This window comes from Diceros bicornis, chromosome 11 (assembly GCF_020826845.1).
Source record: "Diceros bicornis minor isolate mBicDic1 chromosome 11, mDicBic1.mat.cur, whole genome shotgun sequence".
Lineage (NCBI taxonomy): Eukaryota > Metazoa > Chordata > Mammalia > Perissodactyla > Rhinocerotidae > Diceros > Diceros bicornis.
In genome coordinates this window covers 4325384-4387938 of record NC_080750.1, presented here as the reverse complement: position 1 = coordinate 4387938, position 62555 = coordinate 4325384, and the positions used below count along the sequence as shown (strand labels likewise).

The 62555-nt window shown below is 42.3% G+C and overlaps 1 protein-coding gene across 3 annotated transcripts; it reads left to right on the top strand.

The window, feature by feature from the left end:
* The first annotated feature begins 22475 nt into the window (after positions 1–22475).
* Positions 22476–41741, top strand: ETNPPL (ethanolamine-phosphate phospho-lyase). Of its 3 annotated transcripts, none has more exons than XM_058549757.1 (13): positions 22476–22686; positions 27565–27683; positions 27927–28086; positions 29894–29968; positions 30848–30938; positions 32100–32216; positions 34120–34202; positions 34809–35034; positions 36256–36410; positions 37383–37472; positions 37648–37778; positions 39229–39296; positions 40436–41741. In XM_058549757.1, exons 1-13 carry the CDS (start codon positions 22631–22633, stop codon positions 40562–40564), a joined length of 1500 nt encoding a protein of 499 aa, XP_058405740.1. In that variant the 5' UTR covers positions 22476–22630; the 3' UTR covers positions 40565–41741. The 3 variants fall into 3 exon arrangements, with proteins under 3 accessions (XP_058405740.1, XP_058405738.1, XP_058405739.1); XM_058549755.1 differs by lacking the exon at positions 22476–22686 and adding an exon at positions 23087–23306; XM_058549756.1 differs by lacking the exon at positions 22476–22686 and adding an exon at positions 23306–23340.
* Positions 41742–62555: the final 20814 nt, after the last annotated feature.

The following is a 62555-nucleotide window of genomic DNA, read 5'->3' as shown; positions in this document are numbered from 1 at the left end:
GTCCACCTTCTCTGCATCTTTTGTGCCACAGGAGGAAATTACAAAGTGTACAGATTGGTCTCACCATAAATTCAGAGTCTTCAATTCGCCTGTGCATTCAACAACTACCAACAACCGACAGTCTTTGAGTCTCTCTGTGTTTCCCTAGTTAAGGTGGGTAATTCAAACTTTTTCCACTCTCCTTTAATCTCCACCCACTCCTCACTCTCAGAGGCTGATCTTGCATTCACAGAAGTAAAGAAATCCACACAAGAGACTTCCTCAGCTCCCTCCACCAAGACTGAAAATGTGCCCACCCACAGCTACACCCTTGATTTCTTCCTCCCCTTCTGTTACAATAGAAAATGATGCAGCTCTTGCTGCTTAAGGCTAACCTCTGCCCCAAATGCTCTGCCTCCACCCCAGCCTCCTCAGGGATCTTGTTCTGTTACATCAGCTTCTTCTCTTCAGATTCTGTTCTAAACATATTTAAATCTATTCAGCTATCTTCCATTTTTATAGAAGCTCTTCCTCAATGCCATATGCCACCTTAGCTACTGCCCTCTCTCTTTCCTGCCTCCTCTCCAAAGACAAGCTTCTAGGAAGTTGCTTATATACTCACCAGACCCACTTCTTCACCTCCCGTTCACTCCTCAATCCACCACTCCACCAAACTCCTCTCTCCCACAGTGACCTCCTAAAGTCCTGTGAATTAATTCATATGCCCCAATCTCTCTCCCAACTCTAGTTTTGATTGTAACTGCATACTTTTGGATATGCAGCAGGCACCTCAAACTCAGCCTGTGCAGAACTGAACTTGCCCTCTGCCCCCACCAGGTTCTCCCTCCTGTGCCCCGTACCTCAGGAAATGGCATGATTGTCACACAGTTGGCAAAACCAAAACCTACCAGGACAGCTAACTCAACCCTCTCCCTCATCCTCCCCAGTCACTCTCCATCACCAGCTGATTCTCCTGGCTCAATATATACTAGACCTATCATTGTCATAGCATTTCCATGGCGACAACCTAAGGCCTGATAACTTGTACCTCTTGCCGGGATGACTGTAGTAGCAGGTCTCACAACAGTTGGTCCTGCTCTACACTGTAGCCAGAATGGTCTTTCCCTGCTTAAAACTCCTTAAATTGAAGCCCTTGTTTCTCTCAGGATAAATTTCAAATCCCTTATTTTGGTTTACAAGATCCTTCTATACTCAGTCCATATCTCCTTCTCCAGCCCCACCTCTCATCATTCTCTCCCTTACACTTCATCTAGACAACCTCCAACCAGGCTCTCCTCTGTCACTTCTGGATCTTCTCTCTGTCACTGTTTCATCCCTTCTTCACCTAAAACCCACTTTACCTCCCTAACTCCTACCTACCCTTCAGGTCTCAGTAGACATTGCTACCTCTGAGGCAACCTCTCTAGATCCTCCAATCTTGGTTAGCCACCTCTCCTCTATGCTCCCTTTCCATCTTGTATTTCATTTACACCATTTACATGGTTTTGCCCCATAGAGAGAGGTGTGTATGTGTTGTTTGCTCTTCTGTCCTTAATGTCCAGCACAATACCAGGCACGTAGTTGTCACTCAATAGATATTGGTTGAGTAAATAAATTAATGAAAGCAATTATCCAAAGGGATATGGAACAAGCCATCCAAGGAGAATATAAGCGACTGGGTGTGAGAGTATGCAATGCAGCAATAAGCATATAAGTCATGTTAAAATGTGCTTGACTGTTCCATTGACTCAGAAATGATAACGGGGAATCTCTCAATACAAAGGGCAGAATTCTATAGACATTTTCCTTTTTATTCTCTTACAAATTATAGGATCAACACCAAAAAATAATAGCAAAAAAGACTTAGGGGGCCATTCCTCACTTCTTTTGGACCGAGTTGTGTTCTGCAGAAAACAAATGTCCTGTGAAATAGTAACAGGTATTCCATAATAAGATTATTAAATATAAGAATGCGAACTGGAATGTCTATGCAAGGGATAAAGGATAGTTTCCCTAGAACACCATTTGGAAAATGATGCTCTACAGTCTTATTTGCTCTAATCATTCATATCACAGCTCAGGTACGCAGTGTGCCTCGTGGCTTAGCTGGCGTTCCCACCACAGGAGTTGTTCCAAGGAGTGACTCTATTCAGAGCTATCTTCACTGGTAACACCACACTCTGTGGCACTCCTTTCCACTTCCCCTTTTCATCTCCGTTGCTACCCTCAATCCTCTCTCATATCTCCACCCTAAAATGCACTAGGATTCCCTTCTTAGCTTGAATTGGAACCTGATTTCAGTGTCAACCCAAATTCATTCAAGGGCAATGACAAGACCCAAGATTGATAAAGTCCCAATTGGGAAATGTGTTTCAGCAGAACACGTAATAGGCAGTCAACCAGAAACAAACTTTTCTTGCTAAATTATGAGTTATACTTGCAAATTATAGGGGAGGTTGAGCTATGAGAACAAGGAAAGAAGATGAGCCACTTTTATATTGAGCCAATATATCGAGTCACTGACCGAGAAGATAGGAGCACTGAAATCATCAGACTGTCAAACAAACAGTTGTTGACTCCACCTGTGGCTGAAATGTTTGGTAGATGGACAAGGTACCAAATATAGACAGTCCCTCATTTACGATGGTTAGACTTAACGAATTTTCAACCTTACAGTGGTGTGAAAGCAATACACATTCAGTAGAAACACACTTCAGAGTTTGAATTGTGATCTTCTCCCGGGCTAGCGATAAGCGGCGGGATCCTCTCCGGTGATGCCAGGCAGAGACAGCGAGTCACAGCTCCGGTCACGAGGGTGGACAACGATACACTCACAACTCTTCTGCACCCATCCAACCACTCTGTTTTCACTTTCAGTACAGTATTCAATACATAACATGAGATATTCAACACTTTATTGTAAAACAGGCTTTGTGTTAGATTAGTTTGCCCAACTGTAGGCTCATGTGAGTGTTCTGAGCATGTTGAAGGGAGGCGAGGCTAAGGTAGGATGTTCATTAGGTTAGGTGGAGTAAATGCATTTTCGACTTACCATATTTTCAATTTACGTGGGTTTATCCGGACGTAACCCCATCATTAAGTCTAGGAAGATCTGTATCTTAGCCATTTTGGGGTTGAATAACTGTGAGTTTCCTAGACTATTCTGTCTAGGAAAATAAAAATAAACATAAACAAAAGCAAGTGGTAATAGGAAAATTGGGTAAAGCTATTTGACAAGAGAATTTACCCTAGGATGGTTTTAGCCACATATTTTTCACTATTTGCTGTTTTAAACTTACTGCCCATAATTTGCTGTCCATAACCTACTGTCTTGATTAGCTCCCCTTCTCTTCTTTAATTCATCTAACAGTTTTGGGGGTCCTCTGAGAATGCCACAGCAGGAAAGGTATCTTTTCTACTTTTAGGGCTAAATGATTCATTAATTTTGAAAGAGTACTTTCCTCCCTGACTCATCACCTTTCCCAAAAATACAAGAAAGGAAAAAAAGCCTAATTATGTTATGTTCTTGATACAGAAAAAAGGGAGGAAATACATAACATAAGAAAGAGGAAATTAAGTCATAGACTTTGATAAAATTCAATAGGTATTCCTGATAAAAACTGAAATGGAATGAAATTTCCTTAATCTGATATAGGTATGACTATTTGAAAAACCTACAGCAAATATCTTTTTTTAACCACTTTACTAAGGTATCATTGACATACAAAAATCTGTATATATTTAATGTATACAACTTGATGAGTTTGAAAATAAGTATACACCCGTGACACCACCACCACAATCTACAGCCATCTTTCTTAATAGCAAAATGTCAGAAACATTCCTTTTAAAATTAAGAACAAGAAAAAGATATTTAATATCACTACTCCTATAAAATATTGTATTGAAAGTCTCAGCCAATGCAATTTAAAAAGAAAAAACAAGTAAAGGGGTTGAAAAGAAAGAAACAAAACTGCCTGTATTAGTTTTCTGTGACTGCTGTAACAGATTACCAAAATTTAGTGGCTTGAAACACCACAAGTATATTATCTTAGAGTTCCATAGTTCAGAAGTCCTAAAAGGATCCCATTGTGCTAAACTCAAGGTGTTGGCAGGACAGCATTCCTCTCCGGAGGCTCTCAGGGAAACTCAGTTTCCTTGCCATTTCCAGCTTCTAGTGGCTGCCTGCATGCCGTGGCTCCTTCCTCCATCTTCAAAACCAGCAGCAGCAGGCCAAGTCCTTTGATGCTGCCATCTCTCTGGTTCTTTCTCTTCTGTCTCCTTTTTTCTCTTTTAAGGACCTCTGTGATTACACTGGGCCCACTTGGATAATCTAGGATAATCTCCCTATTTTAAGGTCCACTTATTAGCAAATTTAACTTACCTGCAGCGTTCATTCTCCTTGGGCATCCAGCATAATACAGTCACAGGTTCCGGGGATCAGGACATGGACATGGTTGGGGGTGTCATTCTGCCAACCACACTGCTATTATTCACAGATGATTTGATTGTGTATATAGATAAACCTAAAGAAACTACAAATTATCAGATTTTGTAGTATTGGTATATCCTAAAAATTATAATTGGCTAACATAGCATTGATATTATTTGATAAAATAAATATGCTATTTACATCTCATACCTTCACATGCTATACTAGTAAGAATACTTGAAACTCTTCTCATTATGGTAATACTTGAATATTTATTGACTTCTATTTATCTTCAAAATATTACAGTGTGTGGTTTTCGTTGTTTTCATTGATTTCAACTGGAAAGCTGTTTTTTGCTTTGTTGTATTTTGTCTTAAGCTCTTTGAGGATTTCCCGAGAGAGCATGTGACAGGATGCTGTTATGACGTACTGTCACACTGGATCCTCCTAACACTGAAAAGTAAATATTACTCTCCATCTTTCATAAATAAAAAAGCTGAAACTCAGAGAAGTTGGATCACTGGCTGTCCAGTAAATAAGTGACCGAGCGAGGATTTTAATGCAGGACACACGTTCCAGCTCTGGAAAGCTCCACTTTACAGCTCTGCTACCCTGCCCTCTGGGTGGCACTTGGTGCCTCTACCGTTTCCTCCAGTTCTGAGATGACGTGACTCCATCTGTGACTAGTGACAATGAGCAACAATAAAACCACTTTATATTTCCATAGCACTTTGTATTTTTTAAATGATTTTCATATCAATTATATCTGATTCTCCCACTGACTATATAAGATGACTATATATATATTAGTACTTTCAGTTGAGCAAGGGATTTAAAGAGGAGGAGTGACTTAGCCGAGATGACACAGCTGCTAATAGCAGAGCGTAGAACCAGAATGTCCTAACTCTTAGAACATTGCCCCATCACCCAGAAATAGAGCATGAAAACCCCAAAAAGTACACAGAGTAAGCAAAAGCCTTTTTAACAGGTATTTTCCATGGGATGTTTTGGGCAGGGAAAAATCTATTCTAAAGTCTCATCATTTTCTTCTGAGTTAAGCTCTTTCCTTTCTTTTCGGTAATACTAGGAATAAATTATTTCTAGAATGTTCTCAATTGATGTTTGCAAAGTCTTTCTTGGCATTCAAAAGACAAGTCATTTAGTGTTTATGAACTCAGTTGTCGGAGCCAACTCTTGAATCTCTGTTTGACCACTTACTAAGGCAAGTTATCTAACCTCAGTGGGCCTCAGTTTCCTAATTTGTAAATTGGGAATGACAACAGTACTGCCTCAAGGTAATGAGTTACTACATATGTTTAGTGAGTGGATACACATACATACGTAGGTCAGAGACTGGCCTAGAGTCAGTACTCAATAAACCACTAGCTATTCTCTTCAGAACAAAAGCCAGGCCTATCTATTATCTTAGTGGAAAGTTGGCAGTGATCAGAAGGTTCCAGTCTATATTAACAAAGTGAGACATTTGTTCTTTTTTTTTTTTAATATAATTTTATTTATTTTTTTTTTTCCCCAAAGCCCCAGTAGATAGTTGTATGTCGTAGCTACACATCCTTCTAGTTGCTGTACGTGGGAGGCAGCCTCAGCATGGCCGGAGAAGCGGTGCGTTGGTGCGCGCCCTGGATTGAACCCGGGCCGCCAGTAGCGGAGTGTGCGCACTTAACTGCTAAGCCACGGGGCCGGGCCCAGACATTTGTTCTTAAAAGCTAAATGCTTTTTCTTACATTTCGGTGACAATTTTGCTGTCACAAAAGCACCTCTATATACCATGTATACAGGTCTAAGCACCAATTCTGACAGGAAAACTAATGAGAAAGGTAGATTTCTTCTGTTTTTCTTCTGAGCTTTACTGAGGTAAAATTGGTAAAAATTGTATATATTTAAAGTAAACAATGTGATGTTTTGATACATGTATACAGTGTGAAATGATTACCACAATCAAGCTAAGGATCATATCCATCACCTCACATAGTTACCATTTGTGTGTGTGTGGAGAGAACACTTGAGATCTACTCTCTTCATAAATTTTGAGTACACAATACAGTGTTATTAGCTAGAGTCACCATGCTGTACATTAGACCTCTAGCACTTATTCACCTTACATAACTGAAACTTTGTGCCCTGCAACCAACGGCTTCCCATTTCCCCCACTCCTTAGCCTCTGGAAACCACTATCCTACTCTCTGCTTTTATGAGTTTAAATTTTTTAGAGTCTACATACATGTGAGAGCATGCAGTATTTGTCTATCCGTGTCTGGCTTATTTCACTTAGCATAACGTTCTCTGGGTTCATCCATGTTGTCACAAATGATCAGGATTTCCTTCTTTCTCATGGCTGAATAATATTCCATTGTGTATATATACATACATATATGAGATATAAATAGATAGATATATAGATATATCACATTTTCTTTATCCATCGATGGACACTTAGGGGAAGGCCATCAAAAGACAGCTGTATTAAGAACCATGGAAATAGGGGCCAGCCCCGTGGCTCAGTGGTGAAGTGCGCGCGCTCCGCTTCGGCAGCCCAGGGTTCACCGGTTCAGATCCTGGGTGTGCACTGACACACCGCTTGTCAAGCCAAGCTGTGGAGGCGTCCCATATAAAGTAGAGGAAGATGGGCATGGATGTTAGCCCAGGGCCTGTCTTCCTCAGCAAAAAAGAGGAGGATTGGCATCGGATGTTAGCTCAGGGCTGATCTTCCTCAAAAAAAAAAAAAGAACCATTAAAATAGAGGCATTTTGCTACATTTTCGCCCGTGTTGTTTGCACCGTCAAGTCAAACCACTGAACAAGCTAGAACTCCAAGAGTTTTTCTCAAGCAGTTGCACCTGCCAGAACACTTATATAACCCTGAACACTTGTGTTCCAAGCCTGACACTACACGGTGTGCTGTCATATTAACAAAGACAAAGAGATTATTAACACCTAGATTAGGGCAATGGGCTTTTCATGAGCTAGTCTCTTCCTGTTTGAGTTCAACAGTCCAGAATCTTATTGACACTCAGTAAAGGTTAGCTCATAAAAATATTGTCACAAATAACTCCTGCACTCTTTCTTCTGTCACATAACTCCCTAGCAACTTGGTGTATGGTTGTGTTCTGTTAAAGATATTTGCATTTTGACTAAGGTCTAGCTCGCACTGAAGCACAGCAAGAAGTCAATAAGTAACTCTGGTGATGCTGCCCCTGCAGAGGTGACGCCTCCCATTCACATGCACTTGAGCTGTTTTCTAACACCAGGGATAGGTTTGCAGTGAACCAGGAAAATCCTCTTGTTCAAGGTCCTTTGAGGCCAGTGGCATGAATTTAAGCAATCCACCAACACGTCCAAACCTAACCAGATCCTTGGCTCTACGTAACATGGGCACTGTGTGACCAAACTCTAATCAATCAGTTCAGCAGTCATAGAGCGCTGCTGCCAAACTCTGTGAAAACAGGACACAAAGGAATTCATGATCTACTAATCTATACAGGTAAATAGATAATAGTAATAGAGGTCATTTAATGCCTGCCTACCACATACCACTATGCTAAGCCATCACATATATTATCTCATTTAGCCCTTACAACCACCCTGTGAGTTAGATACTTTACTGTTCTCATTTTACACATTAGAAAATGGAAGCTCAGAAAGGTTAAGTAATTCCCCCAAGCTCACACAACCAGAAAGTAGCAGAGTCAGAATTTGAGTTAGAGAAATGGTCAGGGTACAGTTGGTCACAAACAAGAAACAATGGGCCAAACCAACTCCATTTCTCACTCTGTGACTCAAGAATGCTGAAAAAGGAGGCAGCTGGATTCAGGAGAGGCGGCTCCAAACCCACCCAGGGCTCCCAAACGTCTGTTCCCAACCTCTGGAACCAGTTCGTATGGGAACTGGAGGGTGAACTTCTCCATCCTCTCTGAGACCAGAACCAAAATTAGGAATCAAACTTGCCAAAAATGTTTTTGTCTCCTCCATCACGCACATCCAATCCCCTAGTGAATTGGTTCCCTATCTCTTGAGGAGTTTCCCGTTTCCGAAAGCCAGCCGTAGTCCAATACACCTCTCCTTCCACATAAGACAATCCATTCCTTTGTCAGAATAAATCTGAGAGCAGAGAGAAGCCAATTATAGTGGTTAAACCGACATGAACTTGAAATGTAATTCTGGACCCAGACATCAAATGCACAAATATATGTAAATATACATGTAAATATTGTATTCAAATACGCATATTTACATACAAATTATTATATCTTAATAATTATTCATTACATTAACTATATAGACGTGCTTCTGGGTCTCAGGACCACAGGAAACACAGCAAGAACCAAGCCTGTGGTGCAGAAGCAGCTGATCCATATTCCAAAATATGCAAGGATAAAATTAAGATAGAGAAATGAAGAGCAAGTCTTGCTACAGATTCAAGTGCTGTTTTTGATGTATTTACTATACTCTGAGACTCTTCAACCATGTATACTAAAGTCACTAATGAGAGATGTGAATCAGATAATGAAAAGGGATGTCTAATAAAAAACTGATAATCAGAATAAATGTAGTTAATTCATAAAACATTCTGAGTTAGAACATTTCACAGTGGAATGACCCTAATATTCTCCCAATTAATAAGCCTTTTCACAGGGAAAGAGGAGCTAGGACTCAAAGTACACACGTAACTGCCATGGGTCATGTGAGGTCGGTAATTATGAGACAAGCTTTCATTTAACAGTACTCCGTGGTCAGAGCACTTTCCTGTATAGTATCTCCTAAGAATAACTATATTTTGAATTCATATTATATTTTCTTTTGAAGTGCTGAGGGCTCCTTCACATATAAAATTTAAGCAAGCAGAACCCCCCTGGGGAAAAGCAACATAGTGTCAATGAAGTATAAGTAGGAATTATTTCCACTGTGTTCCAGGAAATACTGATGACGGCAACATTCAGACATTCAGAAAACCAAAATCCGATTCATAGAGAAGTGGGGGATTGGGAGGTAAAAGACAGGAATGGATGTTGGGGTACATGCAGGGAACCATAAAGTAAACATGCGAACAGAAAGCAGGCATCTGGATGGCTTCAAAGGGTTCCTGGGTTCTGGTAACCAGCCTCAAGTGTTCCTTGGCTGGTGGAGGCAGTTGCCCTTGCATCTTCACGTGGTCTTCCCTCTCTATGTGTCTGTCTCTGTGACCAAATTTCCCCTTTTTATAAGGATTCAGTCATATTAGATTAGGGTCCACCCTAATGACCCCATCTTAACTTGATCACCTGCATAGACCCTATTACCAAATAGGTCACACTCACAAGTGCCGGGGGTTAGGACTGCAACCTCTTTGGGGAGACATAATTCAATCCATAACAGGAGGATAGAACAGAAAAAATGCGTTGATTACAGGTATCACTCGGGGAGCTCTGCTTTTTACCCCAGAAATCAACAGTCCCCAGCAAACTGCTGCCAAACATGAGTAATTTTCTGGGAGTGATGCTGATCCTCTAGAAATAAGGGGTTTGGCATATAACACATTGTTTCTGCTGGATGCTTTTTAAAAAGAGAGGGCCTTGTAAGAAAGAAACTTTGGATTTGGTGTTATTTAAGGTTGCTTATTAATAACAGATTTTTCTGAAGCTAACACAGGAATTATACTTCAGACTGTGCTGAAGTCCACAAGTGAAACAACGGGGACTAAGAGGCAGATAACTCTCAACTTTGAATAATAATCACCGAAGGAAGGTTTTAAATTATGAAAATATCAATGTATAAACCCAGTTAAGTTCCAGACCCACTAATATAGCATTTACTCCATAGGAGTAATGTATGAAAATGTGTTTTCCTTCTCCAAGACTTCTCACGTATGTTAATTTTTTTAAATGTAAAAGAAAAGATTACATAAGAGATAGAAGGCTAAATAGTACATAATCATCATATTTTTGCACTATTATTTTTGTTTAATGATCCCATTAATCTTTAATTTTTTAATGAAGTTATATTATAACTTCAACTATTCCCAGAAATTATAACTTCATTGTAAATTAGAAACCCTTAAATTGGTGGTATTTTGCAATGAACTAAAAAATTTTGCATCTCAAAATATTTAGAGTCTCATTAATAACTAACAGGGGCACTGGGTTTACTATTACAGAGTAACTGGTATACAGAAAGGATCCAGACACATTCATGTAAAATTAAATAGAGTATTAGGTATGTGGAGGAAATGGAGTGGTCTCACTCCTGCTTCAATAAAGGTGTCCAACCCCTCATTTGCTTCAAGATTTCAAAGTAAACATTCTTCTAAAGGTGAACCTGAAAATTGCCCATAATTTGTCCATTTTTGTCTAGCATTCTCCCAATCCTTAACTACAAGTCCTAGACTAAGAAAAAATTATAATCTGATTTTGAGTTTTTAAAGGGTTTTCTACCTTATTCTTACCTGACTTCCCATAAACACTATGCCTAAACAATAAAATTTATTTCAGCCTAGTGCAGAATTCTGAGGGATAAAGGCATTTTTTATAGCAAGTCTCACCAACAGAGGGCAGACCCTGAATGCCCAGAAAAGTTAGGTATCCTTAAATGCCCTTGGGCCCAGCTTCCTTACAAGCTCACACACGATAAAGAATTATAGCTGCAAGTCCTTCTGGTTATGTCAGCGACCTCAAATCTAATTCACTTAATTGAAATGTGTTTCCTTTATATACACATCTTATCTCTCAAATGATGTCCTCTTATTTTTAATAAAACAATATCAAAATGCAAACTCGAAATTTATAGAATGTTACAAACCAATGTTATCTCAATAAAAAAAATCAAACAAATAAGCAAACTAAATATTTCTCCAAGTCCCAAATCCAAATAACACAAGGATTAGAACAAAACCTTAGATATACAACTAGCAGATTTTCCAAGTATACCCAAGGAAAGATGTGTATTTGATAAAATCCAAAAATCTGAGTGCTAATTAACACAAAGATTTATATTTTGATTAAAACAAACTGTAAACAAAATATTTACCCCATAAGGGGCCACCTATTTAAAAACTGGCAACGTTTCTAATGAATTCCTGATTTTTAATGAATTCTTGATTTTTAAAAATTAAATGAATTATGTAAGTGCTTTTTTAAAAAGTAATACTACATTTTACAAAGTCACCTTTATGAATTGATAGCAAGTTCTAAAAATTCAATTCATATAAAATTACTTGGCTATGTTCAAAAGTGAAATTCGTTTACTATTTTTGTCTTTCTGTCTTTCTCAGTTTGTCTATCTTCCCCACCCACACACTTTATTCAAGTCAGAAAGACTTTAGCACACAACACATACAAAGTCCCAGAATAAGATGAACAAATCAAGCTCCTGCTCTCCGGGTATTTGCAATCTAGATAAACAAAACCTGTTGGAATGCCCAGGCAGCATTACATAAATTCTGTAAGGGTGGCGCAAAGACAGTGTTGTGGGGGAAATCAAGAAGAAATACTAAATTGTTCTTGAACTCAGGGATCCTAAACAGAAGAAAAGTACTTTCATATTATCATCTTGGTTTTTAAACCCTGAATCAGGCTTTTCTCAGCAAGTGAGGACATTCTGACTGGAGGTTAGCAGGTTCTGGTAGACTTGCAAATGAGCTTGTTTCTGCATATGGGCTTTGATATAAAAATCTTTTATATAGGAAAGGGATAGAAGGTACAAACTGCCAGTTATAAAATAATTAACTCATGGGATGTAATGTGCAGCATGGTGACTATGGTTAATAATACCATGTTACATATTTGAAAGTTGCTAAGAGAGTACATCTTAAAAGTCCTCATCACAAGAAAAAGAAATTTTTGTAACTATGCATGGTGACGGATGTTAACTAGACTTATTGTGGTGATCATTTCTCAGTATATACAGATACGGAATCACTACATTGTACACCTGAAACTAATACAATTTTATATATCAATTATACCTCAATTAAAAAAATTCAGCTCTTTGTAAAACCTGTTAATTTCACTAATTGATAAAGAATTATCTAACAAATCTGTATTTGTCAAGTCAAAAAAAAAAGAAAACACATCCCTGTCACAGTCCCCCCACTGAGTCATTGTGTGACCTTGGGCAGGTCACTCCCCCGATTTGTCACATGTAACGTCAAAGAGTAGAAATGATCCTGGGACAATTGCTACTCATGTGGAAGAAAGTAAAGTAATATTTCTGCCTCATAGCATATGGAAAAGTAATTTCCATGTGGATTAACGACCTAAATGTAAAATAGCAAAACTCTAAAACTTAAAAAAAAAAAACCTGTAGAAGTATATTTGCATGGCATCAGTTTAGAAGAATTTCCTTAACAAAATATGAAGAACAAAAGCTATAAAGAAAATACCTGACAAGTGAGACTACCTTTTTTTCCAAATAAAATATACTTATGTATTAACAGCATTTTACACCCCTTTAGCCAGACATCCTTATAAAGGGTAAAATGAGGAGAAAGATTGTTAAAACTTCTCGGAACCTTCATAACTGATGTATGTGATCAATTGATTCTCTTTTAGTTCATTTCTCTGGGAAAAAGAGGCATCAATAACACGGGGGTTCCCAGATCTTATATTTCTATAAAGCTAAAGAGAAGAAGTCATTAATTAATGTCCTACCAAGACCAGACATTTCACATACGTAATAATAACAACAATAATGGCTAACACTTATTAAGCACTTTCTGTAATGCCAAGCACTGTTCTCAGTGCTTTACTGGATTATCTCATTTGTCCCAACAACCTACTATTTGCCCTATTTTCCACAGGAAGAGGTAGAATAACTTACCCAAGAATCACAGAGCCAGCAAACAGTGGAGCCAGGAGTTGAATCAAGCATTCTGATTCCAGGACCTGAACGCTGACTCATGTATGATATGTCATTTAATTTAAACCTCCGTACAATCCTGTCCTGTGAAATCCCTTTTATGGCAAACAGAATTGTGGCTCACATGGGTTAAGCAATTGAAACACAGCTTAGTTCCAAATTCGGGTCAATCTGTCTCCAAAACTTTGTTCCTTCTACCAGTTTCGCCAAAAGGAAAAGAGGTGCCAAGGACGAAGACAAGAGATGGGTCTGGGAAACAAACTCTCTCCAGACACATCCGGGATGTCAGCTGGGGTTCCCCTGCCCCTTGAAATCTAGGAACCAGAGTCTACAAACCCCTTTGCACATGGTGGGAGAAGTCCCAGGAGTGGTCAAGGGTGCTGATTCCTCCCAGCCACCTCTGCCTCCCGTTTCCTGCCTCTGCTGAACCCTCGTTCCCACTCTGCACTGTGGACCAGTGATGGAATTCAGCCCCCATCCCAGGATTTCCACAGTGGCCCCGGGGGGTACAGGACACTCAAGCCCCATGCTCACGCTCATCTCTCTCTTCCCTCCTCTCCTCTCTCTGAGCCTCCATCTCTGAAGGAGAATTCCTTCCCCTCCCCAGGCAGAGCATTCCGTCTCACGGCCCCTTCTATTTCAGACTCTGTCCTGAGACCTACAGTTCATGTCCAGAAGCCTTCTCAAGGCATTTTGCTTTCCACAGATTGGGGAGCTCTCCTTCCAGAGGAGGCACGGCTGGCTCTTACGGTAGCCATCGTCCCCGCAACTAAACCCACCTCGGATCTTTACATCAGGACAACTATGGGCCGAGAGTCATTTCAAGGCTACCAAAACGGAATGTCATGAAAACCTCAGTATACTTAATTTTTTAAAAGGTTATAATACCAGATGTATAATATCAAATGAGACACCCCTTTACTTCCATTTGTAAAACTGAACGTACGTATTACATAACTTGGGCCGCTCCTGGCCTGCCTCGTATCCCTGTCTCAGCCGCGAGCCAGCAAGGAAGGAGGCTCGCCAGCCAAGCCCTCGGCAGGCAGCGCGCGGTCTGCAGGCCGCCCGTTCCCAGGGAGCTCTGCCTGGCAGCTGCCCGGGGGCCTTGGCACTGCTCTGTCCCACGGCTGTTCTTGCAGTGTCGCCCGAATTGTGACTGAAGAGGCTTGCTGCTGTTTCGGGACTCTTTCACACAAAAGGAGCTGACACATCAGCAGAAGGCTGCTGCACTGGCGGCTTGAGAAAGGGTTTTTTGGTTTGACTGCGACCCTCCAACACAGGCTTTCTCCAGGAAAAGCAGCCGATGCTTCAGTCCCAGCCAAACCCACAAGGAGCCCTCTTACCCCTGGGTCAGCAGAGGCTGGACTGGCAGGGTGAGGAGAGAGTAAACGCAGAATTCCTAGGAAATGAGTTCCCAGAGAGGGCAGGTAACTATGGCACAGCAGCCCCCTGCAGTCGGGCAGCACAGAGGGGCACAGATGTTAGATCTGGTCCTGACTCTTCCCCAAAGCAGCTCCACAGCCTGGAGCAAATTGTGGGACCTCTGAGACTCAATCTCCTTCTCTGAAAATGGAGATAATAACGGCTACCCTGCTGGGTGAAGACTGGAGAGATGTAAGTCAAAGCACCCAGCATGTGCTGACCACATGCCGGAGTGGGGCAATAATTTGTAGCTGTGATTGCTGTTACACTGGTCACCAAATCTGATATTTACTTTTCAAATATTTATTGAGTCCCTACCATGTGCAGGCCCTGGACTAGACACTAGGGATACAGAGGGAAAAGGTCAGACCCCATCTCTGGCTCATAGAACTTGAATTCTAAGGAGGAAAAATAGGCCTTAAACATATAATGACCCAGCTAATTTATTAATTAATTACAGTTGTGACAAGTGCTACAAAGAGAAAGTATGGGGTGCTATGCAAGTACCACACAAGACAGGCTGGCTAGAGTTGACTTCCCAAGGGGGGATGGGGGGACCATGGGGTTGTGAGGCCACCGTGAGCAAGCGTCCTTGAAGCTGAGACTGAGTGAAACGGGGAGACGCGGGAGTGGGGGGTCACGAGGAGAGCTTCACCGCTGGGGAGCCGATGAGGCAGCTCTGAGGAGGGCCTGTGTGCGGGGAACCTGCGCAAGCAAGAGGGAGAGAGCAAGATGGGCGGGGAGGACACAGGGCTGTGGGCCGTTCAGGATGGTGGACTTGATCCCTAAGGAGAGTGGGAAATCCTTAAGAAGCACTTGCAGGGGAGTGGCATGGTCCCGCTTTCGTATTAAATGTGTCACTCTGGCTGCTCTGGGGACGAGGCATAGGAGGGGGACCCAAGCGGAAGCCTGGAGCCGTAATTAAGACGTTGTTGGTATAACTCAGGCAAGAGATGGTGAAATCTTAGAGTGGGAATAACAGAGACCTGTTGAAATGGCCCTGTGGCTCTAGCCTATCTCCTCTTACACTGTTTCTCAAACAGCCTGATGACAGGAATCTATGCAGTTTGCTAAAAATGCAGGTTCCCAGGCTCCCACACCAGAGATTCCATTTCGGTGGGTCTGGGGTGGGGCCTGGAAATTGTACTTGAGACAAGCTTCCCTGGTGATGGTTTTCATTTGGCAAGTCTGCCCAGTACTCCCCTCAGAGTACACTGAGAGACACACCTCCCTTTCCCTTGTAAACTAAATCAGGCTTCCAGAGACTGTGCTTTTCATGGCCCAACCAGCGGAGCATCCAAGTGTAAACTCTTAGTTCACATAATGCTTTTCCTACTTAGAACTAAAAGCCCTTCGGCTGCAATATTCCCAACATCCAGATTATCTACATCCATGGTTTTTAAAGTGCGTTCCTTGCTGTATGAGTTTTTTTGAGTATTAATAGATGTACAGCTGTCAAGAGAGGCAAGAAGCAGGTAGACCACGGGGGTAGAAACTGCCAGGAGTGTCTGGAATGGAGAGATGGAATGCAGTGTCACACTGGTTCCACAGTCTATAAAAGTCCCTCAGGGCTCAGTGCTCCTCCTCAGTTCATCAGTGTTGAACTTGGGACTTTGAGACTTGCCCCGACCTCCAGCAGCTCCTCCAGAGGGAAATATCAAGACTTTACATGGATTATGTCCTTGGAAAATTCTTTACGTATCATCCAGTTGGAGTAAGAAGGAACATTTTTGCAGTCTATCCAGTTATTTCTACTCATCCCCAGAGAGGCAGCACAGGATAGTGGTTAAGAGAACATGTGTAAGAATCAAACTCCCAGTGTTCAAATCCTGGCTCTTCCATTTATTAACTGGAGAAGTTACTTAATCTCTTCATTCTTCAGTTTTGTCATCTGAAAAAGAAAATCATAATGGTGTATTAGTTTGCTAGGGCTGTCATAACAAAGCACCACACCTTGAATGGCTTAGACAACGGAAATTTATTTTCTCACAATCTGGAGGCTAGAAGTCTGAGATCAAGGTGTCGGCAGGTCTGGTTTCTTCAGACAGCTGTCTTCTGACTGGGTCCTCACCTGGTCTTTCCTCTGTGCATGTCTGTGCTCTAATCTCCTCCGCTTATAAGGACACCAGTCATATTGGATTAGAGCCCACTCTAATGACCTTATTTTACCTCTTTAAAGACCCTATACCCAATTACAGTCAGATTCTAAGGCGTTGGGGATTAGCACATCAACGTGTGAATTTGAGGAGGACACAATTCAACCCATAACAAATGATATCCATCGAACAGGGTTATTGTCAGGATTAAAAGACCTATACATGTGCCTGGCAGATATTGAGTGCTCAGCATGTTGTCTATAAATGTTGTCTATTATCATCTATTCATTCCTACTGAGCAACTGCCACGTGGAAGGAAGATGGTTAAAGTGCTGGGCACGCAGTGAAGAAGGAGGTTGTGAGGGCTCTGTGCTCGGGACGCTCACATTCCAGTGCGGCAGACAGAACAGGTAAACCAAAATGGCGACTGTGTGGAGTGGTGTGATGAGACAGAAATATGGAAACGGGAAAGGGCAGAGGAGGATGTACTCTTCCTACAAAGGGCCAGCTGGCAAATATTTTCAGCTTTGTGAGCCACAGCTACTCAACTCTGCTGTTACAGAGCAAAAACAGTCATAGGCAATACAGAAACAAAGAAGCAAGGCTGTGTTCCAATAAAACTTTACTTACGACACTGAAATTTGAATTTTATGTAATCTTCATGCGTTATGAAATATTATTCTTCTTTCAATTTTTTTAACCATTTAAAAAGGTAAAAACCATTCTTAGCTCATGAGCCATACAAAAACCAGCAATGGGCTGATTTGGCCCATGGGCCTTAGTTCGTCGACCTTTGCTCTAGAAAGTTGACACTGTCTGAGAGGAAAAACTTTTCCTCTACTCACTTAGGTTCAGTTCTTGGGAGCCTGAAAATTAAACCGATAAAAGACAGATTCACAGGAGAAAAGACAAATTTTTACTCACTTATGGTGAAACACACAGAAAAATGTAATGGGCAGTTAGAATCTGGAGTTTATATACCATCTTAATAGGGGAAGGGGAGGGGAAGAAAGGACACTTATGAGAAAAAGACTTGTAGGAAAGATAAATGGGCCTTAGGAGAATAGATGGCAGATATGATAGATTTGTGACAGTGGCTGTTCAGGTGGTCTCATATCCAGGTAACAAGAGTCAATCTTCCCTGGTTGTGAAACTCCAAGGAGAGGATTTATGACAGTTAAGTTCTTTTGGGAAGTTCTGCTTTTAGGCAGATATGGGGAGTTCAGGAAAAAAGCCTCTTCCTGTGTCTGTTGATTCTCAAATGCCTACAGCTCAAAATAATTTTTATGCCACCGGGGCATATACTGGACCCCTTCAACAATAGAAAAACACTCACTAGAAATAAACTGAAGCCACATTCTAGATTCCTGTCTACATGTGCATCACCAAGTGTAGGTGTTGGTAGTTGCCTCCCTGAGTCTGCATGTGGCTTTCAGGCTGGACACAGGTTCCAGGAAGACTAAGATGAGCCTCGGGTATTTAACACAGAACTTTACTCCACCCCCCCCCCCCAGAAGAAGTGTCCCCCCACCACACACAAACTCAAGTCTGGAAGACTCCTGGGGGCTTAGTTTTAGGGGGAACTTCAGGATGGAGGGAGGAGTGGAATAGTTTGTGTGATCCTGATGTGCCATCGGTGTATACTGGGGACACATACGCACACACGGAATGTGGTTGAATGGCTCCTTTAAAGTGGTCCTGAACTCCCAGGGGTGGGAGGGACGGTCAGGCTCCTCCACTATGAACGAGGCTCTGTGAGAACAGCTACACCCACGTGCTGACGTCACTGTGGGCTCCTCGGGGGAGTGAAGACTGTGACTTACACTCTCGTGCCAGATCTGTCAGGGGCGAAGGAGACCCTCTTTGGATATCGAATGTCATGTCAGAAAAGCACCACGCCCAGCATTTGTCCCAGATGATGTATGAATTCAGAAAAGACAAGTCCTGTGAAGGGTGGGGTAGGGCAGGGCAGGGCAGGGAAGAGGAAATAGGGAGGAGTTAATCAAATGCCCAGACTTCATCTTGAGTGTGGCATCTTGAAGCTGGAGAACCTCTGCCGTTGGGGACAGCTCACTCACCTTTGCATGTTTCCCACTGACAAGGAAATTAAAACCTGCCATTCCAACTCTTCTCATCGGACTATTGAGTGGAATTCTTATTGTCCGAAGCTTGTGTGGCTGTGTCTTCTCATTTCAGTCACACATAAGCATGGGTGTTTGGCCAAGCCTAGATTGTTGAGAAATCTATGATCTTCAGGTGAGAACTCACTCGTTGGGTGAGCCAATCAATAGGATCAGGACCAAAACTGAGCGAACATCACCTTCTGGGAAGGAAAGGTCCTCCAGTGCCCACTTCTACCAGATAGTCAGAAGATGGATAAGTGTGTGAGACAATAGCCCAAGAAATACCTTAGAATTTGTTTGTTGACAAAGCATTGTACAGGGTGAACTGTTGACTTCTTTCCATATTTATTTTGGTGCTATTGTGTGTCTGTTCTTTATTTAAAGACCATCCTTGGTACTTAATTGATATTATATATTCCACATTGTGAAATAAGTTAACGGGGAAATAATCTTTTATGCCCCAGTAACTTGCTTTCCCATAAAAGATAATGAGTCTAAGTATCTCTGTCCTAAAGAAATTGTTTAAATATAACTTGCCAGTCAACACACATATAGACACAACAATTTCAAGGGCTAAATGGCTGTAAGAACTTTCATCTTCGAAACAAGGTATTAAGTCTTTAAATGTGTTTCCCCTGTCAGTCAGTCAGTCAACAAATGTGTATCAGTCTATCATATGCCAAGTGCTGTGCTAGTGCTGGGGCCCACTGATGAACAAGACAGATAAAGACCAAAGACAGGATTAAGACAGAGGAATAGGGCAGGTTTGGTATTATTAATTAACTGAGAACTATTTGAGACAGAGTAGTCAGCAATGACCCCTCTGAGGCTGCCTGTGACATTTAAACTGAAACTGAAGCAAATACAATGTCCTTGAAGTGATGAAGGACAAGGGAGACCATGTGGAGTGTGTGTCCTGGGTGGGAGCGGGGGGCGGGGGGAGGGCTTCTAAAATGAGCCCGGAGAAGCAAGCCGGAAGTCACTGATGGCTTTCAAGGCGGGAAAGGACAGGATCATGCTGCATAGGGAGGGAAGCACAGACATGAGTTACAGAGTGCTTGCATAGGTCTCGGGCGAGATGCAGAAGGCTTACAACGGGTGGTAGCAGATGCATTTAAGATGTATTTTGAAGTGGAATCAACAGGGTTTAAAAATAATTTGACGTGGGGATGAGAAAAAGATAGGAATTATCCAGGGCTCCTAGGTTTCTGCTTTAGTGTCAGTGCCCTCACTTTATTTCCTTCAAGGCACTCACTACAATCAAAGCAACAGAAGCCATTATCTTGTGAATCTATTTGTTGGCTTGTTTTTTCTGTCCATCTAGAATAATGCTGTTCAGTAGAAAAGCAATGCAAGCCACATATGTAATTTTAAATGTGCTAGTAGCCACATTTAAAAAGAGGTGAAACTAATTTTAATGATACATTTTCCTGAATCCAATATATCCAAAATATTATTTCAACAATTAATCAATATAAAAGATTAATGAGACATTTTCCTTTTTTTTTTTTTTTTGGTGCTAAGTCTTCAAAATATGGTGTATATTTCACACTGACACCACACCTCAGTTCAGACTAGCCACATTCCAAGTCCTTGAAATCATCTGTAGCTAGTGGCTCTGTATTGGACAGTGCAGAACTAGAGGCTGAGCCACGGCAGACAGGATCATTCAGTCTAGTTCACTGTGTATCTCCAGCAACTGAAACATTTAGTGGCAGACAGTGAGTATTTGATATATTTGAATGAATGAATAAATGCTTGGTGATGGGGGGCTTATTGGAGGCAATAGTTTTGGGGGTGGGGATCAAAGCTTCCATTATGGACTCTAAGTTTCAGGTGTCCATGAGACCTCTCAGTGGAGTTGTCAAGGAAGGAAGTGGATATGAGAGTCTGGGACTGAGAAGAAAAACCTGGGTGGAGGTATAAATTTGGCACCTTGATGGGTTCTAAATCTAAGGGAATCATTGTGGATTACCTCAGGAAAGAGAGCAGAGAAAAGAAAGGGCCCAGGACCCTGTCCTAAGAGATACCAACATTTAAATGCTGAGTGAGAGAAGAGGAAAATCAGGAAAGTGTGATGGTGTCAAGACATCAAAAGAGCAAGCGTTTCAAGGAGAAAGGAATGGTCCAATCTGCTGAGAGATCAGGTAAAAAAAAAAAAAGAGAGACCAAGAAGATAGGAGCATTGAGATTTTAACAAGAATCCTGTGGCACATTGCACAATCATAATCTCTTTAAAGCCCTTCTTGTAATGCTTTGAGTCAGAGACAGTTCTTTTCTTTTTTTTTTAAATACAAAGAAATTTGGCCTCCAAAAGGTCAAGAAGCCCAGCTAGTTTATGAAGAACCAGATCTAGAACCCAAGAATCTTAGTCCAGCATTATTTAAAGAACATATTTTAAAGCATATTTAAAGGAGATTTATGGAAGGAGTGTGACTATCTGTGACGTCACCATGTCCAGGTGGTTTGAGAGTAAAGGTACATTTGGCAGCATCTTTCAAGTATGAAACTAGACCAAGATTACATGATCGCGGTTTCTTGCAAGTTCGATAAGTGCCATCTGCCCTTCATTTGTAACACCTAGAATTCTTAACACACTGTTCCTGCATGGACTCCATTTCTCAACCTATCCTGGGCAATGCAATTCTACTCTTCCTGCAGTGCGTTAAGGTAAATTAATAACAACTTTATTCAAGAGAAAGGTCATTTGCAAACATTTATCAAGTGTGTTATAGATAAGTTAGGGTTTCTCTGCTGCCTTTCAAAACATAGGAAGAATGAAACGACCTAATCTAAACTCTATGGCTAAGTAGTTGCATGACCTTGAATAAGACTTGACCCTTCCTGCGCCTCACTGTTCTTATTTACAGAACAGAGAGCTTAAACCACACCATCTCCAGTTCTTAAAATAATTTATGATCTAATGTTGTAGTTAATTAGAGTCCCCTCTGTCCCTGTCTTTAACTTCAAATTGATCAGTGGGTGAAGATCATCCTAAAGAAAGTTGAGACACCTAGGAATGAATTCCAAGTGCACCACCAGGTCGACATATGTTAATGGGACAATTCCCATGCTCATCCCTTGGGTTGTTTTGAGGACTGAACCAGATAAGTCACATGAATATGTTTTCTAATCTGTACAGTACTAGAGAAATTAGAAGTGTAACAGGCTGAGTCCCTGTTACCTATCCTGAGCCCATGTGACTTATTACTTTTACAGAGTTATGACAGGCTATGCTCAAGGTGAGAATGGAGACAACTGGAGAGTCTTGATATCTCCAGAGAGAGATCTTTGAACGTTTACAAGAGAATAACAGATACACTAAAAAGAAACAAGAAAGAAAGTGGGAAAGGAGGCATTCACAGGCAGAGGGGGAAGAAAGGCAAGGCCGGGCAGTTAGGAAAATCAAAGGCGAGTTAGAGTGGCAGGGCTGGGGAGGGGGTGGGCATCAGCAGGGCAGGAGCCCGAGCCAGCTAGACCGGGGGCGGGGGCGGGTGGCGAACCAGCGGCTCATCCAGGGACTTGGCGGGCACCAGGCGGCGGAGGCAGGAGGAGGGTGGGGCTTGGAGAAGGGCAAAGGCAGGCCAAGACTTAAAAGGGAGATGACCCTGCTAGTTGATGCGGCCAGGAACCTCCGACGCCCAGGGCCAGGGCACCGGCGAGGGACAGCGGGAGGAAGGGCCGCGCTGAGGCCGTCCGCGCGCTCCGAGGGGCGCCCGCAGCGCCGCCACCATGTGCGAGCTGTACAGCAAGCAGGACACCCTGGCGCTGAGGAGGAAGCACATCGGGTAAGCGCGCCCAGCCCCGAGGAAAGCGCAGACGGGGGACAACGCCGCAGGGGCGGAGAGCGGCAGCGGGCCAGAGAGCCGCGAGCGGGAACCGGACGCCGGACGCTCCGCGAGGGCGGTTGCCTGCGGGTGTCAGACGCCGCGCCGCCCGCCCGTCCGCCTGCCGCACCTGCGCACGCGCGCCGCCGCCCGCCCACCTGCCGCACCTGCGCACGCGCGCCGCCGCCCGCCCATCTGCCGCCCCTGCCGCACCTGCGCACGCGCGCCGCCGCCGGCCCACCTGCCGCACCTGCCGCACCTCCGCACGCGCGGCGCCGCCCGCCCGGAGAGCGTAGCCGCGCTTCTGCTCCGGGGGGCTGCTTCCCAGCCGGCTCCCGCGGGGTCCCCGCGCTCTGTCTGCAGCCGGCGGAGGAGTGCGGGCTGCCGGCCGGCTGGAGGAGTTGACCGACGAGGGTTAATAGCACTAGACGGAGAACACCATTCCAGGGATGGGCGCTGGGAGGGAGACGGGCAGCTGTCCGCCACTCTCACCAACTCAAAAGTTCCTCAAAACTATGAACTCAGAAATATTTTTGACGATGGCTATGAAAACAGACTAATTCTGACAACTTTTGTTTAAAGTGAGCCTTTTCTTCTTGCATGCTTGGTTAAAAGGTAAAGGGTTAATCCAGCCAGTAGAAAAACTTTGAAACCATCTTCTTAAGCATAAGATGCCAGTTACCCACCTTGATGTCCCAAGCTGTGCCCTCACTTCAATTTAAAACTGCAGTGTTCTCTGCATTCCACCTTTGTTTTGCCCTTGGTATGAACGATTAGGTAGTATACTGGTGAGCGTACAGGACAGAAAGTTAAGTCAGCCCTGGGCTCTAGCCTTAGGAGGGTGTCGTGTTACCTGGGTGACCTCTGTCAAATTACTTTAATTTCCTCTTGTATGAAAGTAGGAATAATATTCTGCTTCACAGGGGCGAGCAAGTGAGATTAATAAGTGTGATCCGGGTTTTAAAAAGGTGCATGTAAATATGAATGCTGCTGGTGGCCCTTTGAGACCCCTAGCCACTGTAAAACCAACAGTCTGCAGTGTGTACAGGTAGTTAGCAAGCGCTGCAGTGGATGGGCACGAGAGAGGACTGGAGGACAGGGAAAGAAAAGAACCAGCATCCTCTTCCCAGAAATGCTGGGCAGTTTCTCATACTGATCTCCTGATCTCACCCCGGGAAGTTTCTACATGGTACAGGAGCCTAGTTAGATCTCTCTCCACCCCGAAGTAGGGTCAGAGTGGTCAGATTCCTCCCTCATTCCCAGATCACCCCCTCTCTTTTTACAATCATCGCTTCTTTATATTAGTTTTCAATCCTGTATAGTTAGATTCCAATGAAAACCTAATGATTTCTGATGTGAGCAGAACAAGTCCTGTGAAAGGAGGAATGTAGCTGGACGGCGTGGAGGAATTCTACCTGAAGTCTGGGTGGCAAGGTGAAAAGTACTTAACAAGGCAGGGTGAAGTCTGCAGATTTCAGCCCACATTCGTAACAGAGGTTTTCTTTGGATTTTAACTCATAGGTATAAACTAACAGCTCAGTTTGAACCAATAAAAATTCTCATTCAATATTAGTTTATTTTAGCTGATGATGCTTAATCTTAGGCAATTTTAAAATTTAACATTACCTATTTACAATAATCAGCATACTGTCTAAACAGTTGCATATCAGTTTAATATACAACTATCCAATTACTGTCTAAATGCATGTGGCATTTTTTGTGCATGCAAAATAAAAATAATATACCCAGTTTCAGTTTCTAAATGTGGTCTTTCACAAGCCTTTGTGATGTTTCTATGTTGCTAAAATTTATTCTCCAGACATTCATCCAAATAAGCAAAAATATGGATGACTATTTATTTATTTATTTATTTTATGTGACCCTTTACCCCTTTCACCCTCCTCCCTCCCTCCTGGTAACCACTAATCTGTTCTCTGTCTCTATGTGTTTATTGTAGTTTTATCTTTCACATATGAGTGAAATCATACAGTATTTGACTTTCTCCATCTGGCTTATTTCACTTAGCATAATACCCTCAGGTCCATTCATGTTGTCACAAATGGCAAGATTTCATATTTTTTATGGCTGAGTAGTATTCCATTGTGTGGAGATATATATATATATATATGCCACATCTTTTTTATCCATTCATCCATCGATGGGCACTAAGGTTGTTTCCAAGTCTTGGCTATTGTGAATAATGCTGCGATGAACATATGGGTGCATATATCTTTTTGAATTAGTGTTTTCATGTTCTTTGGATAAATATCCAGCAGTGGAATAGCTGGATCATATGGTTGTTCTTTTTTTTTTTTTTTTTTTGGTGAGGAAGATGGTCCCTGAGCTAACATCTGTGCCAATCTTCCTCTGTTTTATATGTGGGTTGCCGCCACAACATGGCTTGATGAGCAGTGCGTAGGTCCGCACCCGAGATCTGAACCTGCGAACCCCGGGCCGCTAAAGCAGAGAGCGTGAACTTAACCACTATGCCACTGGGCCGGCCCCTGGTTGTTTTATGTTTAGTTTTTTGAGGAATCTCCATATTGATTCCATAGTGGCTGCACCAGTTTACATTCCCACCAGCAGTGTATGAGGGTTCCCTTTTCTCCACATCCTCTGCAACATTTGTTATTTCTTGTCTTTTTAATTATAGCCATTCTGACAGGTGTGAGGTGATATCTCATTGTAGTTTTGATTTGCATTTCCTTAATAACTTGTCATGTTGAACATCTTTTCATGTGCCTGTTGGCCATCTGTATATCTTCTTTTTCGAAAAACGTTTGTTCATATCCTCTGCCCATTTTTTTATTAGACTGTTCATTTTTTTGTTCTTGAGTTGTATGAGTTCTTTATATATTTTGGGAATTAACCCCTTGTTGGATATATGGTTTGCAAATATCTTCTCCCAGTTGTTAGGTTGTCTTTTTGTTTTATTGATGGTTTCCTTTGCTGTGCAGAAGCTTTTTAGTTTGATGTAGTCCCATTTGTTTATTTTTTTCTTTTGTTTCCCTTGCCTGGTGAGACATGGTATTCAAAAAGATACCACTAAGACTGATGTCAAAGAGTGTACTGCCTATGTTTTCTTCTATTTTTTTGTGTGTGTTTGGGGAAGACTGGCCGTGGGCTAACATCCATGCCCATCTTCCTCCACTTTATATGGGACACTGCCACAGCATGGCCTGACAAGCGGTGTGTCGGTGTGTGCCCAAGATCCAAACCGGCGAACCCTGGGCTGCTGCAGCGGAGCGCACGCACTTAACCACTTGCACCACCAGGCTGGCCCCAATATGTTTTCTTCTAGAAGGTTTATGGTTTCGGGTCTTACATTCAAGTCTTTAATCCATTTTGAGTTAATTTTTGTGTATGGTGTAAGATAATGGTCTACTTTCATTCTTTTGCATGTGGCTGTCCAGTTTTCCCAACACCATTTGTTGAAGGGACTTTCCTTTCTCCTTTGTATGTTCTTGGCTCCTTTGTTGAAAATTAGCTGCCCATAAATGTGTGGGTTTATTTCTGGGCTCTCAGTTCTGTTCCCTTGATCTGTGTGTCTGTTTTTGTGCCAGTACCATGCTGTTTTCGATACTATAGCTTTGTAGCATATTTTGAAATGAGGGGGTGTGATGCCTGCAGCTTTGTTCGTTTTTTCTCAGGATTCCTTTGGCTGTTTGGGGACTTTTTTGTTGTTCCATATAAATTTTAGGATTCTTTGTTCTATTTCCATGAAAAATGTCGTTGAGACTTTGATAGGGATGCATTGAATCTGTAGATCGATTTAGGAAGTATGGACATTTTAACTATGTTAATTCTTCCAATCCAAGAGCACAGAATATCTTTCCATTTCTGTGTGTCTTCTTCAATTTCTTTCAACAATGTTTTATAGTTTGCACTGTATAGGTCTTTCACCTCCTTGGTTAAATTTATTCCTAGGTATTTTATTCTTTGTGTTGTGATTGTAAATGGGATGGTATTCTTAATTTCTCTTTCTGCTATTTCTTTGTTAGTGTACAGAAATGCAACTGATTTTTGTATGTTGGATGATCTTTTTATATGCTCAAAAGAGTGGATTAAGGGGTTAGAAGAGTAATTGGATTTCATTATTTAAGAATGTTTCATTATTTAAGAAAATCCGTTTGATACAAAACAAGTACCACTCAGAAGACACAGAAATTATCTCCTATAAACTCTTCTTCATCATATTTGATACCAAGTTGTTTGTATTTAACTTGTAGCGCTATGTGTTTCTTTATAAATAGATTAGAAGGAGAGAGCAAGCACGCTCTATCTTGGGCTGTGCCGTAAGACAGTCTGCTTTCAAACTCGGCTTGTCTCACTTACTGGCTGTGCAACCTTGAACAAGTTTCTTCATTTTTCTGTGCCTCAGTTTCTTTACCCACAAAAATGAGCATGATAATAACCCCTATTTCGTATGATTGTTGGGAGGATTAAATGTGATAATATTTGTAATATTTGTCAGTTCCTGACACATAGTAAGCCTCAGGAAAACAAGTTTGTTTTCCTGGTAAAACAAAATTCCCCATAGGAAAATTAGTTATTGGTTTGTGTAATTAGAGCTGTCAGAGTTGATCCATGTGCCTCTAAATAGAGTTGTCAAATCACGGCAAATTTAGTATAACAAGGGTAAGGAATGTGAGCAGTGTCACGAATGGGGATTAAGGTAAAAGTTTCCAGGCTGATATGAAATTAAAAAAGTATATGTCACCCACGTTGTGTTGTCCTTTCCTTTATGTAATTGAAATTTTGCACTGATGGTGACCTTCATTGAGAAGGAAAAACACTGAGCAGTCCTACCAGACCAAAGTGTTCCTGTCATTATTTCAGGCCCTCGTGCAAAGTTTTCTTTGCTGCGGATCCCGTCAAAATAGTGCGAGCCCAGCGACAGTACATGTTCGACGAGAAAGGCGAGCGGTACCTGGACTGCATCAACAACGTGGCCCACGGCAAGTGTCTTGTCTTCCTCGTGCCTTAAAGGATACGTTATGGAGTAAGGCAGTCTTGGCACCATTAATATCTGTCCCAGGAATTGCAGTGGCTGAACGGGCCAGTCGTCCTAGCAGGGAAAAGTTGCTGCAAACTGTGGGAGAGCAAGAAGCTCATCTCTTTCTCTTACTTCAGAATCTGCCTCACTTCCCAGGCATTTAGCATTGTGACTAATTTCTTGGGCTTTTGTCTTCTAACTTTAGTGGGACACTGTCACCCAGAAGTGGTCAGAGCTGCCCTGAAACAGATGGAACTGCTGAACACAAATTCTCGGTTCCTGCACGACAACATTGTGGAGTATGCCAAGCGCCTCTCTGCGACACTGCCCGAGAAACTCTCTGTTTGCTATTTCACAAATTCAGGGTATGTTCCCAGGTTTCCCACCCTCCCCGCTCCCACCAATCTCTTGATTTACTCTCTCACATTCCTTTCTTTTTGATTCGTGGTGGAGCACAGATGTCTAAAAAGGTTTCCTGAGATTCTTGCCATTTACTAAGTAACCACAAGTCGGGGACCCGACGGTTCTGGTCCTGCTACTTCGTGAGCCTGTTGTAGATAGGACACCCGGCAGCGTGTCCAAGGCTTTTGACGCCGCCTAAGACAACAGCCTGATGATGTGTGCAAGCCACTCAGCTTTTTATTACTGTGGCTTCCTGGGGGAAAGTGTACCCTCAAGTGTCCCTAAAGGATAGATACGTATGTCGTAACCATGGCAAAAAGATTCAAGTCCGCTGCTCATGTGGGAAAACCTAACTAGCCAAATAACACTCAACTCTTCTGGCAACAGAGTGAGTAGCTAAAGATCAATGAGCCTAGATAGTTTTTTCAAAGCATGAATAAGGAATGTTAACAAAAAAAACCGTACTCAATAAGATATAACTTTTGTAAGATTTTTGATTTATTTGTTTTCTTAGGCAATTGAACACATTTCCCCAACACAAACACAAAGAAGGAAGGAATAAATTCAAGTGAATAGAGACATTCCAACTTGCAAATTCTGCAAATTTAAATTATTATATGTCCATTCTATGGAATATTATGGGGACATTAAAAAGTATGTTTTTGAAAATACGTGCCTAGTGGCATGTGAAAAGCTCACAGTGCAATATTATATTGGGAGGAAACCTGTATATACAGTATCAACTCATATTTTAAAAATGATATCTGTGTATATACGTATTAAAGCTATTAGAAATTCTGTAAGTGTCCAATTATATGATTCTGTGATTCACTTTTCTCTTTTCAATGAGATATTCTAAAATCAAATTTATAACCAGAACATCGTTCTTTTTCATTGTAAAGAATTAAGATTTTTAGGATCTAACTAATTGTTGTAAAGCATTCTTGCCTTCATAAATTAAATATAATAATATTTGACTTTCACTTCTAAAGAATCCTGTACTGTCAAAGAGGGATTAGCCCCAAAGTGCACTGTCACCAAAGACTGGATGTGGCGGAGGCTGCGGTGGTGCAAAGAATGATCTTGAAGTTAAACGGGTTTCAGTCGGAACGCTGGCCCTACCTCTTACTAGCTGTGGGAACTTATTCTGGTAACTTAACCTCCCTGAGGCTGTTTCCTCATCCGTAAAAAGGAGATGGCAGTACCTCCCTTGCAGAGTAGGTATGAGAATAAATAGAAGCTAAACACTCTGTGTGATGTCTGGCAGACAGTAAACGTCCCACAAGTGATTATTTTCTTCCTCCTGTCTAAGTAGTATATTTATTCCCTAAATTAGATAGAAAAATTATGGTCTTCGTTCTGTAAATAAGGAGCTAAGTCAAATATCGGGTCAGCACACACAGTTTAGTAGCCAAGACCGTGGGCCCCCATACTCCCTTCCTCCCAGTGAGAGCAGGCTTCTCAGTGTCCTCAAAGTTAGACACCTCCTGGTGTTGCTGAACTGGGCTCAAGTTTGAAATGAGCAGCAGGTCCTTAACTTGTATTGGGTTCTCCTATGTGCCCCATTCTTTACTGAGAACACCTGGGAAACTTGTATTAGAAAGTGAAGTGAGCTGGGTGGGAAAGATTGAAAGGAAGGAGAGGATGTCCACTTGTTTCTTTATACATTTCTGGATCATTGGAATCTTACAAGTTCTGTAATTAACATTTGGAACTGTCTTTAAAAGAGCTTATGTCACATTGTCCCCTTTCTCTATGTTATCTTAATAGATCTGAAGCCAATGACTTAGCCTTACGCCTGGCTCGACAGTTCAGAGGCCACCAGGATGTGATCACTCTTGACCAGTAAGTCTTGGATGCAAGACTTCTAAGCAAGAAGCTCCTTCAGAGACAAAATTGTCTTGATCCTGTCCATACTAATACCATAAGTTCGTGTGTAGGAGGCTGGCTATATGGCACGATTTTTATTACGTTTTAAGGTATCGAGGCCAACTGAAGGATACTTAATTTCTTCTAAGTATGTACTATGGCCTTGTAGCATGTCTTAATCAATGGTAGGAGAAGTCCTCCCTCTTTGCTTTATCTATTTGTGAGCCTTTTATAATTTCTTTTCCAGATCTCCCAATTATATCTCTGGGAAAGAAACAGAAACGGGATATCCTAGCCACCTGTATTTCAAATGAGAGGAAGGAATTTCGTAGCCACTTGATCACCTCTCAATCTTAGTTCTTGAAGAGACCTCCTATTCCTTACCAACTGATGTTTGCTAATATTTGCAATTGGATGTCCTTTAGAAACCACCCCAAACAGAAACACATACCCATTCTATGATAGAAAGTTGTTTTTAAAATTTACTAGAATATACTATCAAATACATTTAAAGAATACATACATATGAAGTTCTTCATGAAGCTGTAGAAAATAACTTTTCACATTTAGACAAGCTAAATGTGATTTAATATAATCCAAAGAAACTGGGTTTTCTCTTGCTAGAAAGAAATTGTCTATGAGGATACATACTTGGCTTTCCATGTGTTTTATCACATGGGTAAGGAGAACTGGACAAATTATATGGCCAGTCTTGCCATAAAAAATTAGATCCCGTATAGTTAAATCTGGCGCCAATGCTGAGATTCTCCCTGGATGATGTGCAATGCTATTTTTCATATAGTAGAAGAACATCCTTCTTTGAGTGATTTTTGTTACTGTTCTTTTTCTTTTCAGTGCTTACCATGGTCATCTATCATCTTTAATTGATATCAGTCCATATAAATTTCGAAAGGGCAAAGATGTTAAGAAAGAATTTGTCCATGTGGTAAGTATCTTAGACTCCTAGAATCAGAATGTTAGTACTGGAAGAAATGCCATCCAATCCTTTCATCGAAGTGAAACCATGAGAAAGAAACTAAGATCTAGAGCAGCTATGTGACTTGCTCGAGTCAAAGAGCTAGAAAATGACAGGATGCAGTTTGGGATCCATTGAGGAGTTTCATAGTAGGCAAATTCGTACAGTGGTAGCAACAACTGTTCTTCACAGCTATCATTTTATTTTTCTTGTCCCTTGATCTTCAATTACTGTTTCTATCACTAATGTCAACTCGAGATTCAGAGTTGCGTCAGGTGTGTATTACTGTCTTAAAATTAAATTTCTTTATGCTAATTTAGTATTTAGATGTATTAAGTAAAATAAATAGTAAATAAATGAAATTTTAAAACCACTCAAGTTGTTGAAACAGTAAAACTCACTTGGTGTGTTTATTTGAATTAAGGATCATCCATCCTTCATTCTTAAGAGAATCATCAATACCTTCTTTCAAAATTTTAAGATCTGGAATCAGTGCTAAGGCACTCTAGTTTTCTGAATGATTACAATTTGCAATATAGTTGGTAAGTGTTAGTTTCTTTTCAATACAGAACAGTTAATACAGTTTTCATCATTGAAATTTTCAAATTCTGTGGTCAGCCTTGTGGATTTGAATGTGCTCCTTATGTGAATACCGATGCAGTCTTGACTTATAGGGATCTTGGAGCAAATCCAGGCTCCTGTTCACAACGCAAGGAATTCAGTTCTTCACAGAATTCAGAAATGTTAAGGAAAAAGAACAAAAACCAGGGCAGGCCCGGTGGCGCAAGCAGTTAGGTGCGCGCGCTCCCCTGTGGCAGCCCAGGGTTCGCTGGTTCGGATCCCGGGTGCGCACCGACGCACCGCTTGGCAAGCCATGCTGTGGTGGCATCCCATATAAAGTGGAGGAAGATGGGCACGGATGTTAGCCCAGGGCCAGTCTACCTCAGCAAAAAGAGGGGGATTGGCAGATCTTAGCTCAGGGCCGATCTTCCTCGCAAAAAAAATAAAAAGAACAAAAGAACCTAGAGTCACTTAAATCCACATGGCCACCTTTCTAATGTGCTCTTTTTTTTTTAAGTTCGTTTGTCAAAAAGGCAAATCCTGAGAAACTGTATCATTTGATGTCTTCAGGCAGCAGCTCCAGACATTTACAGAGGAAAATACAGAGAAGACCATGCAGACCCAGCCGGTGCTTACGCAGGTGAGGTGAAGAAGATTATCGAAGAAGCTCATAGCAGTGGAAGGAAGGTTTGTATCTATAGCATGGGAACATTTTACCATTTTTTATAAAATGGATTGAAATCATTGTGATACATTGAACAGGTGGCAAAGGATTAGATCTAAATTCCCTTTTTGTTCTTCTCTGGTTACATTTTCATTTGGTTCGTGTTTCATTTGGTTCGTATTATTATAGCCATGCCTCTAAAACCATCTATTTTTATTTATCCTGGACGTGAAATCACTATGCCTGTTGCAGAACTGGTGGCCTAATTCTGACCTTCCCAGTGGGATGCAGACTCTGGTGCAAAAGGGGTAGGGGAAGATAGGATGAAGAAAGGTGATAGCCTGCGGAAAGACTCTTCCCACGGAGAGACACCAGGGCCTGATACATGGTGCAGGGAAGGGATAGCAGAGTGGCCCTGGAGTCTCGGGACAGTGCAGACTCCAGACCCCCAGGGAGCCTTGGCGCTTCCCTGGAACTGGTTCACCTTCCTGAAGCTGCGGAGCCTGGGTAAGCTGAGGCAGAAAAATGTTCTTCCAGTCTGGGCCTGGATTTGTAAGGCAGAACCAGAATCCTCCAGAGTGGGAGAAAGATTTCCATTTTCTCAGTCTTCACTCCATTGTCTTCAGCTTAACATTAAATCCTCAGCCCATTCAGGGGTTACTTAGGTGGAGTTTTCATGCGATTTGACACATGCTTTGCCTTTAAACTGGCTTGTGGCATCAACATGGCAAGAAAAAAGTCTTAATTGAGATAAAAACGAAGTCTTTGCTTTTACAGTTCAAGTATTTTTATCTTAATGAATGGAGAGTCATTTGCATTTCTTAACTGTTTCTTCTTTTTCTTCCCATCCCATTTGTTTTTTGTCTCTTCCGATGCGGTATCTGTGCAGGTAGCCCTGAGCTCTACCTGTCATGGGGAGCTTCCTGCTCTTTTCCTCTTCAAATGTAGCCTATGAACAGTAAAAACTTCTTGCAGAAAAAAATTTGCATTACTAAGATCATAGGGTCTTTTCACTGCTAAAAAGGTTTGGATAATTTTTTGAGAACATTAGCATTCAATAGTTGCTGAATTGATGCTGTCATGTTAACAGTGCTGAAAGCAGTGAGCAAATAGATGGATGCTTCAGAATATTAAAATCATGGAATTTTAGAAAAGTAATCTCTTGCGTCCAACGGCCTCATTTTATAGCTAATAAATGAAATATTTGAAAGTGAAAGACTTAAGCCAAGGTACTACAGTTGCTAAGAGGCAGTCTGGACGAGAACCTTGGTTCTCTTGACTTCATATCTCATACTATTTCTTTGTTTTCTCTTCTTCTTTCACTGTTATCTATTTCTACTTCTCCTTTCTTAGAAGCACATGTAGCCTCTAGAACACTTTCTCTGAAGTTCCTATTATGAATTGCCTAATTCTGTTGAGTTAAGCCCGATTCAGGGCAAGAACTGGAAATATAGCATAGTAACCAACGTGTGTGGCCACAAGTCACCCTCGCCTTCCTTATGCAGATCCCAGGCTCAGGCAGTCCTGTTCCTCAAGCTGAGGAAACAGGCATCGCAGGAAGCTTCTTAGGACCTGGGTAATTTTTTAGAGGTTCATATTAAAGACTGATCAAAACATCAGTCTTATTCAGTTGATCCTAATGAAAACACTGCATTTAAGTTAATCATGGAGAAATGTAAGGCGTCCTCTCCTCCATTTCTCGTGGTAGTTTCACTGGTACCCTAGAATTTCAGAAACTAAGGCTTCAGATCAGTTGCTTTTCCAGTGTAGGTATCTTTGTTTTCTTTTTAATCAAATGGCCTGCTTACCACTTACCGCAGGTCCATTCCCAGCCATTCTTTAAATAATCTGCTCTGTAAGAAGTCCTCTTTTTTAGGGGGTAGGAGGAGGACCTAATGGACTTTGACTCTATCTTCTCTCATGTAGATTGCTGCCTTTATTGCTGAATCCATGCAGAGTTGTGGCGGACAGATAATTCCTCCAGCAGGCTACTTCCAGAAAGTGGCAGAGTATGTACTTGATTTGGGCACCCTTGGTCAAACTAAGGGCACTGTGCCAATTCTGTACAGCAATACTGGTTGTTAAAATATTGAAGTCCTTCTAGACTAGCTGGTAAATAACCACTTCAGAGTACCTCCCACCCCAGGGCTCCAGGAACTCCTCCACCTTCCCAAGATCCAGTAAATAAAGGGTTTACACATAGTTCAGAGGGGGCCTCCAGGACTCTGCTCCAGCCCCCGCCTGGCATCTTCTCTGATTGGCTGGTGCCCAAACCTTACCAATTAGTAAAAGTTTGAAGATTAAACCTGCTAAAAACTACGACTTGTGTAATTCTTTCTCTTGCCACTTAAAATACTTCAGTGTCACTTACTTAAACAGCACAAACCCAAACAATGTAGAATATATCTAATCTGGAAATTACGTGATTGTATTTCAAAGTCAATGACATCACATAAGTGTCATTGGGGGTTTTGAGCACTGAAATGTTTTTGACACAGATTACAGGCTTCAGGTTACATACAACATTGCTGTAAGTCCTCAGTAGTCTGTGTCTCTGTGGGTGGGTTTGGGGCCCTCAGTGACCCCAGGCGTTAGACTGCTCTTTTCCCTTTCAGATATGTACGAGGAGCAGGGGGTGTGTTCATAGCTGATGAAGTTCAGGTCGGCTTTGGCCGAGCTGGGAAACATTTCTGGAGCTTCCAAATGCATGGTGAAGACTTTGTTCCGGACATTGTCACAATGGGGAAACCAATGGGCAATGGCCACCCAGTGGCATGTGTGGTAACAACCAAAGAAATTGCAGAAGCCTTCAGCAGCTCTGGGATGGAGTATTTCAATACGGTAAATTTTGCTCTCGGATTTTAATGCTGAGAGGGAAAAATAATGCATGTTCTTACACTTCTTGCTGTTGCAGTAAAAAATAAAGCTCAATACTGCCAGCTGCTCACCCCAGGACTCTCGCCAAACTTTGATCTAACCATATTGCATTCTACGTGGCACTATCCTCCTTGTATTTTTCCTTGTGTATCTTTCTCCTTCCTAAAATGTTCTTATTAATTGTTCTAATGATAGATGGCTGCTCTGCTAAACTCTAGAGGTTATGATATTTCATTAATAGATGATATGATCGTCTTTGTTTTGTATCACATTTAAATTCCCCAACATTTCTGAAGTATTTAGATGATTCAGCTCTATAAATGTTATATGGCTGGGGCCAACCCTGTGGCTTAGCAGTTAAGTGCTCGAGCTCCCCTACTGGCGGCCCCTGTTCACATCCCCGGCGTGCACCGATGCACCGCTTCTCCGGCCATGCTGAGGCCACGTCCCACATACAGCAACTAGAAGGATGTGCAACTATGACATACAACCATCTACTGGGGCTTTGGGGAAAAAAAAAGGAGGAGGATTGGCAATAGATGTTAGCTCAGAGCCGGTCTTCCTCAGGAAAAAGAGGAAGATTAGCATGGATGTTAGCTCAGGGCTGATCTTCCTCACACACACAAAAAAAATGTTATATGGCTGTCATAGGAGATACTAAATTTCTATCTTTGGGAAATTTTATTTCCTTGGTTTTACCCCCAAAAGTCATCAACTTTAAGCTTAGAAAAATGATTATAGTTTTCGCAGTGTGTATAATAGGACTTGTTACAGCTAAAAGTAAGACTCAAATCTAAGGACATAAATTATTTGGAGAAAATGTCATTGCTTAGCTGTTTTCACACAACTATTCAGGGGCAGAAACCTATATCCCCCTCACTGAAGCACACTGTGAAATCCTTAATTCCCAACACAACGTCTGTTTTTTGTTTGGATAAACTAATAATTCCCTGATAGTCCTTCATACCTGTTATGCGGCATGGAGAATATAATTTGGGATCAATTTTCACTCAATCCTGAATGAATAGAATCATGCTACATTCTAAATCTAAGAAACAAATATCATGAGAGAAAGTTTTGTTAAAATTATATCTTTACTTGCTTATGTATGAGCCAAATATCTCATAGATGAAATAATACCATTAATTTAACTACTATGTTTTCTCATTTGTCTTGGTTCTGCAGTATGGAGGAAATCCAGTATCTTCTGCTGTGGGATTGGCTGTCCTGGAAGTAATTGAGAATGAAGACCTTCAGGGAAATGCCACAAGGGTGGGGATGTACCTCACTGAGTTACTGAATAGACAAAAGGCTAAGCATGCATTGATAGGAGATGTCAGGTATGTTGATCATGAAGGGGTCAGGTAGTTATTCATTTTTCCAAATGAAAATAGCTTATGTTTTATCTTATAAATTTAAAATAAATTACGTAAAACCAAATCTAGAAAACACTGAAAAACATGGAAAACTAAAGTCACTCTTAATCCAAAAATCACTCTTAAAAATCACTCTTAAGAACCCAGATATCACCACTGTAACTTTTGGGTGTATGTCTTTCCTGAATTTTATATGTTTTTAAAAAAATATAAAGCTGGGATAATTTCAACACCCAAAAGATGAAAAGCAAGAACTTAAAGTAACTCTCAATGATCTGTTAAAAATTATTTAAAATGATATCCTGGAAAACTCAATTTTTTTCATAGATGTGTATAAACATTAAACATTTATCATCATTAATGTCCTGAGAAACTTAATAGCATGAAAAGGTTGTTTTTAAGCCTTTTTCCTTTGCAATTAAGTGAAGGAAAAAAACTAGATGACAAAAACTAACTTGGTACACAAACTGGAAAGAGGGGCTGGCCCAGTGGCACAGCAGTTAAGTGAGGGCGCTTCACTTCGGCGGCCCGGGGTTCGCAGGTTCAGATCCCGGGGCGCATCGACGCACCGCTGCTCAGGCTCAGGCCATGCTGTGGCGGCGTCTGATATAGTAAAGGAAGATGGGCATGGATGTTAGCCCAGGGCCAATCTTCCTCAGCAAAAAGACAAGGATTGGCAAGGGATGTTAGCTCAGGGCTGATCTTCCTCACAAATATAAATAAATAAATAAAAAATAAAGTCTTTAAAAAAATGATCAAAAACTGGAAAGAGCTGTGGGCACTGGGTTGGTGTCTGGGATTAGTTAGAATCAATGACAAGTTACCCTTGAAGGGAATCACACTCAGCTTCAAATTAAACTGAAGTTTGGGGACAGCGTTCATTTTCTGTGACAGTGCAAAGAAGGTGTGTTGAGTTTTCTTTCGCCACCTCCCCAGGGGCGTTGGCCTTTTTATCGGCGTTGACTTAGTGAAGGACCATCAGAAAAGGACCCCGGCCACAGCAGAGGCGCAACACGTCATCTACAAGTAAGTGCGCCCCCACCTGAAAGCGTCTGCTACCTCCTCCGGTGTCTGGGAATAAGGCGCCTCAGACACGTGCAGTTTGTAAGTGCGAGGACTCACCTGCCCCGTGCTCTCGTCGCTCGGGAGTCGGCTGAGCCGCCGTGTGTGCGCACTCACGTGTGTTTCCTGCACTAATTAGAATGAAGGAAAATCGGGTGCTTCTCAGCGCCGACGGGCCTCACAGAAATGTGCTTAAAATAAAGCCACCCATGTGCTTCACGGAAGAAGACGCCAAGTTTATGGTGGACCAACTTGACGGGATTCTGACAGGTCAGTGCACAGACCCTGAAGATGCCTCCTCGCCCCCCACCCTCCCCGCTCCCCACCCCAGCCCCGCCCTGGTCCTGCATGACTGTGCGTCTTGTCATTCATGGCGGAAGTGAATGTATACCTTGATAACTAGAAAAAGATAGCAGGAAAATAACAACTACGTGGACTCAGTTGAATCAAAATTTTCTGTTTGCACTACACAATTCCAAATCTAAGTTGTTACTGGAGTGGCACACGGTTTTATTTTTATTGTTTATTTTCACTTGTTTAAAAAACTGCATGTTTGCATTGTACCATGCTCTACCACGAATGCTGCAGTGTATCGTATTTCAGCATTGTTCCATGAAAATACATGAGACATTATTAACAAAAATTATAGGCTTTAGGGCCGGCCCGGTGGCGTAGCGATTAAGTTTGCACCCTCTGCTTCGGAGGCCCAGGGTTCGCAGGTTCGGATCTTGGGCTCGGACCTGTGCACCGCTTGTCAAGCCATGCTCTGGTGGCATCCCATATAAGAGAGAGGAAGATGGGCATGGATGTTAGCCCAGGGCCAATCTTCCTCAGCAAAAAAGAGGAGGATTGGCAACAGATGTTAGCTCAGGGCTAGTCTTCCTCACACACACACACAAAAATTATAGGCTTTAGGTTAACAATTATTTGCTGTATGCTGAATCATTTGACTTTGTGTGTATATTTCACTCTTTATGAGTTAACTTTTGAGGACTATTGTTTGTCATTCAGAATTACAGCCTGTCATACAAATTTATCTTTTGTTTACCTATATCATATAACTAGGTTAATTTATTTTTCTGTTATGAGCATAAACTGAGATTAGAAGGTAAACTACCAGTGTAAAACCATGTTGAAAAATAGAAAGCACTGTCAAATGTTAGAATTTTTGTGGTTGCTTTCGTTATATTTTTGAGATTCAACTTCTCTGCTCCCTTCTTTTAGGGTTAAGATAAGGCTGAGAAGCCAGGAATCAAAATAGCATAGGAAATAGATAATTAAGTTTTGGAAACCTGAGAGTCAGCACAAATTACCTGTAATGAGTCACTGTCTTTGGACCAAGTGTATGTTTACACTCAAACCTGGCAAGATTCCTCACACACCTGCATGTCCTCTGTCCCCTGAAGGGCCAGGGGGAAGGAAGAGTAGAGGCTGGGGCAAGTCCCTCGCTGTTACTTAAAAGTCAACTCAGAGCTTGAGCATTATCATGATGGGCAGAAGAATTTCCTTTGAGCAAGTGAATGAGGCATGGCTAACACAGGCCCAGTGCCACCTGTGCATGAGAATGCTGAAATGCTACAATAGCAGTTTAAAAGCAGCAATTTTAATAGTAACACATTTAACTCTCTATTCTTAAGGGTATTCCTATAGACACCAAAAAGTTTTTTTTTTAAGACTGTTATCTTCTTCTGTCTTCTCCCTTGTATCTTCCTTGATGTAGGTTTAGAAGAAGCCATCGGAACCCAAACTGAGAGTGTGGTCCCTGAGAACATTCCATGCAGAACAAAGGTAAGAGTCTGCCACTTTCTTTTTAGGGGAGAAGTTTAAAACTTGGAGAATTTAAGAAAAGAAAATCCCAATTTTTAAAAATTGTACAATGACCTTTAGAATAAAACCCACCTTTGCTAGGGTTGGCTTATTGTTGCAATTTTGAGTGCACAATTCAATTTCAAGGCAAGTGTCACACCACCTGAAAGAAATAAAGCCAAAGAACCATTCTTACAGGAGCATTCCCGAACCAAAAACAAACAAGCAAACCTCAGGCCCGCAAAGAGGGCCTCAAAATAGAGAGAGAGATGATGATGTGTCCTACACTCCTTACTGTTTGCCTCAAGGGCCACCTGACTCTGCCTGCTTCCCACACCACGCTCTTTAAAGTCACAGAAGCATTAGCATGGTGGCTCCCAATGCCAGAGTAGGTCCTGAAGTGAAGTGTAACCTTCCAGTGGCGCGGGGCTGGGCACCATCTGGCCCCAAGTGGCCTAGTTTCTGCGTTGGTGTGCTTCCAGCAGAGGCCTCTCATTCTCCACTGAGTTGCCCAGGGTGTGAGAAAGAGCTCTCGGGAAAACAAAAACAGAAAGGCAAAACCTCCAGAGGCTTCGTTGCATAATTGGCTATTTGTTTATGACTTTGGCGCATAAAGGAACACTCAGTGCCTGGGGTTCCTGCAGTCGGCAAAGTCCTTTTCCTGGTGAGAACAGTAGGTCATTTGAATGAGAGCAAGTGATTCGCTGACAGTTCTGCTTCTGTCTCAGTGCAACACAAAGCAACTGTAGAAATCAATGATTATCTGCTGTTCGAGAACAGTTTTTCTGTCTAGGACAGAACCTCAGCTGTGAGAACTGAGCAAGCATTGAACACGGGCTTCCAAAAATGGGAGTTCACCATGGGACTCCTACTTTGGAGTTAGCAGTTGACACATGTTTCTGAAAGTTTGGCTTGGGGTCCCAGATTTTAAGTGGACGTCACATTTCAGATGTCTGTGGAAGATGCTAATCAGGGTTTGGTAGGAACAGCCAGTATTGTCATGTTGTGTTGTGTTGTGTTGTGCCTGTGGGCTGTGTGTCTGTTGGCCTGTGTGATCGGCCCTGTGGGGGCTGGCGGGTTGGAGGGGGCGTGCCCACTGGAGTTGGTGCCCTATCTTGCAGATGCCTAAGGAAGCACCCTCAGAATTACTCAGTGACGGCAGCCCGGACCCCAAAGAAAATCCTGGCCAAAAGAGAAACAGATTGTGTGCAAATAAACCTCCACTGCTCAGTAAGAGGCTCAAGACATGAGAGATGAGCGTTTTACAGCAAGATAACTGTCCTGAGTTACAGAGAACAAATGGAAGTGACTCTTCTGTTAGCAGCTCTGTTGTGCCCTCTAAAGGGAGAATTTGCTTTCCATTTAGATTTGTAAATAAAGAAGCTAAACGAGTAATAAGAATAAACCAGGTGATAATCAAACCAGGTCAAGATTATCAGTTCAGCCTCAAGCCTGTTAATTCCTTACTTGAGATTTCTGAGTGTACTTCATTTATTCTAGTAAATTTAAGCTTCAAGTTGGATATTAAGTTGGCCGTTTTACTTCTCACGTTTTAATGTTCGGAATGAGAGCAAAGTACAACAGGTTCCTGAACTTTGGACACTTGGTGCCTTAAAATATGAATTCTTTAATGATTTCATTTATATATAAGTATATTTATGGACTATAATAAAATAAAAGGTGATATAAACCAAAAAATTTTCATTAGCAAAGTGTTTGCCCTTCTTGCAGAGAATGTTAGGGGTTGCAGTGGTAAAACCAAAGCCATTTGGGAAAAAATCCCGAACAGCAAATGCTAAAAAACGAATGAATAATCAGATCTCTGGTGGGGAACTAGGATGTGGACAATCACAGTCCCGTGGGGACTTGGGGAGGAACAAGGCATATGCCCAGATGTAGCTGGAACAGCAGCAGAGGCCAGAGCACTGTGTTTCCAGTCAGGAGACCTTGGTTCTGTCTACTGGGGCTGTGTCACCTGGGCAGGTCACTTACCTGTTAGGTGAGAAATTAACTTTCAGCCAATCATCTTCCTCTTCTCATCATCAAGTTTGTCATCACCTTCGCACACCCTCTCACACAAGAACGGGTGTGTTCGCGAGTGCATGCACACACACACACATTTCTAACCAGACTTTGGCAGAGGGAAGTAAGGAGACCTAGAACCTCGGGAGTTGCTCGTTACCCATGGGCACCGAGAGATGTCCACGTGGAGGCCAAGGTGCTGACTGGAGGAAGTTTGAATTTTAGTGTTGACTTCCCATTGTCTCTCTATTGCCTTCCTAACAGGTATTAAACTTTGTGTGGCTTTTTGTTTCATAATGAAAAGGTAATAATTTTGCTATGACTGTTTCATGATAACTGAGACAGATGTTAAGAGGAAAATTAATTGTAAAATTCTTCCTTTCTGGGTTCATCACAAATAAAAATGCTATAAAAATGCAAGATCTCATTATTAAATACTTTTTACTTCTAGAAGTATAACTGACTCTGTGGATCCTGGCTGGGTAATGCTGAGGTTGGTTCTGGAAGCCAGCAAGGAGGAAGGGGAACAGGGGTCTCTGGTTTCTTTCTAGGAACAAGACAATGACAAGATAATCAGAACGTTCACGGCACAGATCAGCACTCCTGTGAGCATCTCTCATTGGCGTGCTCAGAAAGGTCTTGTCTCCTCTTACGGAGCTGGTGCTTACGCTCCAGGGAGGAAAGAGAAGACAACCCAGACCTTGTTAGGAGTTTTCCAAGCATAAAATAATACAAAACTAAGACTTGATTCTTCAACGTACTCCACTATTCTTCATTATCTATAAGTTAGGTTTTTATAATGAGGAAGAGAGGTGTAGAAATAGATGACTCCTTCCCAAATGCAGCAGAGACCACCTGTGCGTGATGCTCCTGGGAGCCGCCTCACTTCTGTGGTGTCACGATAGATGCCGTGTCAGTTCGGGTCCTTTGGACTCAAGATAGAGTCCCAAGATGGAACTGACGCCCAGATAGTTAGAAGTGCAAGAGACTGATGAGGACTAAGGCCTATGAGAGATGAGAGAGCGAGGGAGCAGGAGGCAGCAGAGACTTTGAGGTCTGACACCTATGAAAGGAGAAGACCGGAAAGGAGGATCCAGGTGGAGGCGTCTCAGCCCTGAGAAAGTCTCCGCGGGCACATCGGGAGCTCCAGTGCCAAGACTGCCCACACAGGAGAACCGTGCTGGGCAGAAACACCCAGGCCCTGGTCTCCCTGCCGCCCCTGCTCCTTGGCTGGGAGCTCGCAGGACAGTGTATCCAGCTTAACTGCCGCAGTGGATCCTGAAGGCGCTGTCGCTGGAGGCTGTGGGCCGACTGCACGCCTCACCGCAGGTACCCTCCAGAAGGGGGAGCTGAGCCGCACACTCCCACGGCCGCCATGTCCACCCCTTGTGCTGTGCAGATCCGCTTCCCCACAGGTTTGGGGGGCAGCTCCCCAGGGGTTCCCATGGGTCTCTCTTCCTGAGGGGAGACCTAAAGAGTGAGGCGAGTGGTGCGAACGACAACTCCTGTCACTGCAAACAGTCTCAGGGCCACAGCTGGTACTCATCACCTCTCTCCTCACCATGGCAAGTCCCCTCGCCCTCAGCTGTCACTTCGGGACATCCCAGTGGTAGTGTGACTCCCCCTCATCCTAGGAGCGTGAGCCCCTGGAGACCATGCCCTTCTCAGGCCGGGGCTGCAGCACTTGTCCACTCAGTTACAATAGGCCAGGAGGACCAAGAGACACCAAAGCGTGTCACTTGAGTTCCACACATATTCCTGCCTCCCCCGGTGGAACAGCAGCCCTTCCTCCTCCTGCTGACCAAGGTCAATAACCTTGTCAACATGGCGACTCCACCCACTGCTCCCTGGACGCGGGAGTCCAACATGCCCAGGTGTCAGGCCTAGCTGGTGGTTTAACAGGACTCTTGCTTTGTCCCTTGGCAAAAGTGCACCCCTTTGGGGATCAAGGCCTCCAACCCTGCAGAACCCAAAGTTATAGCGATGGGAAGAACAAAATTCTTCACCGAGTCATTGATGGTAAGGGGGGCCATTCCCGCTTTCACCCCTTGGATCCAAGATCCTTCTGGGGACACTGCTGTATGGAGGTCCCTGACTGAGTGCATTCTGAAGGATGGCACCCCGTCCTTGCAGAGCATTACCTCTGAGCTGGTGCCTCAGCTGCCTCTTCATTCAGGATGGTATTCCAATGCCCTATCAGAGCGGCAGCTTCTGGATGGTGTGAGTGTAATACAACCAGTGGATTTCATGGTGATGGGCCCACCCTACACATCTTCACTGTAAAGTGGGTTCACCCTTTGGATAATATGTTTTGTGGGATTCCATGCCTGTGGATCAGGTAGTCTGTAAGCCCCTGGATTGTAGTGCAAACCCCTACAGGCTCTTGAAGTGGGAACAGCAAAGTCAAACCCATACCCCAAATAGATTCTTTTCCTGTGCAAACAAACCACTGGCCCTATCAGAATGGAAGGAGCCCAATGTAGTCAACTTGTCACCAAGCAGCCAATTGATCTCAAGGAACAGTGTCATCAGGGACACAGTGTTGGCCTCTGTTGCAGGCAGATTAGGTATTCAGAGGAGGCAATAGCCAGATCTGTCTTGGTAAGTGGGCGTCCATGCTGGGGCCAATGCATTGCCTCCATCTCTGCCACTGTGGCCACTCTGCTCATGTGCCCATTATGTCTATTGTGGGGTGGCTGATGTCAAAGGCTGGCTGATGTCAACTGGTCAAGTCATTTTGTCTACTTGGTTGTTCAGTGCCCCTTCTGTGGTAGATACTTTTTGGTGGACATTAACATGTGATACAAAAAATCTTAATATGTGGCATTTACGCCATATGTCCATTCATATGCCTCGCCCCAACACCTCCTTTATCACAGACCTTCTAATACTTTCCGGCTGCTGGCCAGCTAACCAGGCAGGCCATTCACCACTGCACATGATTCCATGGCACGCATATGCTCACCTCACTTCTTCCACACTAAGTGGACGGCCAGGTGCACCACTCCAAGTTCTACCATTGGGAAGATTTTCCCTTGCCACTGCCTTTCAAGGGCACTGTTGAGTGTGCCTGTAATGTGTCCATCATCCACTGTACTGAAATGATAGATCCCTGACTCTTCATGGGGTTTATCTCCCACCCTGTTGAGCAAACATGTCTTACTGAGGCCTCCAGTATAGTAGCCACCTCTCTTCCTACAGGATCAGGATGACGTGATGTCATCTACTGACGGCTCACTGTGATCTTCTCCAGGATGCCCAGATCTCCTCAGACTAACTTATAACAGAGGCAGAAGAGTTAACACAGCTCTGGAGCAAAAGTGTAAAGAATATTGTCTGTTCTGTAGGAATGCAAACTGTTTCTGATTTTCTTTTCTGATGGGGTTAAAAATAAGCATATCCCCCAAACTAATGACCACATATCATGTACATGAGGGCTTGTTAACCTGCTCTAACAGCACCACCACGTCTAGTAGTGCAGCTGCCACGGGGCCTCCTGCTATGTTGAGCTTGCAACTGTGTATAGTCATTTTCCAGTTGTCACCTAGTTTCAAGTCAGCTAATTAAAAGGAGAGATGATAGGGACAGCCACTCTTGCATCCTTCGTATTTCTAAGAGTGGCACTAATCTCCACCATCAATGTCCAGAGAGTGATCTTGTCTTTGATTTAGCGTCTTGCTTGGAGAGGATGAAGGCAAGTGTGTGGAAGGGCAGTTTCAGAGGCTTCCACCTAATAGCTCCACTATGACAGCTCTTACTTCCCAGGCTGAGGACCCAATGTGGGGATGTCTCCAACTGCCAAGTATGTCCATCCCAATCACGCTTTTGGAGACTGGGGAAAGAACCACAGGTGGCCTTTACTAGTGAAGCCTTGAAGAGCAGTGAGTTTTCCTGCCTACATCCTTCTAAGAAGGCTTGGCACTCACCTGACTGAACAGGAAGACCTCCTTTGGGGCAGTAGAGGCAAGCAGACGTAGAGACTTCAAACAGGGCTCCTTGTGAATAGGAGGTGGAGGGTTGTTACTCAAGGAGAGCAAAGGAAAAAGCTCGATTTCCAAGACAGGACACTCAACTGAAGTAGAAGTGAGGAAAATTCAAGACCTTCTCCTGATTGTTCTGAAACAAAGAATCCAGGCCTTCATGAGTAAACATTTTGTTAGATTTATTCAGAGCTATGTGATATATTTTGGTGCTGCTGTAAATGGCATCTTTTAGAAAATTTCATTTTCCAACCCTTGTTGGTGTTTAGAAATTCAGTTGATTTTTGCATACTGACTTTGATTTCAGCAAACTCACTTGCAAATTCCAAAAACTTGTCAACTCTTTTGGATTTGTTCATGTATAATCATATCATCTGAGAATAATGACAGCTTTGTTTATCATATCTGGTGGGGAACTCCAGTGTGATCATCACTAAAAGTGGTGAGAGGGGACCCTTGTCCTGGTGCCAGTCTCAAAGGGAAAGCATTCAACACTTACCTCAAGCACGAGCTTTGCTGTAGATTTATGTGTGTGTGTGAATACCTCAATAAGATCAAGGATGACCACTTCAATTCCTGCCTTGCAGCAAGTATTTATCATGAATGGATGCTGAATTTTATCAAAGGGTTTTTGTATCTATTTAAACAATTCTATGATTCTCCTTTATTCTATTAATGTGGTGATTATAATGATTTTCTCTTTCTTCTTCTTTAAACACACGATCCCTTTCTTACTGATTGCCCATCAATGCTTCCAGGCCTCTCTTTGAGGAATTCCTTTCATGATGTTTTCTCTAAAAGCCACTTTATATTATCACTTGGATTTCACTGTTAATTTCCTTCACACCAATAGCCAGTTTATATTTTATGTTACTTTTATTGTATTTTAAAATATCTCTATATATTTTTCCCCAAGTTTTTATTTTGAAAAATTTTAAACCTTCAGGAAAATTTCCTGTAGTAGTGACACTCCCACGTGTCCTTCACCTGGACTCAGCCACTGTCGACATTGTGCCCCTTTCTTCCCTCTCTATGTTCCCACACACACTGCTTGGCTGAGCCATTTGAGAATCAGTTGCAGGGGCTGGCCCCGTGGCATAGCGGTTAAGTGTGCGAGCTCCGCTGCTGGCGGCCCGGGTTCAGATCCTGGGTGCGCACCAAGGTACCACTTGTCAGGCCATGCTGTGGAGGCATCCCATATAAAGTGGAGGAGATGGGCACGGATGTTTAGCCCAGGGCCAGTCTTCCTCAGCAAAAAGAGGAGGATTAGCATGGATGTTAGCTCAGGGCTGATCTTCCTCAAAAAAAAAAAAAGAATCAGTTGCTGACATCAAGGCAATTCACCCTAAATATTCCCCTTCTCCCCAGATGATGGCATTCTCCTACAAATCAATTATCGTATTAGGGACATTTGACATTAATTTGTAATATTATCTAATATGCAATTCATACTCAAATTTCCTAAATTGTGTCAATAATGTCCTTTATAGACTTTTTTAAAAATTCAGAATCCTATCAAAGATCTTATATAGCATTTAGTTGTCACTTCTGTTTAGTCTCCTTTAATCTAGAATATTTGCTATCTATTTTTTTCCTGTCACCGCACTGATGTTTTTGAAGGGCCCAAGCCAGTTGGACATTTCAAAGAATGTCTCTCAATTTTAATTTGTATAATTTTCCTCATGATTAAATTCAGGCAAAACATTTTTGGCAGGAAAATTACATAGATAATGTACACAGATTTATTTTCAAATGTGAAACTAACCTGAAATTAACTCAACTTGGTTATGATGCATTATTTTACGTAGAGACTATATGTATATTCTACATATATTCTACATACAGTCTCTCTCTGCATACATATATAATATATCTCAAATATATATGCAAAAATCCTAAACAAAATTCTAGAAAACCAAACTCGTTAAAATCCAATATTGAAGTATTGACTGGGATTTTTATCCTCTTCCTGGTCAATGCAAGGACTTTAGAATATTTTTATTTCATTTTTTTCCCCTCTGAAGTTACTGTTTTGTATTTTGTATTTTAATTAATTGTTTAATACAAATTAATATATGTATTAATTTGTTTTATATATATACTTTTTATTGCTCTTCATTTATTCCTTTCATCTGGAATTATTTTCCATTTTTCTTGAAGAACACCCTTTTAATATTTTCTTTAGAGTGGGTCCTCGGCTCAGCCCCCTTGTTTGATTGATGGATAAACTGAAGGCCATAGATGTTAAGTGACTGGACGAGGTGCTCCACATCTTAGAGGCAAAGCTGGGGCTGGCACCCAGATATCTCTGACTCCTGGGCCAGTGCTTTTTCCTCCACATCATTGACATCAGAGGCATAAAAGAGTAATCAGTTGACATGGATGGTCAAATCTGCTAATGAAGTATTGTAAAAGCAGCTATTTTGATGAATTGGCTTTGAAGTACTGGCAAGCAAAAGCAAAACACAGTCTGTCAGTGAAAGACACAAAAATATTAATTAGGAAAACTCACCCAAGTGCCACAGTATCAAATACAAAATAACTCTGCTAGGTAATATTGCCCTGAACATAATGAAACATTGGCCACCAAATGCTGACTTATGCATCCTTGCTACTTTTTATACCAATAACAATATCATCTGTGAACTGAAATAAGTGGCTACCCCAGGGAAAGTAGAAATCTAGAGTATGTTTTCCAACCCCTGGAGAAAGTAAAATTGCAGCAATAACACAGAATTTTAAGTGGAAATGGGACTGTGGAAGTAGAAAGTGCAGAGTTAGAAAGCAAGAATGATTTGCAGAGAGCCATTGTCCCCTAATGATTGTTCCTTCAGAACAGCCTGAGGACTCTGGTTTTAATCATGCCTCCTCATGCTTCACACATCGTTTGTGTTCTTCTCGGTGAGATAAGAATTTTAAAAGGAGAAAGAGAGAAGCTTGAGAGATAAAACTAATCACTCATTCCTTTCCTATACTCAATAATTTGCTTTTATTCTTCACTATTCCCAAAACATTGCACTGTGGTGTTCCTGGGATTCCCAACCTATGATGTCTATCTCGGGATTTCCAATTTCTTATCCTTTTTTCTTCCCTAACTGCTTCTTTATTTAGTCCCTCTTTTCTAAAGGGTTTCAATTACACAGATTGCTTTTACAGAAACGCCACTTTCCCTGTGGTGGTCAGATTCAATCACCCAGTCACTGCTGTCATTGCCCAAAGGGGTGACAAATGGAGTGGCCATGGCTGCAGGGACAGAGGTGATGCGTGGACTCAGCAACGTGGACTTCCACTCACCCAGGTCAGTCTGGCTGCAGCCATTCCTGAGTCCCAATCTGCCAACAGCAGAGGCCAACCCCGAACCTCCAGGAGGGCACCATTATCCAGGGAATCAGCCAGCTACCAAGTGGCCAGCTGATTAAATTATACTGCTCCAACCATGGAAGAGGTAGTGCTTTGTTTTTACTGGAGGAGACAGTTACTCTGGATACATATTTTCCATTCCTGCCTGAAATGTTTCTAACAAAACTATCATTTGTGGACTTGCAGAATAATTTTCCACTGTCATGATACTACAGACTGCATCACTTCTGACCTAGGAACTCATTTCACAGAAGATGAAATGTAGAAAAGGGCCCATGATCATGGAGTTCACTGGTCTTCCCATGTTCTCCATCACGTTGAAACAATTAGCTTACAAGAATGGTGGCATGGCCTTTTAAAGACTCAGTTATGGTACCAACATCTTGCAAGGCTGAAGAAATGTCCTGCAGAATGCAGGAAATGATCTAAAGTAGTGACCGATGTATGGTGCTCTTTCTCCTATAGCCAAGATTCATGGGACTGGGAATCAAGGGGTAGAAGTAAGAGTGACTCCTCTCATTATAACCACTGTGATCCACTAGAAAAATGTTGGCTTCCTATCCCTACAACTTTAGGCTCTGCTGGTCTAGAAGTCTTGGTTCCAAAGGGAATAATCGTTCCACCAGAAGACACAACAATGATTCCTCCTAGAAGCTGAGACTGCCACCTGGCCACTTTGGGTGCCTCACGCTACTGAATCAACAGGCAAAGAGATGGTTACTTTAGCTCATTGGGGTGGTGGATCCTGGTCATCAAGGGAAAATGATGTTGCTAGTACACACTAGGGGTAAGGAAACGTATGTCTGGAATGCAAGAGGAAAACATCACCCAAAAATTTAAGAAAAGAGGGAGGGGACTTTGTATCCTCTTCTGGGGAAGGGATGTGTGTTTTTGGTTGTGTGTGGTGTAGGTGTGTCAGGTTAGGTGGAAACATGAACTGGTTGTTGTCTTTATTTGGAGATTAAGTATGGTGTAAGGAGATATGCATAGGTTCCATGTTGATGAAGGAAGGACTGTGGTGGTTTTGTAGTGTGTCTACTTGCCTAGGCTGAGCTGTGTTTCCGAGAATTTCTTTGCCCATATGTTTTTGGTGAGGGTGGACCACAGAAGAGATTCAGGCTTGAGACTTTCAGGGAGGAAGTGAAGCAGCAGTCACTTTGTAGCTAACACACATCATCACTGAGGTGCTGACTCACCTCCTTGGTGAGAGGCAGTGACTGGGCTGCAACTGCCCCCCCTCCCCCTGGGACCCCTTAGCTCCTCCATCTCCTGGATCTGAGGTATGTGTTGAGTGCCATGACAAAGGGCCCAGCTACTGCATGACACCCACACCACTAGGGTCAGAGGCCACAAAAACTACATGGGTTTCAGCCTGTCCTCATGGGCTCCAGCTATGCTTTGTGTTCCAGCCTCTTGCTCTCCCCACCTTACATCCATCTTCTCTTTGCAAATGCTTGTCCTGCCTTACAAAGATTGTGCTACAATTTCATAAGGCCAAATTTCTGTAACAAACCCATATATACGTAATATAAACATAAACATACATATGTGTGTGTATAGGAAAAGCAGAATCACTAGGATATACATATACCTAGTGATTTATAGATATAGATATATAAATATATATCCCAGTGGTTCTATTTTTATTATTGAAGCTTGAACGATACATGATACAAAGTATGTTCTCTTATCATAACAGAATTAACCTAAAAATCTGTAACAGAATGATTAGAGAAAAATCTCCAAACACTAGGAAATTAAACAACATACTTCTAAATCATGTGCCAAAGAAGAAGTCTCAAAGGATATTAGAAATGGTAAATGTTGAACATGGAACATACCAAGTATTTGATGCTACCCTCTAGCACCTGAAGTGTGTTAATACACTCTGTTAATTGAAGGGTGTCTTAGGTGGGGTTCCTACAAGCAGAGCCCGAGACACGGATTCTTGTGCAAGTGATTTATGGAGGAGCTCTCAGGAGGAATGGATTAAGGAAGTAAGGGGAAAGGAGAGGTCAGGGAAAGAAGGCAGCAGATATCCTTAGTAGGAACCCACCAGGACGTTTGGAACACAAATGACACCATACAATTAACCCACCTTCAGGCAAGGGGGCCTGGCCTTACTAATTCAGGCAGTCATTGGCTGCAGGCCAAGGAGGGGGCTAAGTTTCCAGACATCTCTAGGTAGCCGGCTCCCTCGGGCAGAGATCAATTCTGCAGAGAAAGGGGAGCCCCGGGCTCTGGGTGTGCTAGCCAGATAAAAGGGCACCAACAGCGTCCATTAAAGGGGGTTTCTTCTTTTAAGCAGAAAAGATATTTATTTGTTGTGAGACCTCTAACACATTTTCTTTTATTTTGAGACAGAGAGGCGTGATCCTTCACTGAGCTGTCTGAGCATGTTAACAGCATCTTAAAACATTGTTTCCTGCCACTGTCAGAAAAAACAATTCTAAAAAGAGAGCAGTTGTGGGACCAGAACCACAAAAACCCATCTTTACATTAGACACACCTCTGGTCTTGGGCAGGAGGCAGTGAGGGGTGCTCCGCGGTGTCAACTTGCCTCTTCATCAGCCAGGTGAGTCCAGGAAGCATCAGCGCTGGGCGGGGCTCAGGGGCCCTGCTCCCGGAGGGGGAGACAGGGCTTGTTTTTTGGAATCTTTATCTTCTTCTGTAAAATAAGAATATCACCCCTGTGCTTGCTCCCTCCCAGGTGGTTGTGAGAAAGGGATGAGATAATACATAGGAGAACACTTAGAAGTCCCAGGCCACACTAGTGTAAGCTCCTGGTACCAACTTTGAAAATGCCCAGACATCCCTGCCAGATGCTGAACAACTGTTGATTCCTTCCCCAAAGACAGGGTTGAAGAAACTCGGAGAGAAATCAGCGGAAACTGAGAACTTTCTGGGTAAGGGTGTTTTGAACTTGGTGCCTGAGGATGGGGCAGGGTGGTCTGAGGAGGAGATAGGCCAGCATGGTGGTGAAAGGAGAAAATTGGAGGGGAAATTGTTGGTCTCCACCCTGGCTCTACCATCCCATTGTCTGGGCACACACAGTGCCTTCAGACCTCAGCTCTAGCGGTCGTCAGCCGGGATATCACAGTCAAGAAGGTCAGGAGGAGAAATATGGGTGAGGACTGACTGACTTCTCCTCCTCCTCCAAGCCAAGGGCTAGGAATTACAATCTAAGCCGCCTGTCCCTCCTAACACTGCTTCTCACTGGGGTATGAATCCTGGAAGATTGTGGGGAGGAGTGGGAGTGCTGGCCTAGATTTCTGTGCCGGCCCCTCTCTACGTGTGGGTGCTTCCACCCCCAGCCCTGCCCAAGCCCCATTCCCTGAGCCTGAGGGCTCTGAACTTTTCCCAGATACGTTGTCCCACTGCTTTGGATATTCTGTTGCACACTGCAATTGTTTCTGATGGGTGTGTACTTAGGAGGGGAATTGCTGAGTGCTTAGGGTATGTGAATGTTCCACTTTAGTAGGTAATGCCCAACTATTATCAAAGTAGTTACCCCAGTTTATATTCTCACCAGGAACTTATAAGAGATCCTGCAGATCTGTGTCCTCGCCAATATTTCATATTGTCAGCAGCGCTATTCATAATAGTAAAAACCTGGAAACACACAAATGCCCCTCAGTGGTTGAGTGGATGAATAAACTGTGGGATATTTACAGAGTAGAATATAACACAGCATTCAAAAATTATGAACTGGGCCGGCCCGTGGCTTAGTGGTTAAGTGCGCGCGCTCCCCTACTGGCGGCCTGGGGTTGGGATCCTGGGCCCGCACCAACGCACTGCTTCTCCGGCCATGCTGAGGCCGCGTCCCACATACAGCAACTAGAAGGATGTGCAGCTATGACATACAACGATCTACTGGGGCTTTGGGGGAGAAAAAAAAAGGAGGAGGATTGGCAATAGATATTAGGTCAGAACCAGTCTTCCTCAGCAAAAAGAGGAGGATTAGCATGGATGTTAGCTCAGGGCTGATCTTCCTCACAAAAAAAAACCAAATTATGAACTCTCATGCACATGATATGGATAAATCCTGTCGATATAATAACAAGTGAAAAATAAGTCTGGAAGATTACATGCAGCGCGATACCGCTTTGCATAAAGTTAAAAGCTATACACACACCAACACACATGCGCGCGCACACACACATACACACATGTAGTTTTTCACAATACATTTAGATACAAAAAAAAGTATATAGAAAGCCAAACAAGGTCATGATGAACACAGGATGCTGGTGAGGGATGACAAGGGATGTTCTGATAAAAGGGACCATGTGGTTAATTGTTAGTTACTGTCAAAGTCCTAGTTTTTAATTTAGATGTTATGTTTTCAGGTATTTATTGTATTATTTAAAATATCTAATTAGATAACTGAGTAAAATAAAAGACGATGCATAAACCAATGATGAGGCTTTATTATGAACCAAAGATTTTGTTAATTCGGTTATCTACACATATACACATAAATTTTAAAAAATGAAAGAACGGACAGAAGGAGGGAAGGAAACATGGATAGAAGGAAGAAAGCACTCAGAAAGAACTAACCAGAAGTCGTTAAGGTGGCACCTTAGCCAGTGCCTTACACATAGGGGCCGGTTGGGTGCTGTGTGCCATCTATTTCTGCATCCCTTAGGACTTTGTCGTTTCAAAAAGATGGACATCAACCTCCATTGAAACTCTGTGCAATACAGGAACTACTCAATTTTGCAACCTGTTCCTAGAATCACACAATCTCCAAAATGAAACTGTGGTGGAGAGAGGTTGCTCTTGCTTTGTATCCAGTAGAAACAGAAGAAAGACTTGAAACAAGAGAGGGGTTCGTGTAGCCAGGGAAGTTGCCATTAAGGGGTCACTAATGGAGCAATTAAGAGCCAATTTTATTGTGGACAGAGTGAACCTTATAAATTATGAGTCAATCAGGGAAATGACTCTCTTTCTTTTTCTGTGTTTAGTACGTATTATTTCTGGGAATTTCTGTTGGTCCTTGGGAGATGCATATAAGCATGTGTGTACATGTGCGTGCTTATTCTCCAATAGGTGCCTCATGGACACTTAAAAGAATAAACAAGTATATCTTCAGAACTGACCCTGGCAAAGAGTCCTTAAAGAGGATTAGACCAGCAACCCCTATGTGGGTCCTCTGGAACAGCAGCCAGAGCCCACTGCACACCATCCTGAAGCCAAGTAAACTACTCATGGTTGAACCTAATTTTTTCCCCTTTTTGCCAAATACAGTGGAGCAGACTGACCCTTAAGTGGAGGAGAACACCAACATTTGGATAGAAAAATTTATCTTTTCTAAATTAAATGAACCGAGACATTCCAGGTTTTCCTCATAGAAAGCTGTTTCCCAAGCATTGATCTTTTTTCAAATTCAAGGTTAATTCTATGTGAAGTATAATGTATACGCAATAACATTCACCTTTTTAGGTATATATATACATGTAGATTGATAATAGACATTTCACATTTGAAAAACATACAAAGATTACGGAAGCAGCCAACACCCCTTCTTTCTGGTCCCCAGTCAATGTGTGTTTGATTCCAGGAGCCACGGTTGTCAGGAGGATTCTATGTTTGAGGAAAAGTCTCCAAGGGAGAGGTAAGGAGACTCTCTGAGTCCTCTACATACCCAAGTGGTGCTTCTGGAATTTATATTCCGTATCAGTCAGCTCAGGCTGCCATAACAGAATATAGTCAGGTGGCTTAAACAATAGAAATTTATGTTCTCACAGTTCTAGAGGCTTTAAGTCAGAGATCAGGGTACAAGCACTGTTGGTTTCTGTTGAGACTCTCTTCCTGCCTTGCAGACAGCCACCTTTCACTGTGTCCTCACATGACATGGAAAGGCAGCAAGCTCTCTGGTGTCTCTTCTTATAAGGGCACTAATCCCATCATGAGGGCCCCATCTTCATGACCTCATCTAAACCTAATCACCTCCCAAAGGTCCCATCTGCAAATACCATCACATGGAGGGTTAGGGCTTCAACGTATGAATTTTGGGGGGACACAGGTCAGTCCATAGGGTAGCCATAGACTGTATTTCCGGCTGAAAGCTTCAGATCTATAATGGGTTGGGGAGGGGAGGGATAGAGAGTTAGAGAGTCTCCTCCTTCTACAGAAGTGCTCAGAGACACTCTTTGCTTGTAATTAAGACTTAATGGGGAAATATGAGGATCAATCAACTGTTTCTGTGGGCATCTCAGGAGCTGGTGTTTTCTTACCCCATTCAGGTCAAAGAGTGTCAGGATGAGACCCCACGTTACTCCTCAGTGTCATGACTTTCAGTCAGGAGTCAGAGTTCTACAGTCAATGTGTCTCTTAATGATGGGGAAACGTTCATTAGGCAATTTTGTCATTGTGTGAACATCACGTAGTGTACTTACACAAACCTAGACGGTATAGCCTACTACACACCTAGACTATATGGTAGTAATCTTATGGGATCACTGTCATATATTCGGTCCATCCTTAACCAAAACATCATTATGTGGCACATGACTGTGAAACTGGGGGCCAATTTCCTTTGACTATATTCAGTTAGTTGTCTGTTTGCAAAAGTAGTTAGATAATGCCTTAGTAACACCTCTGATACTTGGGTCACCGTGGTAATTTGTACTTAAGTTGTTTTTCAGGAACTGAAAGTTGACTCTTCGTCCAGTTCAGGCCAGGTAAGACCACTGACTCATCAGCTGGACCTGTGTGGATAACTGATAGGTGACTTCCTGACAACAGGGAACCGAAGACTCCACTGTAAGATTGTGCAAATGCCACCATTTTGTGAACATGCATCCTATGTAGAGCTGTGAAACTGCACTGTGCTTGCACAGATCTTCAATTACCTCAATTCTCCTCACCTCCAGTCTTTTATTTCCACACTTCAGACTGCCTTGCCCCTTTATCTCATAAATATCACTAATCCTCATTTTGGGGGAGGCAGATTTGAGACTTGTTCTCCTATCGCTTTACTTGGCTGCCTTGTGAATAAACCTTTTCTCTGCTGCAAAACTCCTCGTCTCAGTGATTGGCATACTGTGCAGCAGGCAAAACAAGCCTGGTCTGGTAACAACTGTATTCTTCAGAAAATGAGGGTCCTCCTGGCCCTTGGAGTCCAGAGTCAGATGCATGACAACTTCAGGTTAATTTAATCCTCTTTATTCTAACCATTGAGGTTCTAAAGCCATTTGCTTGAAAAGGAGCAAGATGATGAGTTTTCTCTGATATTCAAAGATATAACAATAAAACTCAGAAAAGTCAAGATGGCTCCGATGCATTAGAATAGAGAGGAAAGATAAAACATAAAGTCAAGATGGCAGCATAGGCAGAGTCTGAACTCACCTCCTCCCACAGACACAGCCAATTTACAACTACTTGTGGAAAAATTACCTCTAAGACAGAACTGAAAACTGGATAAGAGGAACTCCTGCAACAACGGACAATCCTAATTGAGGTGGAAGAGGCAGAAACTCCCTTCTGGAGAGGAAAAATGCCGTGTTCACAACCCGCAGAGCCTCATGGCTGCCCGGGAGCAGCCCAAAGGTACGCAGCCCTCCCTGGAGGCGCGGGGCCCTGAGCCGGGAGTGCCCCCGCTGTGGGCATTTTGTGGACCCAGCACAATCGAGATGGGTGGCATAATATCTGACTTTGCCGGCTACTAAAACATTGGGGAGTACCCCCAGAAGAGCGGGTTCACAAAGAAATTAAAACCGGCTCTTAAAGGGCCCACGTGCAAACACACCTGTTTCAGAAAGCAACCTAAAATCACCAGAAAGAAAGGCACACAGTGCTTTGGTGAAAAGAGTCTCACCTGATAGGCTCTGAGTGCAGCTTGGTGAGAGATGAGACCTCTCCAGGGACTGGGACATTGGCGGTGGCCATTGTTGTGGCCTGGTGTGGGCGTGCTGACACAGATACCATTAGAGTTCTCCCTGAGGCCTGCTAGCCCAGGTCTGCCCAGCTCAGCCAGGACTGGCAGCCCACCCTAGAGACTGGCCCCACCCAACAACAAGCCCTCAGGCAACTTGTGGGCCTGCATAGATTGGTGACTGGATTCTCTGCAGCCTGGCAACTGAGCCCACTTCAGTGGGGCAGGGCATGCACAAGGAGTGGGTGGAGAGTGTGGGGCGGTGGTGGAGTGTGTGGGGCTCCCGCCGTGGAGAGACTGGGTCTGCCTCTGGAGGTCAGGGCATGCACACGGGGCAGGACTGTGTTGACTGTGTGTGTGACTCTGTGGGTGGCAGGGCTTGTCAGCTGCAGAAGACTTGTGCTTCTCAAAGACCCACATAGGGGGTTTGCCGCACCTTCCAAAGCCTGAAACAATTGGGTGCTTCCATGCCTGAGGCCAGCCCCACCCAGCTGCAATCCTCAGAGAGCTGACAAGAGACCTAAAGGCAGGAGGCTTACAGCAATTGTAAGGCCCTGAGCCTAACAACCTGCCACGCTGGGGGCCTACTCACTTAAAAGAAATACTGCAACACAAATGTGGTATTAGAACTTGCAGCCAACTGTGCTGGGGCTCCCCACACCTGATAAAGAGACTGAAGGGCCCACAACAACTAAAAGAAGCTGAGCATTACAACAGCTGGCCAGGAGCATAGCTCGGCCTCCCTGGGCACCTACAGGGAGAGAAAACAGGCCACAACAGAAGGACACACGTAGCCCACATAGGGGTCACCCCTGGAACACTGAGAACTGAGGGAAGAACCTCAGTTCTTAGGAGGGAAGGCCTCCTAAGCCATCACTTACATAAGGTCACCTATCCAAGAGCAGGAGACGTAGCTGACCTACCTAATATGTAGACACAAGCACAGGGAAAGAAGCAAAATGAGGACGCAAAGGAATACATTCCAAGTAAGGGAACAGGACAAAACCCCAGAAAAGGAACTAAGTGAAACAGAAATGAGCAGCCTACCCAACAGAGAGTTCAAACAAAGAGTGTTAAGGATGCTCACTGATCTGGGGAGAAGAATAGATGAACTCAGTGAGAATGTCAACAAAGAAATGGAAGATATAAAAAATAACCAATCAGAAATGAAGAATACAATACTGGAAATGAGAAATTCACTAGAGGGACTCAAAAGCAGAGTAGAGGATACAGAAGAATGGATCTGTGAGGTGGATGAAAGACTAGAGGAAATTACCCAAGCTGAACACGTAAAAGAGAAAAGAATTAAAAAGAGTGAGGACAGTCTAAGGGACCTCTGGGACAACATCAAGCACACTAACATCCGTGTTATAGGTGTCCTGGAAGGAGAAGAGTGAGACAAAGGGGCAGAGAATCTATTTCAAGAAATAATAGATGAAAACTTCCCTAACCTAAGAAAGGAAACAGACATCCAGGTACAGGAAGCACAGAGAGCCCCAAACAAGATAAACCCAAAGAGGCCCACACCAAGACACATCATAATCAAAATGTCCAGAATTAAAGATAAAGAGAGAATCCTAAAAGCCACAAGAGAAAGTCAAGTTACATACAAAGGAAACCCCATAAGGCTATCAGCTGACTTCTCAGCAGAAACCTTACAGACTAGAAGAGAATGGCATGATATATTTAAAGTGCTAAAAGGAAAAAACTTACAGCCACGAATACTCTACCCAGCAAGGTTATCATTCAAAATGGAAGAAGAGATCAAAAATTTCCCAGACAAGCAAAAATTAAAGAAGTTTGTCACCAAGAAACCAGTGCTACAAGAAATGTTAAAGGGATTGATTTAAGGGGAAAAGAGAAGACCACAAATAGGAAAAATTATCTATTTCCATGATTAGAATGTAATGGATACAAATGCACAAAAAAGAGGTTAGATATGATATCAAAAACATAAAAGGAGGGAGGAGGGGAGTAAAAGAGTAGAGCTTTCAGACAGAGGTCAAACTAAAGAGACCATCAATTCTGTATAGAAGAAGAAAGGAACAGAGAAGGACTACTAAAACACTGAGAAAAAAAAAGTTAAAAAATGGCAGTAAGTACATACTTATCAATAGCTACTTTAAACGCCAATGGACTAAGTGCTCCAATTAAAAGGCATAAGGTGGCTGACTGGATAAAAAAACAAGACCCATATATATGCTGCATACAAGAGAGACACTTCAGACCTAAAGACACTCACAAACTGAAAGTGAAGGGATAGAAAAAGATACTCCATGCAAATGGCAATGAAAAGAAAGCTGGGGTAGCAGTACCCATATCAGACAAAATAGACTTTAAAACAAAAACTGTAAAAAGAGACAAAGAAGAGCATTACATAATGATCAAGGGAACAATCCAACAAGAGGATATAACACTTGTAAATATCTATGCACCCAATGTAGGTGCAGCTAAATATATAAAGCAATTATTAACAGACATAAAAACAGAAATAGACAGTAACACAATAATAGTAGGGGACTTTAACACTCCACTTACACCAACGGATAGATCATCCAAACAGAAGATCAATAAGGAAACATTGGCCTTAAATGATACACTAGAACAGATGGACCTAGAAGATATATACAGAGCATTCCATCCAAAAACCCAAGAATACACGTTCTTTTCAAATGCACGTGGAACATTCTCCAGGATTGATCACATATTAGGCCACAAAACAAGTCTCCATAAATTTAAGAAGATTGAAATAATACCAAGCATCTTTTCTGACCACAACGGTATAAAACTAGAAATCAACTATAGGAAGAAAATCAGGAAAGCCACAAATACGTGGAGATTAAACAAAATGCTACTGAACAATGACTGGGTCAACGAAGAAATCAAAGAAGAAATCAAAAAAATACCTGGAGACAAATGAAAATGAAAATACGACATGCCAGAATTTATGGAATACAGCAAAAGCAGTTCTAAGAGGGAAGTTTATAGCAATACAGGCCTATCTCAACAAATAAGAAAAATCTCAAATAAACAATCTAACAATGCACCTAAAGGAATTGGAAAAAGAAGAATAAACAAAGCCCAAAATCAGTAGAAGAAGGGAAATAATAAAAATCAGAGCAGAAATAAAAGAAATAGAGACCAAAAAAAATGGAAAAAATTAATAAAACCAAGAGCTGGTTCTTTGAAAAGACCAACAAAATTGACAAACCTTTAGCTAGACTCACCAAGAAAAAAAGAGAGAAGGCACAAATAAGTAAAATCAGAAATGAAAGAGGAGAAATTACAACAGACACCTCAGAAATACAAAAGATTATAAGAGAATACTATGAAAAGCTATATGCCAACCAATTCGACAATCTGGAAGAAATGGATAAATTCTTAGAATCATACAACCTTCCAAAACTGGATCAAGAAGGCGTAGAGAATTTGAATAGACCAATCACCAGTAAGGAGATCGAAACAGTAATCAAAAACCTCCCCAAAAATAAAAGTCCAGGACCAGACGGCTTCCCTGGTGAATTCTACCAAACATTCAAAGAAGACTTAATACCTATCCTTCTCAAACTCTTCCAAAAATTTGAGGAGGGGGGAAGCTCCCTAACTCATTCTACTAAGCCGACATTACCCTGATACAAAAACCAGACAAGGACAACACAAAAAAAGAAAATTACAGGCCAATATCACTGATGAACATCAATGCAAAAATCCTCAACAAAATACTAGCAAATCGCATACAACAATACGTTAAAAAGATTATACACCATGATCAAGTGGGATTTATTCCGGGTATGCAGGGATGGTTTAACATTCACAAATCAATCAACGTGATACACCACATTAATAAAATGAAGAATAAGAGTCACATGATCATCTCAATAGATGCAGAGAAAGCATTTGACAAGATACAGCATCCATTTATGATAAAAACTCTGAATAAAATGGGTATAGAAGGAAAGTACCTCAACATAATAAAGACCGTATATGAGAAACCCACAGCTAATATCATCCTCAATGGTGAAAAACTGAAAGCTATCCCTCTAAGAACAGGAACCAGACAAGGATGCCGACTGTCACCACTCCTATTTAACATAGTACTGGAAGTCCTAGCCAGAGCAATCAGGCAAGAGACAGAAATAAAAGGGATCCAAATTGGAAAGGAAGAAGTGAAACTGTCACTATTTGCAGATGACATGATTTTATATATAGAAAACCCTAAAGAATCCACCAGAAAACTTTTAGAAGTAATAAACGAATATGGTAAAGTTGCAGGATACAAAATCAACATACAAAAATCAGTTGCATATCTATACACTAACAACCAAGTAGCAGAAAGAGAAATTAAGAATACCATCCCATTTACAATTGCAACAAAAAGAATAAAATACCTAGGAATAAACTTAACCACCAAGAAGTGAAAGAGCTGTACACGGAAAACTATAAAACATTGCTGAAAGAAATTGAAGAAGACACAAAGAAATGGAAAGATATTCCATGCTCTTGGATTGGAAGAAGTAACATAGTTAAGATGTCCATACTTCCTAAAGCCATCTATAGATTCAATGCAATCCCTATCAAACTTCCAACAACATTTTTCACAGAAATAGAACAAAGAATCCTAAAATTTATATGGAACAACAAAAGACCCCGAATAGCTAAAGGAATCCTGAGAAAAAAGAACAAAGCTGGAGGTATCACACTCTCTGATTTCAAAATATACTACAAAGCTATAGTAACCAAAACAGCATGGTACTGGCACAAAAACAGACACACAGATCAATGGAATAGAATCGAAAGCCCAGAAATAAACCCACACATCTATGGACAGCTAATCTTTGACAAAGGAGCCAAGAACATACAATGGGGAAAAGAAAGTCTCTTCAACAAATGGTGTTGGGAAAACTGGACAGCCACATGCAAAAAAATGAAAGTAGACCCTTACCTTACACCATACACAAAAATTAACTCCAAATGGATTAAAGACTTGAACGTAAGTCAAATTTTCTAGAAGAAAACATAGGCAGTACGCTCTTCCACATCGGTCTTAGCAACATATTTTCAAGCACCATGTCTGACTGGGCAAGAGAAACAATGGAAAAAATAAACAAATGGGACTACATCAAACTAAAAAGCTTCTGCACAGCAAAGGAAACCATCAACAAAACAAAAAGACAACTTAACAATTGGGAGAAGATATTTGCAAACCATACATCTGATAAGGGCTTAATCTCCAAAATATATCAAGAACTCATGCATCTCAACAACAAAAAAACTACCAACCCAATTAAAAAATGGGCAAAAGCCCTGAACAAACATTTCTCCAAAGAAGATATACAGATAGCCAACAGACATGTGAAAAGATGTTCAACATCATTAACTATCAGGGAAATGCAAATCAAAACTACAATGTGATATCACCTCACACCCATCAGAATGGCTATAATTAACAAGACAGGAAACAACATGTGTTGGAGAGGATGTGGAGAGAAGGGAACTCTCATACACTGCTGGTGGGAGTGCAAACTGGTGCAGCCACTGTGGAAAACAGTATGGAGATTCCTCAAAAAATCAAGGATAGAACTACCATATGATCCAGCTATTCCACTGTTGGGTATTTATTCAAAGAACTCAAAGAACTTGAAAACACCAATGCGTAAAGATACATGCACCCCTATGTTCATTGCAGTGTTATTCACAATAGCCAAGACTTGGAAGCAACCTAAGTGCCCATCAAGGGACAAATGGATAAAGAAGACGTGGTATATATACACAATGGAATACTACTCAGCCATAAGAAACGATGAAATCCAGCCATTTGTGACAACATGGATGGACATTGAGGGTATTATGCAAAGCGAAATAAGTCAGAGGGAGAAGGTCAAATACCGTATGATTTCCTTCATTAAGTCGTAGATAATAACAACAATAAACAAACACATAGAGACAGAGATTGGATTGGTGGTTACCAGAGGGGAAGGGGGGAGGGAGGAGGGCGAAAGA

Coding starts and splice junctions, on each gene's coding strand:
- ETNPPL (XM_058549757.1), top strand. CDS start 22,631: ATGTGCGAGCTGTACAGCAAGCAGGACACCCTGGCGCTGAGGAGGAAG. Junction 37,473..37,647: donor GCGCAACACGTCATCTACAA/GTAAGTGCGCCC, acceptor TGCACTAATTAG/AATGAAGGAAAATCGGGTGC. Junction 37,779..39,228: donor ACTTGACGGGATTCTGACAG/GTCAGTGCACAG, acceptor TCCTTGATGTAG/GTTTAGAAGAAGCCATCGGA.